The following is a 72,089-nucleotide window of genomic DNA, read 5'->3' on the forward strand; positions in this document are numbered from 1 at the left end:
CCGGACCCTTTAGTCCACAGGCTGACACTCTAACCACTGAGCAAGACCGGCTAGGGCAACAAAACAAATCTTAAATTTAGAATAGTTGAAATCCTAGAAATGGTTCTCTGATCACAATGAAATCAAACTAGAAATCAATAATGGAAAAATAACAGAATGATCTCCAAATACTTGGGAATTAAGCCACAAACATTTACATAATTCATGGGTCCAAACAGAAAGTCTCAAGGGAAACAAGAAAATTTTTTCAAATAAAACAAATCAAGAGTATAGCACATATAAATTTCTGGAATGCTGCTAAATTGGTGCTTAGTAGGAATTTCCTGGCATTAAATGCTTATATTAGGAGGGAGATTGCAAATCAATAACCTAAACTTTCTAATGTGAAACCAGAAAAACAAGAAAAAAATAAACCTAAAGCAAGCAGAAGGAATAATAAAATAAAGAGATATCAATGAAAGTAGAGAAAAATCAATGAAGTTAAAAGCTGTTCCTTTGAAAAAATTAATAAATTTGATAAATCTCTAGCAAGAGTGATAAAGAAAAAGAAGTTTGAAGTCACAAATAGAGGAGAAAATACTACATACCCTGGATACATTAAAAGGATAATTGCTCACATAAATTCAAGAGCTTAGATTAAGTGGACTAATTCTTCAAGAAACACAAACTACTAAAACTAACCCATGATGAAATAGATAACCTGAATGATCCTATAGCTATTTTACATAACTAAATCTCAGTTTTAAAATTTCTGAAATAGAAATAGGTAACCTCAAATAGTTTTACTGGTAAATTCTACTAAACAAGTAAAGTAGAAACAACACTAATTCTACCAAATTTCTAAATAAATAAAATCAATAATAAATAACCTTCCTAAAAATAAAACACCATGCCTAGATGGTTTCACTGGTGAATTCTACCAAATATTCAAGGAAGAGTTAAGTTCAAGTTGAGTTTAGTTCAATTCTCCACAATCTCTTCCAGAAAATAGAAGAGAGAACACTTTCTAACTCATTTTATGGATAACCTTAAAACCAAAAGTAGACAAAGACAGTACTGACAAAGAAAACCATAGACCAATATCTCCTATAAGTGTAGACACAAAATTTTAAAAGAAAATGTTAGCCACTTGAATCCAATAATATATTAAAAAATAGTACACCTAAGCTAACTGGAACTTATCTGGGAATGTAAAGCTGGTTCAATAGTCAAAAATCTTTCAATGTAACCTACTGTCTTAGCAGGCCACATGTTTATATCAATTGATGCAGACAAAGCATTTGGTTGACCAAATTTAACAACCATTCATAATAAAATCTTAGAAACCTTTAGTAGAAGGAAAATTCCTAAACTCCTAGTTATAATTTCCAAAAAATTGGAACAAATGTTCTTCAATGGATAATGAATAAACACTATATTACATCCATACAATGGAATGTTAACCATAAAAAGGAACAAATTATTGATACACACAACTATTTGTATGTATCACAACGACATTATTCTGAATAAAAGAAACTAGTCTCAGAAGGTTACATACATATGATTTTATTTATATGACATTCTCAAATGATAATACCACAAAGAACAAAGCAATGATTGCCGATGGTTGGGTTGACGGAGGATGTGAATATAAAGGGGTAGCATAAGGGAGTTTGGAGGAGCAGATGGAACTGTTTTGTATCCTGACAGTGGTGGCAACACAAATTTATGTTAGAATTAATAGAACTGTACACCAAAAACATCAATTTTATCATATGATAATTTTTTTTTTTTTTAAAAGTTTGACATGGGGGAAATAGCCACTGGTTCAAAAAAGTATGATTTTGATTTATAGCTGTCCTGGAGTTGATGCATCTTACAGTAAAGACTATTCAGTGTTCCTCAGTATACAGTATATTTTTTCATTTTGGTAAAGAACTCCATGACTTAGCTGGGCACATGCTGCCAAGAGGCACATTCAATTTTCCAGACTCCCTTAAGGTTAGTGTGGCCATATGATTAACCTCAGGCCAAAGGAGTCTGAGGAGGTAATGTCTGAATTCCTGCATTACTTAGCTAAGGGTATGTTTTATTCCCTAGGCTTCATTTCTTCCCCTTCCAACTGGATGGGAAACAACAGCAACAACAGAATCAGCTATCTTGGATCCAGAAATGAAAGATACAAGTTGAGTTTAGCTAATTAACCCTATAGCTTGGTTCTGGATAATCGCCTGGGATACAGCCATCTAATGATCCTGCATTGCCCATGTATCTTTGAACTATTAAGTGGGAGAGAAATAAACATCCTTTTTATTTAAACTACTGTATTCTGAGGTCTCTATTGCAACAGTTTAGCCCTTACTCCTACTTATACATTCCTAACATGATCAATGGATTCTTCAAGGGGTAGGTACTTATGTTTTGCTCTTCAACTTAGTTACCAAGATTAGTAAAATGCTGAGTTGGAAGGGATCTGCAAGACAATTTACTGCAAGCTATTTGTCTTTTGGAGGCCAGGTTTGAGGAATAAAAACATGATCTGTGACACTATACCATTTTAAGGCACTGGAAATAACTGTGATGATCATCACTTGGTATTGGTGATATTAAATCTGAAATCTGTCCCTCTTTAGTACCTGCCCATTTTTCTTCTCTGTCAGCTCTCTGATCTACCCTATATTTCACCATTTTGGTGTCCTGATCCTTCCAGCCCATCTATGTTGTTTGTGTATGCCTTTGGTCCTTCACCTTCTTCTTTTTTGGTTTTGCTTTGACTCTTCTGATATGGAATTTATATGGATTGTCCTTATGTTGATCAACCTCTTGGCTTGATCTTGGGAATCTTTTAATCAGAAACTACAAATAGTATTTGTGGTGACCAGTCCCATCCTAAAGCTTTCCAGGAGCCCACCAAGAGTTGCCTCATTAGAACAAAAGTTGTTCCTTTCACCCAGGACATTCCAAAAGATTTATGAACTCAGTTTAAGATGCTCCTATCACTCCCATCACTCAGAAAATTACAAATTTTAAGAGTTCTGTGTCAGGACTTGGGGGCAGAGTCCAAATGTATGTATCTTATGTTACACTCCCAAATATTTTATTTTACATGAGGATACATGTCAGAAAGACTAAGTGACTTATCAAAGGTTACAGAGTAAATATGTAGCAAAGTCAAGGACTAGAACTCAAGTATCATTATATAAGAACAGTAATTTTGCCAAGCCATGATTTTGACTTCTAGGCATATCCATGCCAGTTTTATCTCTGTTTTAGATTCTCATACTACATTGACTAATAATTCACAATGACTTTATAGTAAAAACCATACTTACCTCTAACACTATATTTTCTATTGAGGTTTTTTGTTACCTTATCTCTTACTGGCTTTTAATAATCCAAGTGATTGGCTATTGGTACTATCGTCTTCTTATCATTTACTCAAATTTTAACTATTCACTGAATATGTCCTTAAGAAAATCTACTTCCTACCTTAAATTGCGATCCATTTATTCCACCCATGTTCAAATATCAGACTGTTCACATGGCATTTGGAACTGAAAATATCAGCGTCAACATGAAATATCTAAGAAGTTCTAGTCAATAGTGTAAATGAGAAAAATGCAAGTAATTGAGTAGCACAGAACTCATATCTAGTTAATTGGTGTTCTCCAAAGTTAATTTCTCTTCCTTTGTGACTTCTTGGTGGTTAAGAGATAAAACTAGAAAAGAACCAGGTCAGTTAGGTCTCATCTCCCTACCACTGGCTACTGGTGGTTGGGGAAACAAATATTTCCATGTTTAAATGTGCATGATTATGGTGATGCTGTAGAGTAGTGAAAGTATAACAGGAGGACTGGATTCAATTCTCATCTCCTTGTCTTATGATCTAGGAAAAATACTTCAACCTTGTGTGACTTCATTTCTTTAACTGTAAAATGGGAATAATTTTAGGTGCTCAGTTCAATGAAGAGGTGATGGGAATGGCTGCATCAGTCAGGGTCCCAGAAGGAGACACAATCTAACTCAGGTGTCTCAAGAGACTACAATTAAGGGACTATTTATAGCAGCATGGTCAGGATAGGACAACCAACAAGAAAGAAGCTCACATATTAACTTAGTGGGAAGCCTTTTCTACTCTAAATTTGAAGGAAAAGAAGCAGAAAATAGTGTTACCAGAGCCCAGTAAGAACTGGGGCTGTGGTAGGAGCCACATAGGGGGAGCATCTAATATAGAACTGGGATGTCAGGTGCTCCCATTGACTATGAATTCTATTAGAAAAGCGGTATTATTGTAGGTTGCAGGTTTAAAGTTAACTGCATCCTGTAAGACAGCAACACAACCTCAAAGGATATTGTCATCTTGCTGGCAGTTCCAGTCTATCAGACCAGCTCTTTTTGGGTGGTGGGCACCTATGAAGTCGAAGGGCATGCATGAGCCCACTGTCACATTTATTTTGCTGCAAAATGAATTTTTTGGTAGGAAGTGAAATTGTGTGGGATATAACAGGTCTGGTCAAATGAAGAATAACAGCACAATTGCCCACGTCCAAGTCTGGGCTAAACTGTCCATGGGTCCTGAAGATATAGTCCTTGTGTCAAGCTACAAAATCTCATCAGGCCCTTGACCCTGACCCCTCTCCTCCTAGGGCTGAAGTCCCACCCCTGGGCCCAAAAGAGCACACCAGCTACCTCTTCCAGGGACTTCATCTGTCACCTATCTCCCCCAAGTCCCCAGGGCTTTATCAAAACAACTAAACAATGAAATGAACTTCTCTTTGACTGCAAATCAGAGCTTCTGTGTTTATCAACAGAGACAAGGAGATACCTGGAAGGTAAGGTGTGGTTTTGGAACCTCTATTGGGGGGTGGCTAGGAAGTGGAGAGGAATGCCTTGAGACTCTTCCCACCAGTAGCACCTGAAGTCCAGCCACAGAGCCTGTTACACTTGGACATGGCATCCCTACACAAGCCATGAGTTGCATGCTCATGTTGATACCTGTTCTGGGCATTCTGCAAGCAATATTTCTATTCTTCACCTTTGAGAGGAACAGTAGGAAGATGCAAAAACATCAATGGCTCAAATTTCATTTTTTCTTTTTTGTTGTTTCTTTTCTAGAGCTGTTGCTGTGGCTATGTTGTAAATAGCACAGGCTCAGAAGGCCTTTCCAGTCACACCTCCAAGTGTTTCTTAATTACAATCCTTTCTTCTATACTGAGCTTGCTCAGAGGTCATTCCAAACTTCAGGTCTTAAGAATCTTGGCTTAGATATTCCCTAACAAGCTGATCATATCTTTTGAATGTGGCAGAAAAAATTTGATACTAGAAGATGGATCCATTTAAAAAAGGACAGTAAGTTATGTCTGAAGCCTAAGAACAGATGACTCTTTTTTCTAGGTGCTATAGGCACTTCTCACAGACACCAGAGAGGTGTTATCAGACAGCCTCCTGAGTCAGGGGGAGAGGGATATCCCCACCTTGATTCTTGTCACGCTTGTATGAATGAATTCAAATGAGTGACTCCAGATGACTGCATTGTGATAAAGCCAATTTACTAAAAAATTAAAGTGAGCACATTTATTAAAGAAGTAAGGCAAGTGAATCTATACATTTGGCTTATGAAGCGCAGATCAGCTCTCAGCTAATCTGGAGAGTGAGTGAAGTGGGGGATTTCTGCCTTATATGTATTTTTGTCTATAGATTTTAAAATTCCTTTGCTAGATATGCTGGTATAGGTTAACTCTGAAGGTCTCTCTCCCTTTTACTTTGTTATAGCTTTCTTAGAATTTATGAGAAGCACTTGGCAATTAGATCCTGAGACTGTTAGCTTTTCTGTTTAAACAGTGAGATGAGCTAAGACTGCATTCTTCCTTCTCCCTTCTTCTTCCTCTCTGTGGTCTTTTAGTTAGTTTTCAGGGTGCTTTAAGCTTTATATTTTCCAGTTCCATTAAGATTTCTTCTCCTCTTCTCCCTCCCTTTCCTCTTCTCTCCTGCATTCTTTGGAGAAACATTAACCATTTGCTTTCAAGCATCCTTGGCTGGGGGAAGACAAGGGCTTGCTATTTATAAGTTGGCTGCAGGCTGCCAAACTTAGTCTTTTTAAAATTTTTTGTCTCAGTTTTTCAATTTTTCCTGCCCTGAAAATTTTATAGCATCTTACTATCCTATAACATAGGGAATTAAGGATAATAGTATTTATGTGGAACAGAACCTAGTCAAATAATTGGTTAGGAATGTCATCTTCTGGATTCTTCTGTCTTGGAGTCTTGTTAGCTGCTCTAAATTTTAGAACAACTGCTCTCAAAGACTTCTGAAAATTTGTCTCCAAGGCCTATGTTCACATAAAATTCAACATGGTTAAATCTTTCTTTTTTTTAAATATATCTTTATTGATTTCAGAGAGAAGAAAGGAGAGGGAGAGAGAGAGATAGAAACATCAATGATGAGAGAGTCATTGATTGGCTGCCTAGCCCGCAACCCGGGCATGTGCCCTGACTGGGAATCGAACCCCAATTGCCTGGATCCTAGGTCGATGCTCAACCACTGAGCCATGCCTGGCCGGGCAACATGGTTAAATCTTAATTAATTTTATCAGTGGCACTGAGTCTTAAAACATTAGAGAAATGATTGATATTTTTCTCTACCTTTTCTTCTCCTTGCCCTTCGCTGGTTATTTCTTGTGCCTTTTTATAGTCCCTCCATTTTCCAGCTCCCACTACCACCACCACACTCAAGTCTTTTAATAGTTTCCTATAATGTCTCCATTACTTAACTCCTACACTTTCTCTAATTACTTCCTATACATATATCCAAATTTATCATTTAAAATATCATCCATTACATATCATCTGATGACTTTGTTTTTACTAAATTTATTCTGTCTGAAGAGTTGCCTCCTTTCTTGTACTTGTCTAAAGTGTACCCTTCTTTTACGTCCTACTTCTTTTGTGAAGCCATTTCTGGTAGTCCTAAACTTCAGGGACTAATTACTCTGGTCTGAATTTCTGGAGCACTTATTGTGTGAATTACCCATTTAGCACAAAAAGTACTACTTTGTCTTACCTGCACACAAATGCTCACTTCCTTTCTAGCAGTGCCTGGCAATGGTTGTACATTAAGAGTTATTGAGCCCTTCTGCCCCCCCCCCCAATGCTCAATATAGAGATTCAGGAGACACCACAACCTATATAAACAACAAATAAATAAGCAGATTACTGTACCAAACTCCTGATATTGACTTTGGGTTTTTATATTAATATTTTTTGAGAACTATTCTAGGCTAGGCATTGTACTAGATGCTGGAAGCAGAACAATGAGCGGGACATGAATCAATTCTGCTTTAAAAAAAGCACACATTTGGGAGAGGAACAAACAATTAAACATACAATTATGATACTGTGGAGTACATAAATGACAGGACAATAAATGATAGGACACTACAGAGCACACCAGAGGAACATATAATACTGACCTGGGAAATCAGGGTAGTTATCCCAGAGAAAGGGACCTAAAAGCTGGACCATGGAGGATTCAAGATGGCAGTGGATTCAGTGGAAGCTACACTGACACTCTCCCAAGACCAAATTGGAATTATAACTGAACTATAGAAAAATCATCCTGAATAATCAATTGAAGACTAGCTGGAAAGAACCCTCATAACCAAGGATGTAAAGTGGAGACCGCATAGAGACTGGTAGAAAGTGTGGAGGCACAAGAGGGCTGGCTGGGCTCCCACAGGCAGCAGCTGAAGGCCCAGAGGGATATCTCAGCTGTGGGGGGTTCCCACTGAGAACTCTGGGGTCTAAACCTCAAGCTGGGCTCCCCAACCAAGAGCACCAGAACTGAGAAAGGTGCCCACATAACATCTGGCTGTGAAAAGCAGCAGGGTTTTTGTCTGCCAGGAAAAGAGGGCTTGAAATGCAGACACCCTTTAAAAGTGACAATGCACAAAATTTCATGTCCAGGCACTCACCTTGGGCTCTGGCAGAGGGAGGGCAGAGTGGACCGGAGCTGTGTGAGGAGAATCTAGGGATACTGGCTCTGCGGATAGAGCTCAGAGGGCAGCCATCTGGATTCCTATGCTGAGTCATTCCCCCATACTGCAGAGGACATATTTCTCAGGCAGACATTTACCATCCAGGCAACTTTTGTCTGGGGGTGGGAGCAATTGCCCCACCCATTGGAAAATCTCTTGCTCCACCCTGTGGAGTTTACCCCTTGCTGTGGTCTACAGCCCAAGGCTTATTAAGAGACTCAGAATAACAATCAGCCTACAGGCAAAGGCAAATAAATCACTGGGTGTTTTGCCTGATCTGCTTCTGGACTGGGAGCTTGAAAAAGTTGACTTTGGTGTGCATCTTGGTCCTTTTTAAGTGCACCCAGCTGCAGCAGAGGGAGCCACAAACTGTGGATCAATGATAGCTTCAACAGGGTAATCAAGGCCAGTCACAAACAGTATCTGACATTGGCCTGCACCAGAGATCCTCCAAAAAAAGTGGGAGTCTTAGCAGATCTACCTAATATATAGAAACAAATCCAAATAGGCAGCCAAAATGGGGAGACAAAAATCAAGAAACAAAAACGTGGCCCAAAGGCCTAAACAAAATGGAGATAAACAATCTATCAAATACAGAGTTCAGAATACTGATTGTAAGGATGCTCAACAGCATGAGAGAAGAAACGGAAATGTGAAGGAAATTAAGAATGACATAGCAGAAATAAAGAATACATTGGAAGGAATAAACAGCAGATTAGTGGAAACTAAGGATTGGATGAGTGAATGAGAAGACAGGGTAGAAAAAAATCACTCAATCAGAGATTCAAAACGAAAAACAATTAAAAAACAAGAGGACAGTTTAAGGGAGCTGTGGGACAACATGAAACATGAACATAATAATATTCGATTCACAGCAGTACCAAAAGGGGAAGAGAGTGACCAAGGGATAGAGAACCTGTTCAAAGAAATAATGGCAAAAAAATTCCCTAATCTGGTGAAGAAAAAAGTCACACAAGTTCAAAAAGCACAGAGAATCCCAGGTAAGAAAAACGCAAAGAGGCCCATGACCAGACACATCATAATTAAAATTCCAAAAATTCAAGACAAAGAGAGAATCTTAAAGGCAGCAAGAGAAAAGCAAGCTGCTGCCTACAAAGGAGCTTCCATAAACCCGTCAAGCTGATTTCTCATCAGAAACTCTACACGCCAGAAGGGAATGGCATAAAGTATTCAAGGTAATGAAAAGCAAGGATCTGAAACCAAGACTACTCTATCCAGCAAGGCTATCATTCAAAATAGATGGTGGAATAAAGAGCTTTCCAGACAAAAAAGGCTAAAGGAGTTTATCACCAGCAAAGAAGCATTGCAAAAAAATGCTAAAGGTACTGCTGTAATAAGAAGTGGAAATATAGAGAGAAAGAAACATAGGCATAAAGAATTAAAATGGCAATAAATAAGTACCTATCAATAATAACTTTAAATGTAAATGGATTAAATGTTCAAACACAAGACAGAGGGTAGCTGAATAGATAAGAAAACATGACATATATATGCTGTATACAAGACACCCACCTCAGAACAAAAGATTCACACAGGATGACAGTGAAGGCCTGGAAAAAATTTTCTACTAGAATAGAAACAAACAAAAAAAAGCTGGGGTTGCAATACTCGTATCTGACAAAACAAACTTCAAACTGAAGGCCATAGCAAGAGACAATAAAGGTCACTACATAATACTAAAGGGATTGATCCAACAAGAAGATATAACCCTGGTAAACATATATGCACTCAATATAAGAGCACCTAAATATATAAAAAAAACCTTCTGGAGGACTTTAAGGGAGAGATGGACAACAACACAGTCATAGTAGGCAACTTTAATACCCCACTGACTTCTCTGGATAGAACTTCCAGAAAAAAATCAACAAGGAAAAAATGACCATAAATGACCCTAAATCAGATGGATTTAATTGACATTTAAAGAATATTTCATCCCAAAGCTGCAGAATATACGTTATTTTCAAGTGCACATGGGACATTCTCAAAGATAGACAACATGTTAGGACACAAAGCAAGTCTCTACAAGTTCAAGAAGACTGAAATCATATCAAGCACCTTCTTGAACCACAGTGGCATGAAATTAAAATTCAGCAAGAGTAAACACACTCAAAAACATTCAAACACATGGAGGCTAAGTAACATGTTATTAAACAATGAATGGGTTACCAATGAGATCAAGGAGGGGAATAAAAAATTTCCTGGAAACAAATGAAAATGAACACACAACATCCCCAAATCTATGGGACAGAGCAAAAGCAGTCCTGAGAGGGAAATTCATAGCAATACAGGCTCAAAAAATAAGAAAAAATTAATAAACCATCTAACCCTAGAACTTAAAGACTTAGAAGGTAACAACAAGAAAAGCCCAGCGTAAGTAAAAGAAAGGCAATAATAAAGATCAGAGTGGAAATAAATGACATAGAGAGAAAACAACAACATACAATACAAAAGATCAATGAAACCAAGAGCTGATTCTTTGAAAAGATAAACAAGATGGATGAACCTTTAGCCAGATGCATCAAGGAACAAAAAGAGATGACCCAAATAAATAAAATCAGAAAGGAAAGAGGTGATGTAACAACTGACACCACAGAAAAACAAAGGATTATAAGAAAATACTATGAACAACTATATGCCAACAAGCTGGACAATGTGGATGAAATGGACAAATTCTTAGAAAAATACAGCCTTCCAAAGTTGAGTCAGGAAGAATCAGAGAACCTGTGTGGGCCAATAACTGCTGATGAAACTGAAGCAGTATTAGAAAACACAGTCAGCAAACAAAACCCCTTGTCCAAACGGCTTCACAGGGGAGTGTTACTTAGCATTCAAAGAACTAATATGTATCCTCCTCAAACTATTCCAAAAAATATAAGAAGAAGGAACACTTCCAAGCTCTTTTTATCAGACGAGCATTATCCTAATTCCAAAACTAGATAAAGACACTACAAAATAAGAGAATTACAGGCCAATATCCCTGATGAACATAGATGCTAAAATCCTCAACAAAATATTAGCAAATAGGATCAACAATGTATTAAAAGGATCATACATCATGACCAAGTGCGATTTATTCCAGAGTGCAAGGCTGGTACAATATTTTCAGATCAATAACTGTGATACATCACATAAACAAACTGAAAGACAAAAATCACATGATCATATCAATAGATAAAGAGAAAGCATTTGAAAAAATCCAATACCCATTTTTTATAAAAACTCTCAGCAAAGCTGGAATAGAAGGATCATATCTCAATATAATATAGGCCATATATGGCACACCTACAGGAAACATCATACTCAGTGGGCAAAAACTAAAAGCATTTCTCCAAAGAACAGGAACAAGACAGGGATGTCTGCTTTCACCACTCTTATTCAACAGAGTATTGGAAGTCCTAGCCACAGTGATCAGACAAGAAGAAAACATAAACAGCATCCAAAGTGGGAAGTAGGAAGTAAAACTGTCATTATTTGCAGATGACATGACATTGTACATAAAGACTCCACCAAATCCTAAAGACTCCACCAAAAAACTACAAGATTTAATAAATGAATCTGGCAAGGTAGCAGAATACAAAATTAACACCCAGAAATCAATGGCATTTTTATACACCAATAATGAACTCTCAGAAAGAAAAACTAAAAAACAATCCCATTTACCATTGCAACAAAAAATTAAGATACTTGGGAATAAACTTAACTAAGGAGGTAAAAGACCTGTACTAGGAAAACAAGAGGACATTGCAAAAAGAGATAGAGGGAGATATAAACAAGGGGAAGAATATGCCATGTTCATGGATTGGAAGAATTAGCATCATTAAAAGGTCCGTACTACCCAAAGCAACCTATAGATTCAATGCAATCCGTATTAAAATAACAACAGCATATTTCACAGATCTAGAACAAATACTCCAAAAATTTATATGGAACCAAAAAAGACCTCAAATAGCACAACAATCTTGAAAAAGAACAACGTTTGAGGGGTCACAATACCAGATAATCTAGTTATATTATAAAGTCACTGTAATCAAAAGAGCCTGGTACTTGCCCGGCCAGCATGGCTCAGCTGTTGAGGATATACCTATGATCCAGGAGATTCTGGTTTTATTCCTGGTCAGGGCACATACTGGGGTTTCGGGCTTGATCCCCAGCAGGGGGCATGCAGGAGGCAGCTTATCTTTCTCATCATTGATGTTTTTATCCCTATCTCTTCCTCTCTCTTTGAAATCAATAAAAATATATTTTAAAACAACAACAGCGTAGTACTGGCACAAGAACAGGCATATAGATCAATGAACAGAACAGACAACCCAGAAATCGACTCAAGTCATTATGCTCATTTAATATTTGACAAAGGAGGCAAGAGCATACAATGGAGAAAAGACAGCTTCTTCAATAAATGGTGTTGGGAAAATTGGACAGGTACATGCAAAAAATGAAACTAGACCACCAACTTACACCATACACAAAAATAAATTTGCTTGGCTGGTGTGTCTCAGCAGCTGAGCATCGATCTATGATCTAGGAGATCAAGGTTCAGTTCCCAGTCAGGGCACATGCTTGGGTTCCAGACTTGAACCCCAGCAGGGGGTGTGCAGGAGGTAGCCGATCAATGACTCATCATTGATGTTTCTATCTCTCTTTCTCCCTCTCCCTTCCTCTCTCTGAACTCAATAGAGACATATCAAAAAAATTAAAGAATATACTCAAAATGGATAAAAAATTTAAATGTAAGTCCTGAAACCATAAAAATCCTAGAAGAAAACCTAGGCACCAAAATCTCACACATCTCTCATAGCAGTATATTTGCTGATACATCTCCTTGGGCAAAAGAAACAAAGGAGAAAACAAACTAATGGGACTACATCAAAATTACAAGCTTCAACACAGTAAAAGAAACCGTCAACAACACAAAAAGAGCCCACTTATGGGAGAACATATTTGCCAACGATACATCTGATAAGGGGCTAATATCCAAAATATATAAGGAACTCATACAACTTAACAAAAGGAAGGCAAACAATTCCATTAAAAAATAGGCAAAGGACCTAAATAGACATACAGATGACCAAGAGACATATGAAAATGCTCAAAGTCACTAATCATCAGAGAGATGCAAATTAAAATAACAATCAGATATCACCTCACACAGGTCAGAATGGCTGCCATCAACAAATCAACAAATGACAAGTGCCGGCAAGGATGCGGAGAAAAGGGAACCCTAGTACACTGCTGGTGGGAAGGCAGACTGGTGCAGCCACTATGGAAAACAGTATGGAGTGTCCTCAAGAAATTAAATATGGAACTGCCATTTTCCCAGTGATCCCACTTCTAGGAATCCCACTACTAAGAAAACCCAAACACCAATCACAAAGAACTTATGCACCCCTATGTTCATAGCTGAGCAACTTACAATAGCTAAGATCTGGAAACAGCCCTAGTGCCTATCAGTAGATGAGTGGATAAAAAAACAGTGGTACATTTATACCTTGGAATACTATGCAGCTGTAAAAAAGAAGGATCTCTTGTCCTTTGGGACAGCATGGATGGGCCTGGTGTGTACTATGCTAAACAAAATAAACCAGTCAGAGAAAGAGAAGTATCACATGATCTCCCTCATATGTTGAATATAATGAACAAAATAAACTGATGAACAAGAGAGATCCAGAGACATAGAAGCATGGAACAGACTGAGGGATCTCAGAGGGAAGGCAGGGGTGGGGGAGTGAGTGAGGAGAGATTAATCAAAGAACTTATATGCACTTATGCATAACCCAGGGACACAGACAGTAGTGTGCAGAAAGCCTGGGTGGGGGGCAGATGAGGGGTTGAGGGGATTGATGGGGGAAAACGGGACATCTGTAATACTTTCAATGATAAAGATTATTTTAAAAGTAAATTTAAAAAAAAAAAAAAGCTGGGCCATGGAAGATGGGTAGGAGTTGCCCAAGCAAAAGCGTGTGCGTTTGCACATGGATGGGGGAGGATGGAGTAAAGAAGAGTGCTTCAGGCAGAGGGACAGCACATTCAAGGTCCTGGAGACAAGTAAAGCATGGTTCATTTAGAAGATAAAAGGAATTTAATTTGGCCAGAAGACAGAGTGCAAAGCTAGGGATATCAACAGGTGAGGTTAGAGGGATAATCATGGTTTAATGATAAAATAAAGACTAGTAAGGGCAATGAGCAGCATATCAAAGGGGGGATGACTCAACCAGGTTTGCGTCTTAAGAAACCATTTTGGCTGCAGGCTGCTCTGAAGGGAGAGAAAAAATGGACGCAAGAAGGCCAGCTGGGCAGCTGATACAATAGGTAATCCTACTATAAAAAGATGATGATGACCTGACCATAGCAGTGGTGGTAGAGATGGAAAAAAGGGGGTACATTTCAGGGATGCTTAAGGAGTAGAACTGTGAGGACTCAATGTTTGGGTGTGAGAATGAGGGAGAGGAAGTTACATGGGTGTTAGTCATTCCTTAACAAGGAAGGCGGGGAAAAAACCCGCGTATAGAGGGGAAATTCAGGGTCAGTCATGTTTCACTTGGCATTCTCCACCTAGGCATACCCATGTGGAGATGTTTGGAAGCTGTGTATGTTGGCCTGAAACCTCAGGAGAGAAATCTCCACCAGAAATGTAACTTTGGGACTCCTCAAATTATGTGGGATGAGGAAATCACATAAGTCCAAAAAGACAACATGTGTGCAGAGTAAGAAAATAGAACCAAACTAAAACCAAAGAACAAAATGTTTACAAGATGAGCAAGAAGGCCCTGGCCTGGTGGCTTAACCGGTTGAAGCGTCATCCTGAACATCAAAAAGGTTGTGGGTTCGATTCTCAGGCAGGGCATATACCGAGGTTGAGGGTTCAATCCCTGGTCGGGGCTCTTATGAGAGGCAACCAATGGATGTTCCTCTTTCACCTCTCTCTCTCCCCCCCTTTCCCTCTCTCTAAAAATCAATAAAAAAAACCCCAAATCCTTGGGTGTGGATTAAAAACAACAACAACAAAAAGATGAGCAAGAGGATCTCACAAAAAACTGAGAAGTGGCCAAGAAGTAGGAGAAAAACCTATGAGAATACAGTGTTGCCAAAGTAGGTCCATCACATTCCGTGCAGCATCAATAAATCCAGGCCTGGTTTTTAAATTTTTAGTTTTAACTTTTTAATCTTGTTGTGAATAGTACCATACAACAGTTCTCAAACTTTCTGGTATTATTATTGTATACTCTTATAAATTATTGAGGACTTTAAAGAGCTGATTATGTGGCTATACTATTAATATTTATTCAGAAATTAAAACTAAGAAAAATTTTAATATATGTATTAATCTATTTTAAAAATAAACCTATTATTAGTTGATTTATGTGTTTATGAAAATAATTATTTTAAAACAAAATAATTTGTGAGAAGAGTGGTATTATTTTACATTTTTGCAAATCTCTTTAATAGCCAGCTTAATAGAAAATAGCTGAATTCTCATAACTGGTTCTGCCTTCAATCTGTTTTGCTGTCATGATTTGTGAAAAATTCCACTGTAACATCAGAGAACAAGAGTTTAGTAAATAACATCTTGAATAATTATGAAAATAGTTTGATCATGGGGGTCTCCTGAAACGGAGCTCTAGGGACCTAGGGACTACACTTTTAGAATTACTGCCCTAGAGTGGAAGAGCATAACAATACCATGAACCTCACAAATAGCTCCTGATGTTATAGCCTGGATAGACTTGACTGAGTTTTCAAGAACTATTTTATGAGACGTTGAGGTTGTCTGTTTTACATCATCTTCCAAAGTTAGGAATGGACTCTAGAACATTTGTTCACTTAATTCCTTCGACAAATTTATTCAGCACATATTATATGCCAGGAACTACTCTAGACACAGAGGCTAAAACAAACCAAACAGACAAAAATCTTTGCTTTCATGAAGCTTTCCTTCTCTTTGGGGAAGATAAAACAATGAATAAATAAAGTAGTAAACTATCTACTATATCAGAGGATGGTAAGTGCCATGCAGAAAAATAATGCATAGGGGATTTGTAAATTTCAGTAGTGTGGGCAGGGAAGTCCTCCTTGAGAAGACAATGTTTGAGCGAAGACCTGAAGGAGGTGAAGGAGCCTTCCGGGCTTCTGGTGAAAGAGCTCCTCCAGGCATTTAAAAATTAATTCCTTAATTTATCCTGATCTTTATTAATATGTATTCTTTAATCAAATATCTATTGTATTTGGCAGTAGCTGCCCGTATAAGAAGATAAAACCCAAGAACTAATTTTTATTTAGTGTCTGTCATGTTACCAGACATTTTGCTAGGTATTATGTATGAAGTTTGGTAACTTTACTAAGATTTACAACTTAGTGGAGGAGACAAAGCATTCAAGAGACATACAATTCCTGCAGTTATGGTGTAGCAGCTCTTACGGAGAGTAACAGCTGCTTTGAAGTGTAACCACCTGAAGTTTTAGGCACCTGATGTACCTGGAATACACATCTCCCTTTCAAGGTGAACTGAGGTAGAAAGGGTACTCTTCAATCTAATGTTGGATATGCCACGAAGTGAATAATACCCATTCACACCTATTAAAGAGCACGAGGGTTTACAAAGTGCTTTCACAAATTAATTTACTTAATCTTCATAACGATTCTCACAAGCCGGTATTATTCTAAGAAATATGATTGCGTTGACTGTCAGACAGGAAACAGGCTCAGAAGGCTAGGTAATACAAAGCGGTTACACGGTGGAATTGGGCCCTAAATTTAAAATAATCTGCCTTCAACTACAAAGCTTACCGCAATGCAACCGTTAAGAGCAGCTGCTGAACTTTTACACAGCGCGTTGCACTCCCCCAGCTCGGCGCCGTCTCCAGTGCGCGGGGAAGCCGTTAGGTTATGGTTGGGCAGGAGGAAGAGCCTGCGCAGTAGGTGAAACCGTGCGCGGCTCCCCCTCATCTGCGCTTGCGCGAGAGTCGCCTGGGCTTTTAGGTTTGCGCAGACGCAGAACTACCTGAAGGAGGAAATAGTGCTTGGGTAATCTAATTCCCCGCTGTGAAAAGAAGGTGGCAGCCGCGGAGCAGTGCGGGTGCACCGGGAGCTCTCCCTGGTGAAGGGTTGAGAGCCACACAGGGGCGGCGGGGCTCGGAGCCGACGAGCGTCAGGATGGACGAGGACGTGCTGACCACCCTGAAGATCCTCATCATCGGCGAGAGTGGCGTGGGCAAGTCTAGGTAAGGCGGCCCTGCGGGCCGTGGCTCGGGCGGCGGGGCCCTTTCTCCCTCGGTGGCCGCGACGGGACCGGTAACCAGCGGCGGCCGGGCGCGGGCCGGGCTGGCGCAGGCTCCGCTCGCGCCCTGCAGGGCCTCTCGGACGCTCACGGTCCTGCGCCCCCTGCGCCCCGCGCTAGCCTGGTTCAGGGCCTCTGCCAGGCCCGAGTTCTCAGGCTCGCTTTCCCTCCTGTCCTACCAAGAAGAAAACAATCCCGAAGTCCTCCAGCCGGCCGCCGGTTAGCTGCCACGGAGCACAGGGCGTGGCGGGCGGGTTTAGGCCCAAGTCCGGCCGAGTTTAGGCCCGAGCCCGGCCGAGCGCAACGCCCTGTCTAGGCCCCTCGAGTTCAGGCTGCCTGTCACCCCTCGAGTTAAGCTTTGTAACTCGACTCTTTTGGGAGTTCTGTTGGGCTTTGTCGAAATACGTATTGTTCTTCGCAGGAAGTTTCGTGACACCTTAGGTCACATTTGTGGCCTATTTTGGTAACACCCCGTTGCCGCCTCTTTTATGTTTTTTTTTTTTTTTTTTTAATGAGCCAGCTGTGAAAGAGCTCATTGGTCTTTTGACTACTTGAATAAATCCCTTTGGTCTAAGATGATAGAGCTTAAGCGGTGGGCCACCTTTGAAAATAAAGGGTAATTGTTACTTCTCATTCTGCCACATCATAGAGGTAGACGAACAATTTAGTGTTGTGCATTTTCTTTCTTGACACTTTCTTGGGGGAAATAACATTGACAGTTGTTAGAGTTGAGTATAAGACGTGGAGCTGGGTGGGTGTTACAAGAAGATAGTGATTTCAGTCAGGTCTTAGAACAAAGTTCTGTGGGTGAAGTTATCCTTGCCATCTGATTATGAGTGGGTTATATTCTAGGGTGCCTAGATCTTTAAACAATAGTCACCAGAAGCTGTAAGCAATTTCACATGTTAGCTATATCTCCTGATAAACTTCTTTCAAGTTACTTCATAAGGTCTTTTTTAAATACCTAAGTTTGATCTCTTATTCTGTAGTACATTCTGAAATTTTATATATTTTTAAAATATGAAAAAACATTTTCATAGTTTTCCTTATTTAATGTACTCTGTGTATATTGGAATAAGGGATTTGTACATAAGAAGGAATAAATTAGTGAAGCACTATGGGCTAACCAAATAGTGCGGTGTGTGTGCTTGTGTGTGTTACTTAGATGGCCGAAAATAATAATTTTTATGCTTACCATCGATTATGTTTGAGGGTTAAAAAGTTAGTTAATATATTGAACATTGTCTTAATAGGAATTCCATAGCCTTGTGGCCTTTCTCTTTTTTTCTTGAGATATGACCCTTATTTAAGTTAAGACCTCTGAAATTGCTGATTTTGAAGTCAGTAATGGAAGAATGTCATTTCATGTGGTTCATTCCAATACATGGTTGGTTGGCTCTTCTAAATGTGTTGGATGGATGACTAGTTAAGCTATGTTAAAATTTTCTGGAAGGTTAACTGGGGGTACAGTGTTTACATAATTGTTATACTTCCTCTAGAGTAAAATCTGTTAAATGTAATTATTGGCTTCCTTAGTTCCCATCTCTCATACAAACTTACTAGGATCTAATCCGCTCCAAAATATTTCTCAGTGCTTTGTGGTGAGTTTTCAACTGCTCCCTGCAAAATTTGAACACTTTTAACTATTTCTTTCAAGGAAGGATTGCATTTAGGGAGAAAGCTTGCTTATTTTTCTAGCTAGATATACATTATTGTATATGTAATGTAATATGGAAAACAACACTTACCTTTTTTGGATAAGGATAAATTACTGTACTAAAATAGGAGCCTATGTTTTTTAAGGTGAGTTAGTACAATCTTAAAGGCTTGTTCTAACCTATAGTACATTTCTGTTTCTTTAGAGATGGTGGAAGTAAGATATCATTTGTGTTGTTGAGAAATCATTGCACAACAAAGGATATATTTTTGGGGGGGGAGTGGGAACAAGGTATTGTGATTTTTCTAAACAGAAACTGGTCCTGCTAAAACAACAGTGGGCGTGGTATGGTGTGGTGTGATGTGTGTGTGTATTTTGTTTTGTTTTGTTTTGTCTATGTATTAATATCTTGACTTTACTTTTCACATCTTTTCCACTCAGTTCAATAACTATAGCAAGATAGTAGTGTTATTTGTATAAGAATTTTCTTTTATTATTAGAACTTTGAAAAGATATGAAATAATTTTTTAAAGAATGCTTGACTTTAAACCATGCAAAGGGAACTATGTGTAATTTGTTTTTCACGCCACAGTACTGAACTGTATTATGATTTTCCTTGCCAACCTAGGTTGGAGATTACATTTTTGAAAAATGCTATGATTAGCAAAACTTTTTTTGCTATGATCAAGCACTTATATACAGTAAGGTATGGGATAAGTAATTAAAATGTACAGAGAAATTTATATAATAGTATATAAATTTAATAAACATTAATAAAAGTTCTGGAAATAAAATGTAAAAACCTGACTCCAACAGATGACATATCTCTTATATCACTTTTTTCAGTTGCTCAGGATTTATTACTCTGGCATCATGATGTTTTTAGGTTCTCCACAAGTCTTGTGTTCTTCAGGTTTATCAACAAAAATATCTTAGCTAATTCAAATTAGTGGGTTATTTTTCTAGTTTATTTCAGACTCTTGGAGTGTAATGAACATGTATGTTAGCAGCCAGATCAGGATTATTAAACTAGAGCTGCCACTTGTAACCTTGTGTATGATACTTGAATACTCTAGGCTTTCATTTCTTCACTTGAAAAATGAGGTTGGAATAGAAATCTCCCAAACCGTATTTAATGTTAAATGTATAAGATTCTTTGATTCTGTAGCTAGCTAGGGTGAAATAAAGAAGTTGCAAAGTATTTCAGAAACTAGAAGATATTTTCCCTAAAATTATCTAAATTATCTCTTGTATTATCTAAGTTGTTGTCCCTCTTATGACCCTTGTATCCCCATTCTTTTTTGGCTAATTTCACTTGTAAGTTAAGAAATGCAGGTTAGTTACAGTCACACTGTTTATTATAAATTTGATCTCCTCTTAGTGGAATGGTGGTAGTTACTCTTTCCATCTTTAGCTCCGCGTGGAGAGTATTTTGCTCCTTTGTCTTTGAAAATATGAAAGCTTAAACATACATCCCTTAGAGCATTGGTTCTTAATCATTTTCAGGTTGTAGGTTCCTTTAAAAACCTAATAGAGAGATGGACTCTCTGCCTAGAAGAATGCACGCATATAATTTTGGATGCATTTTGAGCTACCAGTGTATCCCTGGCTAAGATCTGCTGATTTATATGAAGAGTCTGTATTAAAATTTGATGCTTTACACCATACTGATTCCCTGCCTTTTCTGATAAAGTATCATTGACGACAAGGGTTATTGTAAGGATTAGCAATTATGTAAGAAAAACCCCTGGCTCAGTGTCTGGCACATTGTCTGTGATCACTAAATAATAGCCAATACCATTGTTATTATTTTATTATTATTTAGTTATTATTACTTCTACTGCTGCTCTATGAGGTTATGTTAACCTTTGTTTTTGTAATGATATTTTCTGTGGTGACCAGGTATAGATGCATATCTTTTCAATCTTAAATTATGGATGACTGAAAATTTTAGTGACATTTTCACTTTTATTAAAGTAAAATGTTGCAGAGAGAAGAAAATTTTTGTAAGTATTTTAAGATTCTTAATTAATGCTTTCACCTAACTCATGTTGAAAGTAAGTAAAAATAGTTATAGTCAAGTGGTATTTCAGTGTTAACTAGAAAAATCTACAGTTTGACTCTAATGTTTTACTTTGCTTTTGTGGTACTGCTTTTTTTGGTAAACACAAGAATGCAGAATCAAAAAGGGACAGTTAATCCTTCAAATACAATCAGTGATACTGGTTTGGAAATTCTCAGGAGGCCACTGTGTTTTGCATTGTACTCTGTGGACAAAAAAAAAAATCTTTAACATCAGTAATTGCAGGCTATAAAAATATTTTTGTACAACTCAGACATCTGATATCTATTGCCTTGACTTTATTAATGCAAGCAGGTCAATAGAACAATCTTGTCTTAAGGAGGTAACATGAGGGAAGATTGATTAATTGTATTAATCTAGGGCTCTAACAAAAGCTTAGGTTTTATTTTTGAAGAGCTTCTAATGACTGACCTTTTGGCCTCATATTAAATAAAATAATCCTAGGAGATGTAAAATCTTAAAATATTCTTCAACTCTGGTATGTTTTGCTTTCATTTCACCCCTTCCGTTTTAGTTTCTTGACCATTTCCTTGGTTTAATCCTTTATTAATCTCTTACCATAACGATTGCAGTTGTCTCCTGTTGATTTTTCTACATTTTTTTTGCTGGCATAACTTTTCAAAATGTAAAGCAGTTCTTGCCATTCCTCTCTTTAGCTCCCTATTGCCTACTTGATTTCACACACCCTGCACTGTATACATACATACTCTAGACATTATGTGACCTGTCTGCCCTCACTTTTTAGTAGTATATCCTTTTATCCCACTTAGGTAGTAGTCAAGTATGTGTTATAAAATGCTAGACATTCACACCTTTTTGTTTTTACTTAAGTTCAGAGTGGATGACACATCAGATTTAAAAAAAAAATTAATTTGTTATATTCTGAGAGACTTATTTTTCTCCCTTTTGTCCATGTCAGTTAAAGCATGACATGTTGCTATATCATTTTCTCAGAAGGACATACCACAAGGCTAAAATAAACAAACAAACCTTTTCACACTTAGGGAATTGTGTAGGGAAGCATGGGGAGTATGTTTTCAAGTATGAACTACTTTGTTCTTGGGATTCTTTAATTGCCTTTCCCATAATTTAATTTATCTGTTTATACCTGCAATGAGGCAATATTTTGGGAGCAGATCTACATCAGCTATTCTTATGTGCATCTATTCGTGACAAAATATAAGAACCATGAACACACTTATCAAATGATTAGAAAGAAAAGTCAAAATTTTAATCTGTTTTTTTAACATCTCTTTTAGCCTGCTCTTGAGGTTCACAGATGATACTTTTGATCCAGAACTTGCAGCAACAATCGGTAAGCCTATGTTTAAAAATTCAATAGAAATGCCAAATATTTTCTTGCCTTCAGGCTGTTTTATTTAATGCCCCTTACCCACTCCAGTGCTTCTATGTCTTTTGAAATCTTATTTGTCTTTCAAAGCTTAACTTGATGTCATTAAATTTCTGAAGCCTTTGTAAATCTCACCAAGCAAAAATAACTTCCTAGTCTGTTGTCTCATAGCACTTTGTTAACACTGTGGATATTATGGTTATTTGCAAACACAGTTTCTTTCCTGTACTGTGCCTTGTCTTTTATTCAGCAGCAGCCATTTATCTGAATATTATTGTATGCTAGGCATTATCCTAAGAGGTGGGGTTATAATGATGAATAATACAAACTTGGTCTCTATCATCATGGACCTAACCGTGCCACCTTACAGTAGAATGTGTTAATTTTGTATTTTTAGCATATGCTAACAGTATCTGGCATAAATTCTGAACTCAACATACTTATCAATATTAGTTATTAAAGATTGTTAGGGACATTGATACCTGAACGCCTTTTTAAAATGAAATTTAGATTGCCTGAGAGTGGTTTGTCACACGAGCTTTTTAGAATATATGAGAAGATAGAGTTAAATATTTTGGTATCATATGTTTAGGGAGTAGACAACAGTATAAAGATAGCAAGAGATAGCTTGTCTTAGTTGAAAGAGCTGAGTCAGAGCAAGATAGTAGTCTGGGCTCTGCCTTGAACTAGCTGTGATCTTGAACAAGGCATTTAACTTCATTGCCTTCATCTGTAAATTGAGAAGTTTTGGTGAGAGAGAATACATTTTTCTTCCAGTTCTAAAATTTCATGATCTAATGAGTAGAATGTAGTATAAAGATGACTCTAGCGTTGTTAGGGAAAATAGTTTCTCTTAACTGACTTCATTTGTTTTCACTTATTGTGGGTCTGTTTATATTTATTTTTAAATAATTTCATATATAGAGAAAAGTTATAAAAATAGTACAAAGAATTCCTGTATATCTTACTCAAATTTCCCAAATGTTAATATTTATTACATTTGCTTTATCATTCCCTCTCTGCATACAAATAGTATTCTTGTCTTTTCCCAAATTGTTTGAGAGTAAATTGCAGATCTGATGCTTTTAACTTTTAAATACTTTATCATGTATTTCCTATATGAAGATAGATACAATTCAGTATACACACTCATTTCATCAATTATCCCACTAATGTTTTATATAGTAAAAGAAAAGAATTGTTTCTGGTCCAGGATCACACATTGAATTTAGTTGTCATTTCTCTTTAATCTCTTTTAACCCAAATAGTTCTTCAATCTTTATCTTTCATGGCTTTGACATTTTTTTAAAATAATTTTTTATTTTTCAATTGCAGTTGACATACAATATTATTAGTTTCAGGTATACAACCCAGTGATTAGACATCTATATAACTTATAAAGTGATCACCCCACTAAATCTAGTACCCATCTGACATCATAAATAGTTACTATAATATTATTGACTGTATTCCCTATACTGTACTTTACATCCTAGTGACTATTCTGTAACTTCCAATTTGTGCTTCTTAATCCCTTCACCTTTTCCACCTATGCCCTCTGTACCCCTCCCTTCTAGCAACCTTCTAAATGTTCTCTGTATCTATGAGCCTGTTTCTGTTCTGCTTGCTCATTTATTATTATTTTTTTTAGGTTCCACATATAAGTGAAATCATATGACATTTGTCTTTCTCTGTCTGACTTATTTTGCTCAGCACAATAGCCTCTAGGTCCATCTGAGTTGTTGCAGATGGCAAAATTTTATTATTTTTTTATAGCTGAGTTATATTTCATTGTATATATGCACCACTTTGTCTTTATCCATTCATCTATTGATGGATACTTAGGTTGCTTCCTTATCTTGGTTATTGTAAATAATGCTGCAGTGAACATGTGGATGCATCTATCTTTTTGAATTAGTGTTTTGGGTTTCTTTGGATAGATATCCAGGAGTGGAATTGATGGGTTCTTCCTTGTCTCTTGTTATATAGCCTTTTTTTTAAAGTCTGTTTTGTCTGTAATAAGTATTGCTACCCAAGTGTTTTGTTTTGTTTCCATTTTCATGAAATACCTACCTGTTCCTATCCCTTTACTTTCAGAGTGTCTTTCAATCTGAAGTGAGTCTCTGGTAGACAGTATATGTTTGGGTCTTGTTTTGTTATCCCTTCAGCCACCATATGACTTTTGATTGAAGCGTTTAAATCATTTGCATTTGAAGTAATCATTGATAGATATGTATTTATTGCCATTTTATTATTCATATTTTAATCTTTTTTCTCTTTAAAGAAGACCCTTTAACACAGTACTGGTTTGGTGGTGACAAACTCCTTTATTTTTCTTGTCTAGGAAGCTCTTTGTCTTTCTATTCTAAATGATAGCCTTGCTTGGGTAATCTTGGTTGTAGGTCCTTGCATTTTATCACTTTGAATATTTTGTGCCTGTCCCTTCTGGCCTGCACAATTTCTGCTGAGAAATAGCTGACAGTCTTATGGGAACTCCCTTGTAGGTAATTAACTGCCTTTCTCTTGCTACTTTTAAGATCCTCTCTTTGTCTTTAACCTTTGGCATTTTAATGATGATGTTTCTTGGTGTGGGCCTCTTTGTGTTCATCTTGTTTGGGACTCTGCGCTGCCTGTACTTGTGTGTCTATTTCCTTCTCCAGGTTAGAGGAGTTTTCCATCATTATTTTTTCGCATAGGTTTTCAATTCCTTGCTCTTTCTCTTCTTTTTCTGGTACCCCATACGAATGTTGGTATGTTTGAAGCTGTCCTAAGGGCTCCATACACATCCTCATTTTTTTAAATTCTTTTTTCTTTTGGAGTTCTGATTGGGTGTTTTCTGTTTTTTTATCTTCCAAATCTCTAATTTGATCCTTTGCTTCCTCTACTCCACTGCTGATTTCCTGTAATGTAGTCTTCTTTTCAGTTATTGTGTTCTTCATTTCTTACTGGTTCTTTCTATGTTTTCTATTTCCATTTTTATGTTTTCTGTCTCTTTGTTAAAATTCTCACCAGGTTTATTTACTCTTCTCCTAAGTTCATTGAGCATCCGTATAACCAGTGTTTCGAACTCTGCATCTGGTAGATTGCTTGTTTCCATTTTGTTTAGTTTTTTCCTGGAGCTTTGCTCTAATCTTTCATCCTAGACATGCTTCTTATCTTTTTATATTGGCTGTCTCTCTGTTCCTATGTATTAGGATGAGCTGCTATGCTTCCCAGTCTTGGTAGAGTGGCCTTTACGTAGTAGGTGGGGCCCAGTGGTGTAGCCTTCCCTCCCACCCAAGCTGGGCCCTACAGGTGCAGCCTCCCCCCCCCCCCCCCCCCCCGCCCCTGTGGGTTATATGCGCCCTCCTCTTGTAGTTGAGCCTTTATGGCTGTTGCCACCTTAGTGGGAGAGATTGACCCCTAGGCCAATTGGCGATGAAGATCAGCCATGACTATTTTGGAGAAGCTGCTCTGCAGAGGCTTCCCCCATAGAGCAGGACTCGCTTCAGCAGAATGCTGGTGCCCGATGAGTCTGCCTCTTGACCGTGTTACTCGTGAAGGTGGTTGGGTGGTGCTATGGAGTGGCCTGAAGCTGTCTACCAGGTATACTGACTCTGAGTCCTCTTGGGATTTGCAGGCTAGGGTCAGCCACCACCTGTGCTCTGTCCTGGGCTACCCAGCCTGAGCTATAAAGCAGTCTGCAGATGGCTGCTACTTTTGTTGGGCTTGGAGTTCCCAGGAGTGGCTAAGCTGTGAACCAAGGCTTGCTGCCACTACTGCTGGGCCTGGGGGGCCGTTTAGCAAAAGATATGGGGCATTCCGAGGCCAGATGCTGCTTGTTTGGGGTTTGTGGACCTTTGAGAATTTTAGGAAAGCCTGCAGCATGAGCCAAGAGTACAGTAAACCCTCAATTTTGGACTTTGATTTAATGGACTTTGAATTTAACGGGCAAAATTTCTGGTCCATATGTCCTAAGAAAATTAACATCCTGTTAATTTTAAAATGTGATTAACCAAGATTTGATTATAATTAAATCAATAGGGTTTTTTTGTTATTAACTCACAGTTATTTTTAACAAATTTTAGTGAATAGGCCATATGTTGGAAAAAACTAGTAATTTTGCTGACATAAATAAATATTACATATCTACAACTATAGTTTACATATATAAATCCAACAGTCACCGCTAGTAAACAGTGTTCCTCGAATGATTAACACATGATTACACTGCAGCACACGTGATAATTGGTTCTCTTGTCATCTGTCCAGACTTTCTGCAGCAGTTTTAACACCTGCAGGCCGATGTTCTGACATATGCTAAGCCACGCCCCAGCCGTGTGCATTTGTTTGCTTGAGGTGATTGGTGAATACATGCATTTACTAGACCTATTCAGCATAAATTTAGACTTACAGTAATACATATAGAAAAGTTTTCTGTGAAATTAAACTTTTCATGCATACTTAATTTTAATTAAATATGTCTATTTAAGTAAAAACAGGTGAACTAATTTGTCAATTTTTTAACATACACATTTGGCAAAACTATTATATAATGGACTTTTGGCTTTAACTTACACCCCCTTGTCTGAATTAGTCCATTATATCAAGGTTTTACTGTACATACAGGTCATTTATTTTGTAGAATATCCTTCATTTGCATTTGTCTGTTGTGTCCTCAGGTAATGCATTTGGGGCAGGAATTGCACAAAAATGCTTCTCAGAGAATGGTGTATATTTGTACCATTACTGATTATGGGACTTTGGTTCCTTAAGGTGATATATGCCAGGTTTCTCTACTGTAAAATGTTATCCTGGCATTCTGGCTATAGTGGTTGTTAGATGGTGATTATTCTGTCTACATTTCTTTTTCTTTTCAAGACAACTTTTTTTCACTTTTATTAAGGTATAATTGACATACACTAAACTGCATATATTTAAAGTATAAAATTTGATGTTTTTACATATGTACATATTCATAAAACTATCATCAGAATCGAGATAATAAATATATCTGTTATCCTCAAAAGTTTCATTGTTTCCCTTGGAAATTTCTTATTGTCTTCTCTCCTTGAGCCATTGTCATCCCCAGGAAACCACTCAGTAGCTTCTTTTCACTATAGATTACTTACATTTTCTAACATTTTATTTAGAAAATGTAGTCATAGTATATATACTTTGTTTTGACTGGCAGGTTTCATTCAACATAATTATTTTCAGATTATTCCATGTTGGTTTTATGTATCACTATTTCATTCTTTTAATTGCTGAGTAGTGTTCCATCGTATGGATATAGCACAGTGTTTATCCATTCATCTATTAATAGACAATTGTTCCTATTTCTTGACTATTACCAATAAAGCTGCTGTGAATACACTTTACAAGTCTTTGTATGGCCATATGCTTTCATTACTCTTAGATACATAGCTAATAGTGAAATAGCTGGAATATATGGTACTGTATGTTTACTTACAAGGAAGAGCTTTTCTTTGTTTCTGTCAACGTGAACTCATAGTGCCTCTAAATGTTCTAATAAATTATATCAGGCATTTTTAGGTTTTGTATGACATGTAAACACTGATAAATTTATTCTTATGTGTATGAAAGGGAATCATTTAAAACACTAGTAATTCAAAACCCATTTTAATTTGGCTTCGGTATATTATTTACTCCTTTAAAAAATTAGTTAGTAGTAAAACTTCATTTTGCTCAGAATATTCCTGATAATGGATAGCAAGGAGTGGAATAATAATAACTGGCAGGAAAATAAACTTGCCTAGAACTAAAATTTTAGTAAGGCAATGATCTTATATATAATAGAAAGCTATCCATCTTCATTTCAAACTCAAATGGAATCTGGGGACTTGCAGAATGACAGATCATGTTTTTGCCGTTATTACTAAGAAGGCTTTGTTTGTTTTAAAAACAAATATTTAGATTATGGCATACTGATAAGAATATACATAAATTTGTTCCCCAAATAGATCCTGGGTCTGAAAAGTATCTTTTACATATAGGCATCAGATTATTTTCAGCCTTAGGTTATAACCAGCATACATGTGAGTTTATAAAATAAACAGCTCAATTGTTAATGGCCTTGTGAAAATTAATGTTTTTTGGAAAATTAGTATTTTACCTTACAGTAAAACAGTAAGGAAAGCATGCCTTTATCTTTCAGTAATATGGTAAGACACTTAAATTTGTCTTGTAGAAAATATTCTTTTAAGATATTTGTTGGATTTACGGTTTGAGAATGGTACTATAAATTTGGCATTTCTTTAGTTTTCTGGCAGTTAGCTAATAATAACAAAGAGAGGGAAAAACGAAAACTCAAACCCCAATCCACTAAACTATAAGACAGCTAAAACCCCAGGCTGCAGAATAGGTGGAATGGCTGCCAAAAGCAGTGGAGGTTAAGCAGGCTGCATGTGAGAAGTGGAGAGAAGATACATCAGCTGCAGAGATCAGTGCTAGTGAGACTGCTTCATGAAGTTGAGAGGCCCAGCCTGAGATGCAAAACCCAAATCTCTTGTTTGCAAAAGCAAAATGGGTTTCTTGAGTTAATGGCAGGAGTTTCCCTGCACCTGGTTTGATTCTGAAAATTTGGGGAGATGACGCCAAACAGAGTTGCACAAATAAGCTACTTTTGATTTGTCTGTGACTATTTTGAGGTACCTTTGTATTGTGAAAAACTTCAGGCTGCCTATCTTCATTGGCTGGTGAGAAGTAAAAAACTAAATGATTTTCATGTAAATCCTGAATCAAGAAAAAGTTTAGCTGGTCCAGAACTTGAGCCCCTTTGGCTTTCTGCATGACTCTCCTGTTAATAGCTTGTCCAGGAAAACCTCACATCCTTCAAAGATGAAAAATCAAAAGGGATCCAGCTCAAGGCCACTTCCACCATTTAAGAATCAAAAAGAAAGAAAGGAACAGAAAAGCAAAGGACAGATGAAGAAGACTCATCAGCCCTGGCCAAGGTGGCTCAGTCAGTTGGAGCATTGTTCCGTACACTAAAAGATTGTGGGTTCTATTCCCAGTCAGGGCACATACCTAGGTTTGGGTACAGTCCCCAGTGGGGGCGCGTACTGGAGGCAACCGATTGATGTTTCTCTCTCACTCACCTCAGTGTTACTCTCTCTTTCTCTCTCTCTAAAATCAATAAAAACATACCTTCGGTAAGGACTAAAAAAAAGAATACCAGAAAAAATATTGCTGTAAAGAAGATAAAAATTATGACGAAGCATTTTGCTGTGAATTTTAAAACTTTAATGGAAGTATTTACTGCCAACAGCACAAAGCAGTGATATAAGAAGCCAGGGAAGAGAGAGTGTGACTACATGAAAAAAATGCAATGTAAGCTTATTGAGCGAAAAGAAAAATAAGAAAATAAAACCATCACTGAAATGGTGAAATTGGAAGGATTACAAGGACCAGTAGAGACTTGGAAAACCCAATAAAGAATACAGAAGCTAGAAATAGACAAAGTAGGTAAAATTTACCAAAATGAATCAAAATGTTAAAAAAATTACAGAGAAAATGATACAGAAATCAGAAAAGGAGAACCAGCATATACGCATGTTTGAGTCTCAGAAGAAAAATAATGAAACACAACAAATATTTAATGATATAGTTCCAGATAATATTTCTTACATAAAAATACAATTGCAAGAATATTTTGACTAGGTTTTTTGTTTGTTACGTGACAGTGTTTGGGAGGAGAATATTTATTTTTTTGTTACTGCAATGTCATAAAATGGTACTTAATCAGCTGTGGAGATAGAATTAGTTGAAATTTAAGATGTAGATTAGATCCCTGTAGAAATTAGTTGCACCAGTTTTATATAATCTGATTAAATAGGCAAAAATTGCTTCATGTTTCAGTGTTTTTTTTTAAAAATTTAGGTAATCTTTGAATATAAAAGAAAGCAGCTAATTTGAATATAAAAAGAGTGCTCTAAGTAAAACTTATTTCAAATAAAAATTAGGAAATTTAAAACCAGTTCTTTCTTGAACTTTTTGTAAGGCATAATTGTTAAAATATGTGAAAATTTTTTTTGATGGTTGATGTGTTTTAACTAAAGTTAAGACAAATTTTGTTTATTTGACTTACATCATTGATTCTTGTCATGCCCTTGGTAAGCTTTTAAAAAATACCCATGATTATGCCCTCATGTTACCTGTGTTAGACTTCTAAAGGCAGAGACCAAATCTGTTCCATCCACAGTTAGTTATCTTATAGTTTGGGCTTACCTAACAAAAGATGATTTGATTAAAGTAGAGAATGGTGTTTATATTTGTTTAATGCTATAACAAGTTTGTTAAAATACTTGGAAGTATGTGATAATTCAAAGAAAAATATATTCAATTTTATTCAATTTCATTCAGTTAAACATTTTTATTGGAATAAAGCAATAAAAAAACTAGCATTTCTTCATTTAGAATAATGGCAAATGGCAAATACTTCATCGTATTTAAGTAGTTTCTTTTTTCTATTTTACTTAGGGTTTTTATTAGGAAAGGTTGTGATTTTTTTTTCCATTTGCCTTTTCAGCATTGATTAATGGTTAATAGACTTTTATACTGAAATGTCCTTGCTTTCCTAGATAAGTCTTCATTTATTGCTTGACATATTTCTGGATTCTATTGACTGATATTTAATTTAGAATTTTTACATCTATTTTTATACATAAGATGCACTCTTGATATTTTTTAAAAAATCAGGATTTGGTATTAAATGGTTTATAAAATGAAGGAGCTTTTCATCTTTTTAAGTTGTCTGTATTTGCTTAAATACTATTGGAACACTATCTGTTCTTTAAAGGTTACCTTTCACCTGTGAGTCAACCTGATCCTGTTCTTTTCTTTACCATTCCAACCTCTTCACGTTTCTATTTCTTAAGAAAGTCTTGGGAGTGTAACTGGGAAGTACAGTTATCTCTTAAGTTAGTTGCACATAGTATTTTTTTTTTTTTTATAACTATATCCTTATTGATTTCAGAGAGAGGAAGAGAGAGAGAGACAGAAACATCAATGATGAGGGAGCCGTCATCAATCGGCTGCCTCCAGCATGCCTCCAACTGGGCACTGAACCTGCAACCCAGGCATGTACCCCAACTGGGAGTTGACCTGCGACCCCCCAGACCCCAGGTCGGCACTCAACTGCTGAGCTACGCCCGGCCAGGCACACAGTATTCTTTTAAACTCTTCATTATATGTGCTTATGTTCCTCTCTCATTTTTAAACTTGTGTATTTTGGTATATTTTTGTTGTCCATCTCTTTCTAAAGAATGTATTTTCTTGTTTGAGGAATTGCTTTATTTTTTTCCTTTCCTTTTGACTTTTCTTTTGCTTTATTTTGTTTCTTAAGATAAGTATTAACTTTTCTTATTTTTAGTCTTATTCTTTAATAGAGGTGTAGTCTTAGGAACAAGTTTTACTGTGTTCCATAGGTCATGGTATAGTGTGTTTCTTTTTCATTGTTCCCTAGATAGTTTTAATTTTCAGTTTGAGCATTTGAAATCTTTAATTAGGAATGTGTTTCTTAATTTCCAGGCCCCCTTTTTTTGCTTTATTTCTTATTTATTGGATAATGATTCCCATTTGGAGTATGACCACCCACCCTCTGCCAGCCTCATGTCCTTCAGTAGGACTCAAGTAGGGGCCTTGCATTCAGCTTGATAAGACCTTCCTCCAAATTTTTTTATTTTTTTATTTTTATTTATTGATTTTAGAGAGAGATGAAAGAAAAGAGAGAGAGGGCACAAGAGAGAGAAACAAACATTAATTTATTGTTTCACTTATTTATGCATTCATTGGTTGATTCTTGTACGTGCCCAGACCTGGGATTGAACCCGCAACTTTGGAGTATTGGGACAATGCTCTAACCGGCTGAGCTACCTGGCCAGGACTCCTCCAAAATTTTTTGTCTTGCTTTTGCTATATGCCATAAAACCATTAGGCATCCCTGTTTAATTAGTCACCACACAAAAGCCCTGGTCTCCAAGGTTATTCTTTATTTCCCAGATTCTAATCTTTATAAGGTTTTCTACATCTTTTCTCACCTGCCCAGCTCCCACTCCTCAACTCTGTTTTAAATTTATTTATTGATTTTAGAAAGAGGAAGAGAGGGAGGAAAAGAGAGAGGGAGGGAGAGAAACATGGATTTGTTGTTCCAATTATTTATGCATTCGTTGGTTGATTCTTATATGTGCCCTGACCACACAACCTTGGTGTATCAGGACGTAACTAAACAACTGAGCTACCCGGCAGGGCCTCCCTCTCAACTCTTGAAACAATTTTTACGGTCCTCTGGGGTATCAGAGCACTTATCACATTTTATTGTTAATACTTAGAATTGTTTGTAAGCTCAGATTTTGGGATCTAGGTTTTCATAATCTTGTTCTCTGTTGGATCCTTAGAGCTTTTATAGTATCTCTTTTGATACCCTCCTTCCCTGCTGTCCTCTAATCATCCCCCCAAAGAAAAAAACAGTGAAAAAGAAGGTAAAGCAGGAATTTTTATATTCTTTAGTAAGAAAGGGGAAATTGACTTAAAGGGGTTAAACTCTTACCTATCTAGACTTTAGTAAAAGTTGCCAGCCTCTTCATTTCTAACTTGGTATTCTTTTAATCATATCACAGCAAAAACGACTCAACAATAAGAAGGATCCAGCACAGATTTGAGCAGAATGTCAAAAATGCTAAACATAAGAGAGAAGCAGTCAAATTAAATATATCAGTTAATTAAATGTGCATGGGTCAGATTCTCCTAATCTAATGTCAGGTGGAGTTGAGCACTTAAATAAGGAAAGATTGAAAGTAAAGGGATGAGCCAGTCAAAAGCAAACAATCCAAAGTAGAGGTGGTGATATAGGGTAGAATTTAAGGTTAATGCACTGGGCAGAATAAAATAGGGTATTATGTAATCACAAAAGGTTCCATTAATTAACAAAGCAGTTATAACATTCATGAACAAATAAGCAGCAAACATAGAAGCTATATAAAAGCAAAATTTGTCCATACATAAGAGAAGAATTTGATTAAAATACAGATATATTAGTAGATTTGTTATCTCTCTTTCATAAAATTAGATAGATCCAAAATAATTCATTACTTTAAAAGCCCATGGAATAATTTTACAAAATCAGTTTTGGACTTCTCAACAAAGTAAATCTTAAACTGGAAAGAAACAGAAATTTACAATGCATGTTATCTGATAATTTATTCTTTCAGAAAATATTTTTGACCTGTTTTTAGCATATGAGTTGATAGCAGTGAAATTGACTTTTTGGGAGTATACAGTTATTTGCATTTTAACATGTATTATAAAAAATGTATATGGTTATATTTTTACCACAATTGGGATGCCATACAATTGTGTCATCCCCCAAAATATCTACTGCTGTCCCTTGTTAGTTACACTTTTCTCCTCTTCTAGCCCCTGGCAACCACTGGTCAGTTCTTACGGGTAGAGTTTTGTCTTTCTGAGAATGTCCTATAAATGGAATAATATAGTATATCACCTTTTCAGACTGAGTGTTTCCACTTAGCCTAATGCCTTTGAGCCACAACCAGTTGCATGTCAGTTGTTCTGTTTTATTGCTGAGTTGTATCTCATTGTATGGATGTTTCAGGGTTGGTTTATGCATTCTCTCATTGTAAGACATTTGGGTTATTTTCAGTTTTGGGTGATTATGAATAGACCAGTTATAAACTTTCAGGTACAGGACTTTATATGAATATTAATTTTTATTTTTCTAGAGTAAGTACTCAGTAATGGAATTGCTGGATTATATGGTAAATGCATGTTTAACTTTGGAAAACAGTTTGGCCATTTTTAAATGAAGTATTATTTTAACTATTCTGACTAACGTTATATGAAAGTTCCTGTTCTTTCACATCTTCACCTATTGTACAGGGGTTGGCAAAAGTAGGTTTTCAGTCATTCATATGGAAGGTAATGCAATAATAAACTGTGTTTCACATACTCACAACTGTAAACCTGCTTTGCCCACCCCTGTACTTTTAAATTTTAACCATTCTAGTAAGTGTGTATTGGTATCTCATGGTTTAATTTACATTCTCTAATGACCAGTGAGGTTGAGCATCTTTTAATGTGCTTATATACCATACACTCACGTGTGTGTTGTGTGTGTGTGTGTGTGTCCCCTAAGTGTTTCTTTCAAATCCTTTGTTTATTTCTTAATTGGATTTTTTCTTTTGTCATTGTTGAATTTTGAAAGTTTTTTATATATTCTGTATATAAGTCCCTTATTAGATGATTCATGCTTTGCAAATATTCTCCTCCAAGCCTGTGGCTCCTCTTGTTATTTTCTTAACAGTAGAAGTTTTTTATTTTGATGAAATCTAGTTCACCGATTTTTTCTTTTATAGATGATTTCAGTGTTGTGTCTTTTTGGCTAACAGAAGGTTGCCATGATTTTCCTTCTATACTTTTGTCTAGAAGTTTTACACTTTCATGTGTTATAGTAGGCCTGTGGTTTATTTTGAATCAATTTTAGATCCGTTTGGGGAGAATTGACCTCTTAACAACATTGAATCTTATGATTACCGAACAAGTGATATCTCTCCATTTATTTACATCTTTTAAAGTTTCTCTTGAGTGTTTTGTTTTAGGTTTTTTGTATCTTTCGTTAAATTCAGCCCTAAGTATTTCATAGATTTTTATGTAAAATGGTATTTAAATTACTTTTCAGTTTCCCTTTGTTCATGACTAATATATAGAAATAAAGTTGATTTAAAAAAAAAAATGCTTATTTTTATATCCTCCAACCTTGCGAAACTTGCTTATTAGTGCTAGGAGTTGTTGGGTTTTTTTTGTTTTTTGTTTTTTTTTAAACTACTCTGTAGATTCCATTGGATTTCTGCATTCTTCCTTTCAAGTCTGAATGCCTTTTATTTCTTCTCTTCTTGCCCTCACTAAAAATGTTCAGTACAATGTTGAATAGAAGTGATGAGTGACATTTTTCTTTTTCATTCCTGATATTAAGGGGAAAATGTTCAGTCTTTACCATTAAGTATGGTGTTAACTCTATGTTTTTCATAGACACTCTTTATCAGGTTGAAGAATTTCCCTTCTGTTTTCTAGTTTGCCAAAAGGTTTTTATCAGGAATGTATGTTGAATTTTGTTTATTTCATTTTCTGCATCTGTTAAGATGATCATGTGAAGTTCCTTTTTAGTTTAATGTAGTAGTCAAGTTCACATTGATTTTTTTCAGTATTAAGTCAGCCTTTCATTTCTGATATAACCCCACTTGGTTTGATGTGTTGCTCTTTTATAAATATTTTATACATATTTATATGTAGTTATAAAATTTTGTTTAGGGTTTTCATCTTATGTTCATGAGGAATATTAGTCTGGAGTTTTCTTTAATTGTAATGTCTTTGGTTTTGGTATCAGAGTAATGTAGAACTCATAGAATGACTGAGGAAATATTCATTACTCTTAAATTTCTTGGAAAGTTTGTTTAGAATAGATATCATTTAAATGTTTAGTAGAATTCACTCTGGGCCTGGAGGTTGTTGGTTTTTTTTTTTTAATGGAAAGGTTTTTAACTGCAGAGTCAGTTCCTTTAATAGATATAGGACTCTCCAGTTATTTATTTTTTATTGTGGCAAGTATACATAATATAAAATTTACTATCTTAACCATTTTTTTAAAATATATATCTTTATTGATTTCAGAGAGAAGAAGGGAGAGGGAGAGAGAGAATTGAAACATCAATGATGAATTGTCATTGATCGGCTGCCTCCTGCATGCCCCCGACTGGGGATCGAGCCTGCAACCTGGGCATGAGCCCTGACTGGGAATTGAACCACAATTTCTTGGATCCTAGTTTGATGCTCAACCCCTGAGCCATGCCCAGCTGGTCTATTTTAATTATTTTTAAATATACAGTTCAGTGCCATTAAGTACATTCACATTGTTTTGTAACCATCACCGCTATTTATTTTCCAGACTTTTTTGTTACCACAAATAGGAACTCTACCAGCTAAACAATAACTCCCACTCCACTTTCCCCTCAGCCTCTGATAACCTTTATTCCACTGTCTGTCTCTATGAATTTGCCTAGTCTAGGTACCTTATATAACTTTATTCCTTTGTCTGTCCCTGTATTTGCCTAGTCTAGGTACCTCATATAAGTAGAATCTTACAATATTTGTCGTTTTGTGACTGGCTTGTTTCACTTAGCATAATGTCCTCAAGATTCATCCATGTTGAGCAGGTGTCAGAATTTCATTCCATTTTATAGCTGAGTGTATCAGAATTTCATTTTATTTATGGCTGAATAATGTTCCAGCCTATGATGTACCACATTTTGTTTATCCATTTCTTTTAGGTTCCTGGACCTAATTCCAATTCATGGTGGGGGGCAGAGGGAGGCGCGGTTCCTATGCCACCAGTTCTTGAGACACCAGCTGGGTCATTTCTGACATTATGTAACTGAGGTAGTGTCAGATCCTACAGGTTAAGGGTTCAGCCCTGCGGGACTGCTCACTTTCCCCTCTCCCCACTTCATATGCCTCCTCCCTCTTTCCTACCACTTGAGATGCCAGCCCAAATTCCAGGTTGTCACCTGTGCTTCTGACTGACCAGCTATACATGGGGATTCATACAGCCCCCTCCTTGGACTTCAGATGTCAGTCACAAGTTCAGGTTACCTTTACTTAAAACTGATTGGCTACAAGTCAGAGTTTCCCTGGAGTCCCTCCTCAGGTTCAGTTAATTTGCTAGAGCAGCTCACAGAAATCAGAGAAACATTTTACTTACTAGATCACTGATTTATTATAAAAGGAACAGGCAGATGGAAGAAATGCATAGGGCAAGATGTGTGGGGAGGGGTGTAGAGCTTCCATGCACCACTCTTCTCAAATCTGTGTGTTCACCAACCTGGAACCTCTTTGAACTCCCCTCCTTTTGGGTTTTTATGGAGGCTTCCTTATATAGGCAAGATTGATTAAATCATTTGGCCATTGGTGATTAACTCAACCTGAGCCCTTCTCTCTTCACCAGAGGTCAGTGGGTGGGTCTGAAAGTTCCAGTCCTCTAATCACAAGGTTGGGTCCCCTGGCAGCCATTCCCCATCCTTAGGTGGAGTCTAAAAGCCACTTTGTAAACATATATGCAAAAAAGCTTTTGGAATTTAAAAAAAATTGATTTTAGAGAGTGAGGAAGGGAGAGGGAGAGAAACATCAATGTGAGAGAGAAGCTTCGAGCAGCTATCTCCCACATGCACCTCAGCCGGGGATAGAGCCTGCAACCTGGGCTTGTGCCCTGACTGGGAATCGAATCAGCTCCTTTGGTGTACAGGATGACGCCCAACCAACTGAGCCACACTGGCTAGGGCAAAGCTTTTGGAATTTTTATTGCATAGAATCTGTAGATTGCATTGAAGATTGCATTGAATCTGTAGATTGCTTTGGGTAGTGTTGTCATCTTAACAGTCAGTTCATGAACACAGCATGTCTTTCCACCTATTTATGTCTTATGTCTTCTTTAATCTCTTTCAGTAGTGTTTGTAGGTGCCAATGTGTAAGTTTTAAACCTCCTTGGTTAAATTTATTCCTAAGCATTTTATTATTTTTGATGTTATTGTAAATGGAATGTTTTTTTAAAATATTCTTTTTGGATTGTTCATTTCTAGTATATGGAAATGCAACTGATTTTTGTGTGTTGATTTTGTTTTCTACCACTTTGCTGAATTTATTTATTAGTTCTTATATTTTGTGTGTGTGTGTATGTGTGGAATAGAATCATTACGATTTTCTACCTATTAATATGTTGTCTGTGAAGAAAGATAATTTTACTACTTCTAACTTGGATGCCTTTTATTTCCTTTTTCTTTCCTAATTGTTCTGGCTAGAACTTCTAATACTCTGTAGAAGTGGTGAAAGTAGGCATTTTTGTCTTGTTCTTGAGCTGACAGGAAAGCTTCCATGTTCGTGAAAACTTGGAGGTGCTGGGAGGAGGACATGGAAGCCCTTTGCCCCTTGCCACCATGTCTTTCCAAATGTATCTCTTCCATTTTACTGTTCCTGGATTGTTTCCTTTTATAATAAAATGATAATCTAGTAAGTAAACTGTTTTCCTGAGTTCTGTGAGCTACTATTGCAAATTAATCGAATCAAGGAGGGGATCATGGGAACCTCTCATTTATAGCCAGTTGGTCAGAAGCACAGGTAACAACCTGATTTGATTGGCATCTGAAATGATGGGTGCAGCAGTCTTGTGGGACTGAGCCCTTTTTCTGTGGGATCTGACTCTAACTTCTGTAGGTAGTATAGAGCTGGGTTGAATTGTAGGACACCTAGCTGGTGTCCCTGGAGAGTTCAAGAATTGTGTCTTATAGCACATATCTGGTCACAGAAAATGTTCAGTGTTGTACTAAAGGAGAAACACAGGAGTGTTTTTTTCCTAGACATTCTGCTTTTTTTATGAGCATCCTGTTATCCACATGAGTAGGTTGAAAAGATAGTTTAATTAAATCTAGTAAGAATTTGGCAAAATAAAATTTATCAAAATGATTCCCACTGCTGCCACCAGTGAAGACAAATTAACAGCCACTTGGAAACAGAAAAACCAGGCTTGGTGAAGAAACAATTTATGAGAGCTGAAAAGTTCAGTGTCAGCACATGGGAATCACCAGAGGAGACAAGGGAAGATGGAGGACTTACGGGGTGTGGGTCCAGATGACGTGCCCTGTTAGGCTAACAGTGTCTGTCAACTTTGATGGTAGAACTCAGGTACGCAGTGTTTCCTGAAGGGTATTCTCTGTAACTTTCAGATCTGTTAGAACAATAACTTGGAGACAGTCACTAACATGTAAATTACACATCACAGAGACAGGCATTAGGCTGTCCACAAACATGCAAAAACAGGAAATTATGAAAGAGAAAGGAGATTGGGGGAAGGGAGGGAAACAAACATTCTGGGAACAGTGAGTTTCTTTTCTTTGGTAAACTAATTTAGCCAGTAGCTAGCTGAAAGGCCACCTTGCCCTGGATCATGCTGTCTGGGGTTATTAAGGGGAAGAAAGTTTTTCACTCTCTGAAAAACCTGAGAATTTAACTGTAGAATATGTATGATAGGCTGTCTCTCTGTAGTGTCTATCAATGGCCTTCATTTAGTACCTACACCAAGTCAGAACCATTTCTATCATTCAGATTTTCTTAGGTTTTGTTTTGTTTTTTAAAGCAATATGGATAAAATGGACATAATTTCATATTTTTTATGTAGATGGTGTGGCATGAATTCTTTTTTTAATCTAGACCTGGTGAATACAAGATTATTTAACATGGGATTTTTTCTTTGTGTTTTTGTTATTTTGTTGCCGTCGTCGTTTTTGACTGCAAAGAAACTAAGGGTTTCCTTTGGACTGTGTAATTGGCACTGTCCTTTAACTAATGGTTGCACATCATTCTAGGCATGGCTTTATCAACTCCTTTATCACTCTAGCCCAAAACACCAAACTTTTTTTCTTAATCTTTGGCACACAGAAAGACCTGGCATAGAACATACTTTGAAATGCATTTTTATTACCTTATTTGTATATTTAATGAATTACCAGAAATCATTCAAGAATTACTAATATATTTCCTTATTGGTGATAGGTGTTCTATTAAGCATTTAGTATATGAGGGTGCTGTTCATCTTAGTTGTGGCTTTCTGAATTAATTGCGACAAACTAATAATAAGTAAGATCTTTTGAAACTTTCTTTCCAAGATTCTTGAGCTGATGTTTTCCCTCTGGCCAGTTGGGTAGACAGCATATTATATTTGATCATCTTTAAAGACATATGGGTAGTTATTGTTAATTTAAACCAGATGGAATGTGACAACTCTTTTTCCTGAAAAGGGAGAGGTTTTGGAGGAGTTGCTAGTAAAACCTCATGACTTCTTATGAAGCTCTTCTTCTCTTTACATAAATTAATAGTAATAGAAGATTTTTACAGAACTCTGAGCCCCCTCCCCCCCGTTCACGTATGAAGATTCTTAGAGGGTTGGGCATAAACGTTTTGGTGTGTAAATTCTTTTTTTGAAATTGTGAAGTAAATCCTAAGGTGCTGAAATTTAGTGACACTTTTTCTTTTATTTTCACATTCATAACTCTAAGAACTTGGTGTGTGAATTAGGGCATTTGATAAAGTGGCTTTTCTGTTTCCTGGGTAATTGGTTTTAAAAATGTATTTTACTGCGATTCTTACCAAAATTTTCATTCTTTTCAAGGTGTTGACTTTAAGGTGAAAACAATTTCAGTGGATGGAAATAAGGCTAAACTTGCAATATGGGTAAGAGTTTTTAAAATGTACTTGTTATAAGTATTATACTATTTTAAAGAAGCAGATATTGATGTAGTAGTGTTCTATAGGTCAGTGAACAATTTGTATTAAATAACCTCTGGGAAATTTGATGTTGATTAAAGGGTAAGTAATAAATAGTTATAATTGAGTCATTAGATAGAGACTTGTTTTACTTAAATTTTCTAAATATATAATTCCACCCAGCTGGCATGGCTCAGTGGTTGAGCATCGACCCATGATCCAGGAGATCGCAGTTCGATTCCTGGTCAGGGCACATGCCCGGGTTGCGGGCTCGATCCCCAGTCGGGGGTGTGCAGGAGGCAGCCGAACAATGACTCTCTCATCACTGATGTTTCTCTCTCTCTCTCCCTCCTTTCCTCTCTATTAAATCAATTAAGATATTTTAAAATATATATATATATATATATATATATATATATATATATATATATAAAATCCCTTCAGAATATTGAAAAACAAACAAAATTATCTTGCCTGCCAGAGAAAATCATTGTTATTGAATCGATTTCTATAAAGTTTTAAAAAGACGGCTTAGACCGAATAAACATAACACTAAAGGCAGTTATTGGGGAGAAGGGAAATAAAGTCACACTTAGAAAAAATTATTTTTCATGTTTGTTAGTATAAATATTCATAAAATCTGAGTTTGCCAACTTTGGGTTTGTTGGTTTGTTTATGTATGTATGCATGTATTTTTAAATCCTCACCCGAGGATATGATTTACTGATTTTAAGGAGAGGGGAAGAGGTAGAGAGAGAGAGAAACATTGGTGTATGAGAGAAACATCCATCATTTGTCTCCCATATTTGCCCCACCAGGGATCGAATCCCCCACCTAAGTATGTGTCCTGACCGGAAATCCACCTGGCAACCTTTTGGTGCATGGGATGACTCTCCAACCAACTGAGCCACCCTGGCCAGGGCTGGGTTTATTTTTTCATATTGATTGCCCAGCCTTCTGAAAGTGCTGTGTATATATTATGACCTACTCTAAGGTTGTTTTTCTCTATATTCTCCCTTCATTTCTATTCCTCACATTCTGTTATTGAGCCTTTCTAGATCCTTTCTAGGCCTTTATACATCTCATCTTCAATAATCTCTTTTCCTTCTATAAAGAAATAAAACCACAGCCCTAGCTGGTTTTGCTCAGTGGTTAGAGTGTTGGCCTGTGCACTGAAGGATTCAGGATTCGATTCCAGCCAAGGGCACATTCTTGGGTTGCAGGCTCGATCCCTGGCCCCAGTCAGGGCACGTGTAGGAGGCAACCAATCAATGTCTCACATTGATGTTTCTCTCTCTCCCTTCCACTCTCTCTGAAAAGCAATGGAAAAAATATCCTCAGGTAAGGATAAAAAAGAAAGAGAGAGAGAGAGGGAAAGAGGGAAAGAAAGAAAAGTAAAAGCACAGGATAAAGATAATATGCTCTGCATCTTTTATCTTATAAAGATGTCATTTACACTTACTGCATATTCCTGTTTTGAAAACAAACACAAGCAAAAATCTGACTTCTGACTATTTAAGCTTATAAATTTTATAGTTGTTATAAATCCTGATCCAGTACTGTGTCACAGGGTTTTTTGCCCAAATTACCATACCTACATAAACATTTTTACAGGTGAATAGAAAATGTTAAGACTCAAACATCTGACCTAATTAAATGTTCACATTTAAAGTGTCAAAGTCATGGGCAGCACTTTAACACTAAAACATTTTTTGCTATAGTCTTTATTTTTAAAACTCTGAACTTTATGCCAATTTTAACAGGAATTGCAGTTCTGATTTTTATATTTTGTTCCATTAAAGCAATTACTGATGAAGACCAAAGGGAACAAAATTAATATTCAAATGGTTTTCTGCTAGTTCTGGAAATTATTTTCTTAAAGGATATTTTCACTATGCAAATAAAATGACTTCTTTCCTGTTATAACAAAAAGTCTTTGGACAGAAATATTTCATTCTTGGTCCTTGCCCTGATCTATGTCATACCGTCAATATTACAATTTGTTTTAGATGGTAAATCTACTTTATTTTATGCAGTTTTTAATTTCTGTTGTTTTGAGTAAACATGCAAATTGAATAATTTTTTCAAAATACATTTTTATTGATTTTATTTATTTTTTTAATTTTATTTTTGTTTAAAATATTACAGATGTCCCTTTTTCTCCCCAGTGACCCGTTCCACCCCGTCCCTTCCTCCTCCCCAGTCCCTCTCCCCACCATTGTCCTTGTCCTTGGGTTGTGCATATATGCATATAAATTCTTTGGTTATTCTCTCCCCCTCCACCCACCCGTCCTCCTCCGTCCCTCTGACATTCGTCAGTCTCATCTATGCTTCCATGTCATTGAATCTATTCTGTTCATCAGTTTATTAAGTTCTTTAGATTCCACACATAAGCGAGATCACGTGATGTTTGTCTTTCTCTGCCTGGCTTATTTCACTTAGCATAATATTCTCCAGGTTCATCCATACTATCCCAAAGGGTACGAGATTCTTCTTCTTTACAGCTGCGTAGTATTCCATGGTGTAAATGTCCCACAGCTTTTTTATCCACTCATCTACTGATGGGCACTTGGGCTGTTTCCAGATCTTAGCTATTGTAAACTGTGCTGCTATGAACATCGGGGTACATATATCCTTTCTGATGAATGTTTCAGGATTCTTAGGATACAGTCCTAGGAGTGGAATCACTGGGTCAAACGGCAGCTCCATTTCTAATTTTCTGAGGAACGTCCATACTGTTTTCCATAGTGGTTGCACCAGTCTGCATTCCCACCAGCAGTGTACTAGGGTTCCCCTTTCTCCACACCCTCGCCAGCACATGTTGTTTGTTGATTTGTTGATGGTAGCCATTCTGACAGGTGTGAAGTGATACCTCATTGTGGTGTTAATTTGCATGTCTCTAATGATTAACGATGTTGAACATTTTCTCATGTGTCTCTTGGCCATCTATGTGTTCTCTTTGGAGAGGTGTCTATTCAGGTCCTTTGCCCATTTCTTAATTGGGTTATTTGTCTTCCTCTTGCAGAGTAGTATGAGTTCTTTGTACACTTTGGAAATTAGCCCCTTATTAGATACATCCTTAGCAAATATGTTTTCCCAGACCGTGGGGTTCCTTTGTATTTTGAGTCTGTTTTCTTTTGTTCTGTAGAAGCTTTTTAGTTTGATGTAGTCCCATATGTTTATTTTTTCTTTTGTTTCTCTTGCCCTAGGAGATGTATCAGTGAAAAGTCCACTGCGTGGGATGTCTGTGACTTTACTGCCTATGTTTTCTTCCAGGATTTTTATGGTTTCGTGACTTACATTTAAGTCTTTTATCCATTTTGAGTTTATTTTTGTGTATGGTAAAAGTTGGTGGTCTAGTTTAATTTTACTTGCATGTACCTGTCCAATTTTCCCAGCACCACTTATTGAAGAGACTGTTTTTACTCCATTGGATACTCTTGCCTCCTTTGTCAAATATTAACTGACCATAATGGTGTGGGTCTATTTCTGGAGTCTCTGTTCTGTTCCATTGATCTATATGCCTGTTGTAGTACTTTATTGATTTTAGAGAGAGGAAGGAAGGGGGAGAGAAGGACAGAAACTTCAGTGATGAAAGAGAATCATTGATAGGCTGCCTCCCACACACCCCCTGCTGGGGATTGAGCCTGCAACCTGGGCATGTGCCCCGACTGGAAATCAAACTGAAATCTCCTGGATCATAGATCGATGCTCAACCTCTGAACCACATTGGCTGGTCCAAATTGGATAAATATCAGGCAGGTTTTATAAGCAAAGAGAATTTTTGTAAAGAGAGAAATTATTTTATCTCAAAAATTTGTTTCTTAGAAAGTTTAACTTTTTTTTAAATTCTCACCCGAGGATATGTTTTTACTGCTTTTAGAGAGGGAGGGAGAGGGGGATAGACAGAACTGTCACTGTGAAAGAGATCTGTTGCCTCTAGTATATACCCTGACTGGGGACCAAACCTGCAACCATGTGCCCTGACTAGGAATCAAACCTGCAGCCTTTTAGTATACAGGATGACACTCCAGCCGACTGAGTCACACTGGCCAGAGCTAGAAAGTTTAATTTTAATTTCGTTACTTTTTCACTTCATTATTGCAGGGGTGTGGGGCGGGGGCGTAGTTTCTGTAGTGGTGATAATCTGAAAGCCAAGGACATCCTACATTGATGTAAGTTTATCTGGAAGAGCAGTGGATGTGCAGAATGATTTACATGAAAGTTATTTTCCTAAGTTTCTCTCCTGGGGCTATAAAGTACCTCATATACTCTCTACCTTGTTGTTTTCTTAAAGCATTCTCTACTTTGGCCAGGCAAAGAAATTAGATATTGCTGGAGCCTGGCACTGCTGGTTTAAAATTTCTCTCCAATCTTATAAACCTCTTAGAGGTTATTAACACTTTTTATATGTAAAGGAGCTAGCTTCTGTTTGCTTCATAACTAAACTTGCATTTACAACCTTGGGGCTGGTAGCTAAGTTGACATTTGATATACATCTTTATTTTTTTTCAGGGTACTTTACATTAGCAAACTGCAAATTTTTTCTTTTTAAATTTCATTTTTCAATTAGTTTACATTCATCATTATTTTATATTAGTTTCAGGTGTACAGTATAGTGGTTAGGCAGTCGTAAACTTTATAGTCTTCCCCTCAATATTTTTAGTACCCACCTGTCACCACACATAGTTATTACAGTATTATTGATTATATTCCCAATGCTGTACTTTACATCCCTGTGACAGTTTTGTGACTACCAAATTATACTTCTTAATCTCTTGACCTTTTTCACCCAGTCCCCCAACTCTTGTCTTCTCTGGTGCAAACTTTTTCATAAAAGGCTGAATAGTAAATAATTTAGCCCAACACTGAGGCAGTACATAAGTAAATGGGCCTGGCTGTGTTCCAATAAAACTTTAATAGAACCTTATGTAATAAAACAGGTGGGTGGCTGAGGCAGCAGATTGCCAGCTGCTGCTTTACATAATCTTAGGTACCTTGAAACCACAGTCCAAGGATGGTGTAAAGAAGACAGAGGAACCATCCTGGATGTAGAGACTTATTATTTTCCCCCAACAGAAATTAAGCAGCTATCCTATGGTAGGACTTTCAGTAGGCACTGGGGTTAAAGTGGTGACTAAGCAAATGAGGTTCCTTCCTCATGAAATCTTAATTACCTGCTAGTGTACAGTTTATGTTTATCACCCCTAGCAGGAGTCAGAAATAAGGAGTGGTTTGGTTTTATGTGTTTTCCTAAAAGAAGATATATAGGAAACACTTTAAAAAGTCCACCCTAAAAGTTGCTTACGTAAAATAAGACACCCCTGTAATTCTCTTTAAATCAGTGGTTCTCAGTATTGATTCTGTTAGAATCACCTGGGAAGATCTTAAAAACTTCCCTCAGTCCCTAGACCAGTTAAATCAGAGTATTTGTGTATTAGAACCTGTTTCTCAGGAAATTTCATTGTGCAGCCAGAGTTGAAAACCATGGCTTTCAATGAAATGGGTTTTATGTGTGATAAAAATCTTAAATTCAAAGTGGTAGAACACCTTTACTTAGTTGCATTTTTTGAGAGATGAGTCAGCATTTAATTTTATTTAATATAACATCATTAAGAGAACACATTTAAATTTCAAGTTTTAAATCAGCTTGTGCATTGATATTTTCAATAATGCTGTTTACTTTCTACTCTTAAATGTCTGTTATTTATACTTTGTTTTATTTAATAGTAATTGATTGTCACTTTTAGGATACTGCTGGTCAAGAGAGGTTCAGAACATTAACTCCCAGCTATTATAGAGGTGCACAGGGCGTTATATTAGGTAAGTTTTTACTTTAATATACTGTTTTATTTATTTATTTATGAATTTTGGAGGACTTTTATTAAAGCTGGGGACAGTGAAACAAGCAAGGGCTGGGGAAATGAGCCTGGGCTGGGCTCTTTAGGCTCACTAAAAAGTCAGAGAAAAGGGGGCCTTAGGGACAGGTTCAGGGGGCTTGCCCGGGATGAACTGCCACTGCCCATTGCTACCCTGGTTGCAAGCCTCGCCTCGTGGGGTCGCTTAGAGTTTAGGAGATGCATGCGTGTGGAGAAAGGGGGAAGATAGGGGAGGGAAGAGTGGGGTACTCCTGGGAGGGAGAGTAGGTACTGGGACCTTAGTTGTTGTTTTTTTAAATTTGTCTTTATTGTTGAAAGTATTACAGATGTCCCCTTTTCCCACCTTGACCCCTTCTACCCCACACCCGCCCCCACCCCTATTGTCTGTGTCCATGGGTTATGCATAATATGCATATAAATTCTTTGGTTAATCTCTTCCCACCCACCTCTGCCTTCTCTCTGAGACTCCTCAGTGTGTTCCATGCTTCTGTGTCTCTGGATCTGTTTTATTCATCAGTTTATTTTGTTCATTAGATTCCACATATGAGTGAGAGCATGTAAAACTGAATCGGGAAGAATCAGAAAACCTGAATAGGCCAATAACAACTGATGAAATCAAAGCAGTAATCAAAAAACTCCCAGCAAACAAAAGCCCTGGTCCAGACGGCCTCACAGAAGAGCCCCACCAAGCATTCTACTTCCTATTATAGCAGCCTCTTTTTTCAAAAAAAATATCTTTATTGATTTCAGAGAGAGGGAGAGGGAGAAAAAGATAGAAACATCAGTGATGAGAGAGTTGTCATTGATTGGCTGCCTCCTGCATGCCCCCAACTGGGAATCAAGCCCACAGCCTGGGCATGTGCCCTGACCAGGAATCGAACTGCAATCTCCTGGATCCTAGGTCTATGCTCAACATCTGAGCCACTCCCAGCTGGGCTACAGCAGTCCCTTTTGAATGAGTTGCTGGATAGAATAGTCTTGGTTTCAGATCCATGCTTTTTATTTCCTTGAATACTTCATGTTATTCCCTTCTGGCCTGTAGAATTACTGATGAAAAATCAGCTGACAACTTGGGGTTTAGACCCCAGAGTTCTCAGTGGGAACCCCCCACAGCTGAGATCTCCCTATGGGCTTTCAGCTGCTGCCAGTGCCTCCACACTTCCTACCAGTTTCTATGCAGTCTCCACTTCTCCTCCTTGGTTATGAGGGTGCTCTTCAGCACGTCTTCAGTTGCAGTTGATTATTCAGGATGATTTTTCTGTATTTTAGTTGTAATTCCAGTTTCGTCCTGGGAGAGTTCAGTGTAGTGTCCACGCAATCCACCTCCATTTTGGAATCTCTAATATACTATTTTAAAAATATTGTTGTTTACTACAGGAATTTCTGATTCTCCTTATGTGTGAAAGTCAATAAGTTTTTGTTTTATTTTTCTTTAGGGCTACTTTTGTGTAACTTGACATTATATTCATTTAATATTAATGAATATTGAAATTTACTGGTGGGGTGCTATATCCCCACCTGTTGCTGGTTGAAGTTGGTTTCTTAGGGCGCTGCTGGAATAAGAATTTCCAGAGCCCCCCACGGGAGGATGAGCTTTGTGGAACGTTTTATTTCTATGAAATTTCTGAGTTTCCAAGGCCCATCTCCTTCTGTCCCGCCAAGAAAAAAATCCCATTTTGTCTTCAGCAGAGCTAGGATTAAAGCCACTGCCCAGAACCTCCTTTCCATATTTGCACAGTCCAGTCCAGCATCTTGCTAGGTTAGCTTGTCCCATGTGCAGTACATTGCGTGTGGCATCGACATGGCTTCTAGGGCCACATGGCTAGGGATGGAACATGGGCAAGTGCAAGGAAGCAGGAGCAAAGCCAGAGGCATAAGAAAGAGAATTTCTTTGTCTGCAGATTATGTATTCCCAAATTTTTGTGGGCTTGCATTGGTTCTACTACTCTGGCCAATTAGTTTTGTTCCCAGGTTAGACCGACAGTCAAGCACCTTTCCTATGTCACCCCAACTCACTGCACATGCATCCATCTTTCCCTTTGTTGGACCCCTTCCCCCAGTGATCTGTGGGGAATGGTGGTTCCCTGGGGAGTATAAAGTTGCAGCCTCCTGGTGAAGCTTCCCAAATGACCATGCTTATAACATCTGGCCTTCCCTTTGCTCCTTTCCTGTTATTAATATTAGCTAATTACAGTGGTAACTTTTAAAACTTATTTTCAACCCTTTGGCATTAAAAAATAAAGATCAGACTGATATTATTTGATTTAAAAGCACATGTTAATAAGGAACTAATGAGGATTAGTCCTCATTAGTCTTGAGTAGTTAATTACCAGAAACTGATCTTGAGTAAGCAGCCTTTTTATCAGTCCTAAAAAATAGCACAAAGCACTTAACACTGTTGATTCATAATCACACAAAATTTAAAAACCAAATGTAGATCTCAGTGTAAGTTGTTGAAAAGTGCTTGTCCTTTTTTTTGGTCTTACATTCTTTTGTTATATATATACGTATACACACACATATATATGTAAATAAAAACATATGTACAGATCTATTTTATGAACAATACTTGGTTCTATCAACTGATCATACCAAGGCATTCTACTGGTAATCTTTCCAAAGAAGATTCAGGTAAAATAGATATTTGTGTACTTCATGCACAATCAAAACTTTAGACTTAGTTACCGATTTTAGCTTTGAGGCCATACACACAATACAAAATATACACAAATTGGGTTAAGGTGATAAAAGTGGGCTGAAAGAAGCCACAGGATTCAGAACAATTAAACTGTATTTTGCTTGTCTTAGAGCCACAGTGTGGACAGCAAATGTAGGTATTGTGGGCATCACACAGCTCTTTCATTATAGTGTGCGAGGCGCTTATGAGATCTCTGGTGACTGCATGGCAGGTGGGTAAGCAGCTGATATGTCCTGCTGGAAGCTTCGCCAAGGGCTCATTTCTTCTCCATTTCGCCTTTCTTGGGTTCTTATTTCAGTTTGTAATCAGCCAGGGCAACCCTGATCGCATCTTCAGCCAGCATGGAACACTGCTGTAAGTTCCACTAGGGAAAGGCAGAATTCCTTGGCGATATCTGTGTTTTTGATGGCCAGGGTTTCCTCCACTGTCTTCCCTTTCAGCCATTCAGTGGCTAAAGAGCAGGAGGCAGTTGCAGAACCACAGCCAAATGTTTTATACCTGGCACCCACGATCTTCTCCTTTTCATCTACTTGAATTTGTAATTTCATTACATCACCACATGCTGGAGCCCCCACAGATCCTCCAACATTTTTAGATGTCTTGTCAAGAGACCCCACATTTTGGGGATTTTCATAATGATCAACAACCTTCCTGTGATAGAGCTGGGCCAGAGATGATAGATGCTGTGCTGGGAGGCGCGGAGGTGTGCAGGCCCGGTTCTGGAGCAGCAGGACCTACACCGCCCACCTCAGACACTGCTCTGGTCGCCATTGTCTTCAGGGCATGCTGAAAAGTGCTTGTTCTAAATGCTCCTAGGAAACAGTTTAAAATGAATATTGGTCAGTTGTGTGGGGAAATCTTTCATAGTGTGACTTATGAAGCTTTGGTTTTACTTCTGTTAATTTGACAGTGAGTCTTATTTTGGTTTTAGCATCTCCTAAGTGTAGAAAATACTGTAAATTAATAAAGCTCTTTATTTATTATAATGCAGAATAATGTGAAAGTGATAATAGAGACAGACAATCAGGATTCCACCTACTAACTTTACATAGTTTTTCAAATTCAGGTCTTTGTAAGAAACAAATTAACAGGGTCATAGATGATTAAATTCATGTAAAATTTTTGGTATTTTGTACAAATTTAAGCTGAAACACTTGATTTTTGGGTAAACTTATTTTTCTTGTTATGAATGGGGGAAGTAGTTGTTTTGCTTAAATTAATTTTCAGTTATCACACAGGATATAATTTAATTCCTTTCACAGTGTGTGTGAATAAAATTGAAATGTGTTTGTATTTGTATTTTTTTCGTATACTTGCTTGTTTCTTCCATCCAGATCAGTGGACACTGATTGTTAAGCATCAGAGGTTTCAAAAAACAAACTTATCTATATAGTAATGTTAGTTGCTATTTACATATCAAAAATATGATGTCTATCCTTCTTATTTTTAAATAATTAATAGATGACTCTTTTTACTTCAGTTTATGATGTCACAAGAAGAGACACCTTTGTTAAACTGGATAATTGGTTAAATGAATTGGAAACATACTGCACGAGAAATGACATAGTAAACATGCTAGTTGGAAACAAAATTGATAAGGTAAGAAGTTAGACACTTGACATTTTGGCTCTATATTTTGGTAGCTTTTTAAAAATCTTTGCATCTATCTTTTAGGAAAATCGTGAAGTTGATAGAAATGAAGGCTTGAAATTTGCACGAAAGCATTCCATGTTATTTATAGGTAGGTGTGTGAATGTCATTTTATTATTAATGAGCAATTTAAAAATGGAATTTCTGCTAAATTTTTCTCTTTATGAATTACAAATGATATGTATTTAGTTTATAGTTGTCTTGTGCTATAAAATCTAACTATAGAATCAGGTTCTTTATATTTCCTTCTGTAATAAAAAATAGGATCACATTATATGAAGTCATACAGAACACAGTCAGGTCATTCCTCTCAGGGTGTAATGCCACTCAGTAAAGCCAGGCTTCCAGTGCTAAAGTTGTACCTTGCTGGTCCATGTGCTGGCAACAGTGGCACCACCTGGGAGCTTGCTAGAAATGCTTCATCTGAAGCTGTAACCAGATTTTCTGAATTAGAATTCGCATTTTAGTAAAATCTTCATATGATTCATATGCACATTAGTATTTTAAAAGCATGGTAGAGCAGGGGTTGGCAAACCTACAGTAGGTGCCAGATCTGACCCCATCATTTGTGTTGGAATACAGCCACGCCTAGTCACCTACGTATAGTCTGTGGCTGCTTTTGGGTTCATGGCAGAGTTCAGTTACAGTAGAAACCATATGGCACAAAGCCTAAAATATTTACTATTTAGCCCTTTACAAAAAAAGTTTTCTAACTCTGTCATCTAGAAAAGTAGACCGCCTATATCAGAAGCACCTGAGGAGCTTTTTAAAATTACAGGTCCCTGGACCTTATCACAGGTCTGAAAGAAAGCCTAGAAGGCAATATATAAAAAACACCCTGGTTGATCCAAATGTGAAGCCAGCTTTAGGAATTACCAATTTAGCTATTCCATGGTGTTAGAATTTTCTAGGAATCAAGAAATTGATATGGGAGAACATCATATATAGGTAGAAGCAGGGTGCTATAAATGGAAGGTATAGGGAATTTTAGAAAGGAACTCTATTGCATACTTGCTGGGTGTCCTTCATTTCAGTATTTATTAGTTTATTCAATAAATGTTGATTGAACACTGAGGATATAATAGTGAATAGAACAAACTTCCTGTTCTCATGGAGCTTATGTTCTAGTTTGGGAAACAAGTAAGTAATGCTCTGAAGGTAATAAAACATTGTAAGGAGAGAGGACAACTGGCATGGGAACTGATTATTGAGAGTTCTTTAAGGCAATGACATTTTTTTAAAAAATATATTTTTATTGATTTCACAGAGAGAGGAAAGGAGAGGGAAAGAGAGAGATAGAAACATCAATAATGAGAGAGAGTCATTGATCGGCTGCCTCCTGCACGCCCCCGACTGGATCGAGCCCACAACCCGGGCATATGCCCTGACTGGGAATCGAATTGCGATCTGGATCTCAGTTCCATGCTCAACCACTGAACCACACCCGGCCTGGCAAGGCAATGACATTTGAGCAAGAAACACTCATATGAAGACCTAAAGGGAAAGCATCTCAGGCTGAGAGAATAGCAAATATTTCCTGAGGTAGGGACCAGTTTAATGTATTTAAGAAACAGGAAGAAAGCTTGTGGACTGGAGCAGTGTATGTTGGGGGAAAGGGTGGTGATAATGGGAGATGAGGTTTAAAAGGTCATGTTGGACCTCACAGGATATGGTAAAGAAATAGATTTTATTCAAGTGTGGTGGAAAGCAAGGGAGTAGTGCTGTGACCTGATTTTCTTTAAAAAAAGGACCCATTTGTGTAGAAAATGGACCATGAGAAGCAGAAGCAAGAGGCTAGTTAATCTCTTAATAGACCAGATGAATAAAGCTGGTTGCTTTGACTGCGGTGGCAGTGGCAGGTGGTAGAAAGTTCACAGATCTGGGAGATGCGTTAATGGTAAAGCTGACAGGCATTGAGAGTTGGAGGAAATTAACCAATATTAAACCTGTCGGGGGGGAATTGTTGATTTGACTCTTTACATATTGTCGGCTGATATTTATGCCATAATAGTTTCCCGTAAAAATATAAACATATGACCAGAAGGAATATACTATGACATTTTCCCTTGAATTTCAGAGGCAAGTGCAAAAACCTGTGATGGTGTACAGTGTGCCTTTGAGGAACTTGTTGAAAAGATCATTCAGACGCCTGGACTGTGGGAAAGTGAGAACCAGAATAAGGGAGTCAAACTGTCACACAGGGAAGAAGGCCATGGAGGAGGAGCCTGTGGAGGTTATTGTTCTGTGTTATAAACTCTGGGAAATGCCATATTTGATCAGATAGTGACATCTTTCTGTATATAAACTCTTTAACTGCTATTTTAGGGACCTTGCAGTTTGCACATATTTGTTTTGTATCATGGCATAAAAAAGAAATCTCACTCATTGGCTTTCCCAGGTAAAATGTTATTTATGGTAAGCATGCACAGTTTGCAGTCTACAGTTTTTTTATGTAACATAAAATTGGTGTACTTTTATAAGTACACTTGATTTTATGATATACATTTATCATGTGATTTTTAAAAATCCACCTATCTAATTATATATGTGAGAACAAGGTCTACTTTTGTTGTTCTTTTTGCTTAAATACTCCTATCAATTACTGAATTAATTGGTGTATAGAACTCCTAGAACCACTGGGCCATTACAGGTATCCAACCTGGTGAATTTCTTCAAGAAAAACAAAGAGCATGATTCCACAGCTTCCCTAGGATGTTTGCCGACAGATTCTCCTTTGGTACTAAGCAAAATTCTCTTTACAGGATGTAATCCAGGCCAGTTTATAATTAAATCTCTGTTTTGATGATGCTTCTAAGATAGCATTGATATGTTAAAGAAGTTTGATCTTTTTAAGTCAATGAGTAGCTCAGTTGCTTAACTGGAGTTTTAATTCTGTGATATGTACATTGGATTCATGACTCTTTGTGCAGCATTTTTAGTTATGTGGTGGTTGGCAAAATGGCAATAAGGTTTTCCCCATTTTGGTTGTGGAAAGACATGAGTAGTATGTTTATGTGGCTCATGTTAGTACTTACACTTTTAAACCAACACCTTTTTTTATAAATGTTGGTGGTGGTTGTCCAGGTACCTCCATTGTAGCTTGTGTAATGTTTATGAATAGCTGTATCTTATGACTTCCATAAATGGCTTGTCTGTATTAAAAAACCTATGTGTTTTGAGGGTTGGGATAAAAAACACTATATGACAATTTGAGAAAGACATATTGCTTCCAGATTTTGATGGGTGTGGGAAAACACTGTTGCAATGAAAATCTTGGTAATTTATTGTAACAAGTAGTCAATATTTTATTAAAACTTACCTGTACAGACTAATAAATCTTTCCAACACTATCAGTTTTCTAACCTCTAGCTATTGTATATTGTATTTTTTTTTTACACATACTATTTAATTCACATTGACCTCTGCTATTTAAGCCTCCAAATAAGTAATTTGTCTTTTCAGACAGGTCAATCACTATAATATCCTTCACAGTAAGATCCTTATATTAATTTCTAGGCATTTTGTTCTCTGTATGTAGTTGCAAAGGATAAGCATCTTTGTGGATCATCTTTGCAATACATGTGATAATGGATTTACTTGAAGTTGAGTTCTTTCTGAAATGTCCACCTTCATATAAAACTTACATTCTACATTATTCACACTTGTTAGACCTCATTACATGTAATTAAAAGTTCTATATAGTATGTATGTTTTTACCAAGTATAAAACATTTACTACTTTGGAAAAAGGTAGCCAATACATGTACTTAGGATTTGTTCGTGTTATGTTAAAACTGTAGATTTGAATATTCATGTATCTATATTGACAAGACATTTCTGTTTATTGCTCTTTGCTCCTTGGGCTATATAATAATCTTCCTGTACCTTGTATTGTTGCCTTGATTTGATCAGAATTTGGATACATGAGTCACTTAACTTTTTAAAGCTAATTTTGTTTGATTTATATTGTAACCTTTTATAGTTTTTGAATAAATATAGCTTGCTTTCCCTAGATGCATTTGTTCAGGAAGTATTATACATTTCCCTATTACTCTCATCAGCTGAAGAACCTCTGAATATAATGTTATTCAAATTCTATTGTATTCTTTGGCTTTCCCTTTACTATTTTGTTGCAAGCTTATTGTTTCACGGAGGAGGTTTTCTAAGAGAAATAGTTGTAATATCTAAAATTAGCCACTGAAAAGATTTTGTTAATTTTATTTTCCAATCATTTGAAGTAGTTTTAAAGTACTTTATGGAGATGGTGCAAATTAGAACAATTAGGATATAGTGTTTGAGTTCTAGGATTATTGACATAGGCCTAAACAGACAAATAACTATTCAATTTATATTAGGAGTAATAGTTAGCATTTACTAAAAGTTTCCTTGGTGCGAGGTGCTATTCGAAGTGCTGGATTATCTCATGAAACCTCATAGCAACCTTAAGAGATTGGTTGGTACTCCTATTATGCCCATTTTAAAGATGAGGATAATGAAACACAAGTATGTTAGGTAACTTCCCAAAGATCACATAGCTAATCAGTGATGGAGCTGGGTTCCAGTTAAGGCATCTTCACTGCTGAGTCCATGCTCTTGACCACTTCTCCCTTTGCTGTGATTAGTGACAGCAGGGTTGAAAGAATTTCCCTACTTCTTGTTCTTTTTTATTATAATAGACGTATTTCAGATTTTTGGGTTATAGAGTAAATCCCATTGATGTAAGTCAGCCAGGTAAGTCATTTAACGAAAAAGTTAAGGTAGTGGACTAGGTTGTCTCTTAGTTCTTTTACCTTCTCAGGGTGGAATGAAAATCTGACTTAGAATAGCACAAAATCAGGGGACTTATGGCATCTTCTTATGTGTAACTGGATTTGAGAAAAATTAAATTTTTCTCAAATCTGGGGTGTATTTTCATGTCAAGTATTTAATTCCCATCTACAAATTCACGCTTGGCTTTGACTTGCTAATTGAGTGCAGTGGAATTGGACTTCATTTTGATTCATTGTAGTTTGCATACTTAAGAAATATACATGATTGTGTACAAAGTGTGGGACTGGTCACATAGCTTGTAAGAGCATTCGATCTTATGCCACTACTTGTTCTACCGGTGGGATGGCACTGACCTACCTCATAGCCATAATATTTTTAAATAGTTTAGTGTATATTTTTTCTGATTTTCAAGACAACTGGAATAATCCTTTAGGTACTCTAGATTTTAAGTCTTCTCAGTATTCAAACTTATGCTTCTATCTATTGAGGTCTATTTCAACAGTCATACTTAGGAAATTTTTTCTCCTTCATATATATTCCCTAGTTGGCATGGGGTAAAATTAATTTTCAGGACATTTTACTAGTTCTGACCCCAGCTATACCAGGATTAATCAACTATAGACTCCATCCTGGGTTTCGTCCAGGAATGTTGAAAGAAGAGAGTAGACAGAAATAGATAGGCCAAGTCAAGACTCAGAGCTAAAGAATATAGATTTACCCAGGAATCTCTGATCTTTTTTTCCTTTTCTTTTCAGAATTTGTGTCTTGTATTTAATTTTAACTTTATTTTTTCCAAAATGGAAACATCTATCAGGATGGAGGAGGAAAAAAAGGTAGTCAACTTCTGTTGTGTTATGGGGCTTTAAATTTTAGTATTTGTTGCTAGCTTTTTGCTTCATATTTAGGAACCAGTAATGTTTCTAATTGTGGTGTAAAATTTGCTTATGTGCCTTTTAGGTTAAAACTGCTTGCACATAAGCACCTTTTGAATAGCAGTGTGAGCTTCTATTCTCAGTTCTGCCCCTTACCATCTCTCTCACACATGCAAACAATATTTCTTCTTTTTATTAACCTGATAAGCAACAAATTACTTCACTGTATTTGTATTTCTTTGAATACAATTAGATTGAGTACTTTTAATATTTTATTCAATATGTTCCTTGTTCATGTACGTTGTGGTTGCCCATCCAGCATCCACTTCCTTCTCTCACATTGCCACCCACTCTTTCTTTGGTTAACTACCCCCATCACACATGTAGTTTGGGTAGGACTCCGCCCCCCCCCCCCCACACACACACAGTGGTTTGGGAACAGGCACCTGACCCAGATCAGACTACTTAGATACAAGATGTTTGCTGAGGCTTCCTCAGGAACTGCTGACGAAGACACCTTCTTGGAGATAGTGTGGTGTGAGGATTCTCCTGGACCTTGCTCTGCAGCTCATTTGTGTAACATAAAGGAGCCAGCCTGAGGGCACTTGGAACCCTGAAGCAATTTGGAAACTCCATCAAATTGGAACTGAAGTCAGATTATTTCTGCACTTTCCACTTATGAGAGCCAATAAATTCCTTTTTTGTTGAAGCCAGTTTGAGTAGGATTTTCTTTTTTCTTACAACTAAATGTATGCTGTGTGAGTGCATATGTCCATCGGGCTCAAATATGTTGGTGACTATCACTTGAAAGCCGTTATTCTTAAATAACAATATTTTAGTGAGGTTACTTTATATATTTCTTTGTGGATATATACATATATAAATGAGTTAACTTTATATATAAGATTTTAAGGACCCCTTGTTTTATAGGGTCTCATGTTTTTTTGGTTTAATTTTCTCTGCTACGGGAACACGCACTCTTCCCCTGTCCTCCCTGAGGTAATCAGCATTACAACCTGGCATGTGCATCCTTTTTGCATTTCTCCATGCCTCTATAATCATATGCAAATATGTGTGTATATTTATTTTACTCTTATTTTTTTAAAAAATGGGATCTGTATATTCATCTCTGCATGTTGCTGTTCTTATCTAACTAAAGATTGTCAGAGGCCCTCCAGACCAACTTAGATGCATGTAACATGTTTCAAAGATTGTACAACATTAATATTCCATGGTATGGATTACCGCTGTTTAACCATTCCTCTCGTAATGGGAGTTTATATAGTTTCTAATATTTGCCTTTGCAGATAGTGCTGCAGTAAATGCCCTTGTACATGGACCCTTTTGTGTCTATGCACTAGATACTAAGAGTTGGATCCATGGGCCAAACAAAATGTTTTTTGTTTTATTGTTTTTCAGTTTTGATGTATTTTATAGATTGCCTTCCAAAAATCTGTAACAATTTACATTTTCACTAGTAATATGTGAGTGTATTGCTTTCCCCCTGCGTTCTCCAACAGCGGCAGGAGGTGTTCTAAATTTTAATTTTTGCCACTTTGATATTTTTAAGGTGTTAATGATTATTTTAGTTTGCTGCTTTTTTTCCCTTCAATTTATAAGAGAAAGTTCATTTAGAAAGTTATAGAGGTAGTAGAAGTGAGCCAGCTGACCTTTGTAGGCTCAGCAAACAAGTTAGAGGCAGAAGAAGGGCCCTTGGCGCTTAGGAGAGAGAAAGGGAAAGGTAACTTGCCTGACAGGGAAGAAGAGGGGGAAGGAAAAGGCGCATGCTAGTGAGAGAGAGACAGAGACAGCGCGCAAGCGAGGTAGCTGGTGCTTGGTTCTTCATCTTGAGGGTTTTAAAGGCTGGGAGTTTCGGGGAGGATCTCAATAGAATATTCACCAGCTTTATGCTGATGCACCAAAATGAGACTTACTCCCCTGACTTCATCCATCCTTATTTGTGGTTGGCACAAATGGCACTAAAGGGATTTCTGCTATTTCCCTAGTTAGGGTTATTGAAGCTATTCACTTTTAAGTGTCCTTGGTTAGGGAAGATAGGCGTTTGAGATTTGCTAGATGACTGTATAACGTTTGGCTGTTTATTGTCTCAGTTTCCCTATTCCACTTGTCCTGGCTTATTATGCTGTCTCACTCCCTACTCAGAGACTTCCTTCCTTGAAATCTCTTCAGGGTGTTGAGGAAGGACGGTAAGTATTTAACTCATGAAAAACAATTATGGCAGAGCCATATTATTGATTCCATGTTGAAAGTTGAATGCTTTCTGTTGTACTCTTTACATAACAACTGTATTTTTCTTATGTTAATATATATATATACACACATCTGTGGAATACTATGCAGCTGTAAAAAAGAAGGATCTTTTATCCTTTGGCACAGCATGGAGGGAACTAGAAAGTATGCTAAGTGAAATAAGCCAGTCAGAGAATGACAAATACCACATGATCTCACTTATATGTGAAATATAATAAACAAACTTATGAACAAAATGGATCCAGAGACATAGAAGCATGAAACAGACTGAGAGATCTCAGAGGGAAGGTGAGGAGGGGGGAGTGGTTGGGGAGAGATTAATCAAAGAACTTAAGTGTTTATAAGCATAACCCATGGACACAGACACTGGTGTGGGGAAGGCCTGTGGCTGGATGGATGAGGGGGTGGAGGGGATCAATGACGATAAAAAGGGGACATCTGTAATATTTTCAACAATGAAGATAAAGAAGTTACAGAGGTAGTAGAAGTGAGTCAGCTGGGCTGTGTAGAGTAGGCTCAGCAAACAAGTTATGGGGGCAGAGGAAGGGCTTTGGAGCTTAGGAGAGAGAATGGCAAAGGTAACCACCTGAGGGGAAGGGAAAGGCGCTGGCCTGCTGTGGGGGAGAGTGTGCCTGCATTTTCTTAGAGCATTTTATTTATGTTTGTAGGCTCTTTGGAATTGTTCCTTTTTGAAATACTTATGCATGTCCTTTGTCAGATTTTCTGTTCAGTTTTTTGTGGTTTTGTTACATGAACTCTTTGTATAGTACAGTTAATAAACCATATGTGTATGTTTTAAGCATTTGTTTCTTGATTTTTTTTTTTTTTTTTTGGCCATGCTATGTTTTTTTTTTTAAAGTAATTTTTTTTTATATTTTATGCTTTCTTGGTTCCCCAACTCTTAGATTGTATGCACAATCTCCTTAACTTCATCTGAGACTTTATTATTTTTTGTTTTTAAATCTTTAATAACTTTGAATTTACTTTTGCTTATGACACAAGATAGGGAGCAGTCTTACTCTTCATATGGATAGCCATTTGTGTCAGCACTCTACATTAAACTTTCTATTTCCTACTGAGCTGAAAAATACCATTTTTGTCCTAGATAAAATCCCATAAGTCCTGGAATCTACTTTTTGGCCTTCTATTTTATGGTCTCTTAACCTTGGAAAGTAATGTGTTTCAGTGTTACTGGTTTTCTTTAATCCTGTGTATTTCATTTATGCTTTAAAAAAACATTCTTAGAAGGTCTCTGCATGTGTCATCAGACTGCTACAGGGTCCCGGGGAAACAAAGTTTCAATGATAGTGGCTCTATAATGTATTTATGGCTGGCAGGGCAAGTCCTTTCTCACTGTTTTTCAATTTGTTTTTTATATATGTGTCTTAAATATTACTTTACCCTTTGCCTATTTTTCCTTTTTATTTATTTTTTTTAAGTTCTTTCTAAACTATGGTATGGGCATTAATCCTTTATCATTAAAATATATTGCTAAAGCCTCCCTACCAGTAATTTGTCTTTTGAATTTGTTTGAAATATTGCATAATTAAAATATTTTAAACCAAAAATTTAATTATTTTAATCAATTCTTAAAAACTGGGATTTTAATTGGAACCACACGATATTGCTACATTAATTATGAGAAAACTGATGATGGTAAAACTTGCCATTAGGAAACAGGATATCTGTTTATTCAGATTTTATACTTTTTTTAAATTTATAGTTTTCTTTACATTGGTCCTGAACCTGCATTTTTAAAATTATTCCTAGGGATTCTTTTTCCTTAGCGTAAATAGAATTAATTTTTTCATTTCAGAATCTATGTAGTTGTTGCTAATAAGGAAAAGCTATTGACTTTTCTGTCTATCCAGTTACCTAATCCATTTGGTACTTGGGTTTAGCTAGGGTTTCTTTAGTTTTCTAGGTAAAATTGCAAAAATATAATTTGTAATTTTTAAAGATATATTTATTTGCAGGAAATTGCAGGCATGTGTTTCGTTTGAATCTGTTTCCTGACAAAGCGGAGGAAACCTCCCATTTCACAACTGCTGCTAAGTACTACATACCCCAGCCTTCCACAGAGGCAGCTCAGGTACAGCTCCTTGGTCAGCTGGAGTACAGACCTTCCCTGCGCTTTCCAGCTCCTCTGTCAGCAGGAGCACAGTTCTTTCCTGCTCTTTCCAAGGCCAGGGCTCTTGGATTTTCTTAGGCAAAGCTCTCCCTAGGATTCACCACTTCCTACTTTTTTCTTATGTAGTTATAGTGAGACTGGGCTCTTGTTTCTGTTACTATGTGTTTTGCAAACTTCATACAATTAGGAAGATTCCTTACTACATGCTGGAATAGTTAATCTTGCCTGTTTGTTGGAAGTTTCCTACACGTCAGTATAGCATAAAGGTTAAGTGTGGCCCTTTGGTATCAGAGTGAGCTCAGATCCCAGCCCAGTTATACTGCTGTATGAGCTTGGGCTAGTTACTTAACCGTTTTGGGTCTCAGTTTCTTCATATTGAAAACTGGGTAATAATAGTCTCAACAACTTCATAGGGTTGTTGCGGGCATTAAATAGGTTAGGGAGTGTAAAGCTTGATACAGTGTACTTCAGTAAATGTTAGCTGTTAGTATATCTTCTTAGTTTTTCTATTCCTTAAGTCAATTTTTATAATTCACATAGAGAAAACAATGCATTTTTTTCTTTTCAGGTTTAAAATCTTTCTAGAACAAAATTTGATAGACTCATTTGAAAATTAGATTTCTAAGGTGGTAGTTTCTTGTTCCATGTGGTATATGTATATTTTCCTTTGCAAACAGTTTGTGTTTTTGTGTTTTGTTTTGTTTTGTTTTTAAGCAGGCAAAAAGGTAGTCTAGAACAGTGAACTGGGAATAAACAATGTAGTGACTTCTGAGTAGAATAGATAAACGCAAGTGAGGTCCATGCTGAGATACTGCCAGTTCCCTGGGAAGACCCGGGTACTGACAGCAGGCCTCACCTCAAGCTACATAGCATCCTTGAGCCACGGCCCTCTGAGGCCTACACATGCCATAGGAGCTCTGAGCATTTAGTTTGCATGTCAGGGAATAGTATAGGCTCCTAGCCACAGACATTTGTCCTTTTTAAATTCATGTTCCTGTAGCCATATTTCATTCACTAGGAATTTTAAGCTAGTTAAATATGCCTGTGTGTCATACTCACACCTTCTTTTTAGGTTAGACACTCAGTCAACATTTCTCTAAAACAATAAAAAAATCTTGTAGGGCTAGATAAGAGAATATAACCATGTACATTTATAAATGTCTGTTTACACTTATCTCTTGAATTGTTCACTTTTCATTAATAGAAATATGACTAAATCAATCTTACAAAATGACTTCAGAATTGCAACACCAATGGAACTACCAGCCATTAACCTACTAAGAAAATGTAAAAATTATTTGCATTCTTTTTTCCTTACCTGTTACCTCAAGGATGGATATAGTCAGTGTTGAAATTACTTGAATAAATTCTTTTTTTCTATATGGTTTTATTATCTATTTGATATAAGTTCATTTGTTCCTGCTTGTATTCAATTTTAGGATTTACTTTTTTATCCCTTTTAATTTATTTAATCTTTTGAATAATTAAAACTTACATGGCTCAAAAGTCAATACCATATTAAAAGCTAAATCAGAGAAGTCATGTTCCCATCCCTATTGATTCCATCCTGATCTCACGCCCTCCTCTTGTGTTTCGTGTTGTAAAAACCATGCAATATTCTTTTTTCCATTTCTTACTAGATACATTCTTTGGAATAATTTTAAAAAAACAAACAATGTGATCTGAAAAAGCACTCCGTGTATCTGCTGCTCATGGAGCTATCCCCTCATTCTTTCACAAGTCCTCCATTGTGGACTACACAGTTTATTCAACCAGTTGCCCATGAATTGGCAATGGATAACTTTGTGTTGTTTCATATTTGTGGAGGATAAGTTTCTAGAGCAATTTAAAAAATCTTTATTGTATGTTTCACGTAAAATAAAATGTACCCATTTTAGGACTATTTTGATGAGTTTTAATAAATAAATGCCTTTATGTAAACGTTATAACAATCAAGATCTGGAACATTTCTATTACCAAAAAGTTTGCTTGTGTATAATGTTTGGTTCACTTTGTCCCATCACTTCCACTATACCTGATGCTGCCTGAGGCCTTCTCTGTGACCCACCCCAGGCGGATGGGCTCTGACCTCTATTGCGGGCTCCACCTGTGTATTCCAGACTTCCTTTTTCTCCTCTTTTATCCATTAGAGGCACCCATCTTTTCTCCATTTTTCATAAACCTAGAAATACCTCATAGGATGATGCTCTTTACTGTTAAAGATTGTTCTTTAATTCCTTTAATATATTTTTATCATGTACTTGGGAGGGCATAGAAACAAACTCGTGCTTAGATGTATGTACGCTCCTAACTGTAGCAATCATTGGTCTTTTAACTAGTGAGGTCAGTAGGAAATTTTTAATAGGGAAAATAATATGGTAGAACCAAAGGATAGGGGTTCCTAATAAGGTCAAATAATTTGGAATGTACATACCAAGGCAAGTGAACTGGAAAGATAGGCAATGTCAGAGAGATTCTTGACTGAGATTTGGGGAGTAGAGAGAGATTATAAACGTGTATGGGTGCCTGAGGAGGAGTGGAAGAAAAGACAGTTGAAAGTGAAGACACCAAGTTGCTAGATAGATCATGGATATTTCTTCAATCAATAGATAATACAATTGAATTGTTTCTAGATTCTATTCTATCAATGTAGTCCTCTGCCAATATCATAACCATTTTGATTTGCAGTGTATTTGTAAATCAAGTTCTTCCCTGTACTATTTTTTTAACAACTTATTTTGGCAATCATTTTATCCAGTTACAAAATAAAGTCCTTTGGAATTGTGACAGGAGCTGTATTAAGCTTATATATTAGATTATAAACTGACATTTTAAAAAGTCTTCCTGTCCAGAAACATGGCATATATCTCCATTTACTCAGTTCTTGTTTTATACCCTTCAATAAATTTTAAGAGTCTCCTTTATATATACCCTTTAGATATATTTTTAAATGTATTCCTGGGCATTTTATCATTTTTGTTTATTAGTGTGTCAAGGTTTTAAAATTTTTTCTATTTTTCTTTGTAATAGAGAAAAATTAGTTTATGTATTTTTAAATAAATAGCATCTTACCAAATTTATTATTAATGCTAATCTCTTTAGTGTTTCTTATTTTCTAGGTTCAAAATAATATGTGGGAGTAAAGATAATTTTATATGGTCTGAATTTATGACAATAGTTTTGGTATTTTGCCTTTTAATGTACTATTTGCTTTTTTTAATTTTAAGAAATAGTCTTTAATATTTTAGAAAATTGACTTAGCTTCATTCTTTTAATGTTTGACTTAAATCTTACAAGGAATGGCAGCTGTTGCTTGGTTTAACATAATGAATTACGTTGAAGATTTCCAGTTGTAAAACCATCCTTTTATTCTTGGAGTATATCTTACTACTATAAAGTGTGTTCTTTTTTTTTTCTGTGTTTTGGGGTTGTTTTCAATTGCAGTTTATATTATTATTTTTTATTAGTTTCAGGTGTACAGCATAGTGGTTAGACAATTATATACTTTACAAAGTGTCCCCCTGATATTTCCAGTACCCACCTGGCACCATAAAAAGTTATTACAATGTTGACTATATTTCCTATGCTGTATTTTACATCCCCATGACTGTTTTGTAAATACCAATCTGTACTTCTCAATCCCTTCACCTTTTTTATCAGTCGCCCAACCCCCTGCCACTCTGGCAACCATCAGTCTGTTTTTTTTTCTTCTTGAAGAAGACCCTTTAACAATTCTTGTAATACTGGTTTGGTGGTAATGAACTCCTTTAATTTTTTCTTATCTGGGAGCCTCTTTATTCTTCAATTTTAAATGATAACTTTGCTGGGTAAAGTAGTCTTAGTTGTATGTCCTCGCTTTTGATTGCTTTGAATATTTTGTGTCAGTCTCTTTTGGCCTGCAAGGTTTGTGTTGATAAATCAGCTGACTTTCTTATGGGAGCTCCTTTCAAGGTAACTAACTGCTTTTGTCTTTCTGCTTTTAAGATCCTTTGTTTTAACCTTTGCCATTTTAATTATGATTTGTTTTGGTGTGGGCCTCTTCAGGTTCATCTCTTTTAGGACTCTCTCAACTTTCTGGACTTGTGTGTCTTTTTTTTTTCACCAGGTTAGGAAAGTTTTTGTTCATTATTTCTTTATACTTCTCATTTTCTTGCTCTCTTCTCCTTCTTGCATCCCTATGATATGGATGTTGTTATGCTTCATGTTGTCCCAAAGGTCCTTAAACTATCCTTATTTTTTAGAATTCTTTTTTCTTTTGCTGCTCTGTTTTCTGCTACCTTGTCTTCCAAATTACTGATTTGATCCTCTTCTTCATTTAACCTGTTTATTCCTTCTAGTGTTTTCTTTATTTCAGATAATGTGTTCATTTCTTACTGTTTTTTTTTGTTTTTTTTTTTTTTTATAGTTTTGTGTCTTTTTTCATGCTGTTGAAGTTCTCACTAACGTTGTTGAGCATCCTTATAACCATTGTTTTGAACTCTATATCTGGTAGATTGCTTACCTCCATTTCATTTTTTTGTTTTGTTTCTCCTAGGGATTCCTCCTTTCATTTGGGGCATGTTTCTTTGTTTCCCCATTTTGGTTACCTCTCTGTTTTTGTTTGTTTGTACTAGGTTGATCTCCTATTTCTCCCAGCCTTGTTCACGTGGCCTAATGTAGTAGGTGTCCTATGAGACCTAGAGGCACTGTCTCTCTGATCACCTGAGATGGATGCTCCAGGAATTTCTTTGTCAGTTATGTTAGCATCCCTGTGGTAGTTGAATCTTGAGTTTGTTGCCTCATCTGTGCATGTGGTTGACCTTCAGGCTGGCTGACTAAAAATTGACCCTGCCTACAGTGTACAAGCTACTACGTGGGTGCCAACCTTATGAAGCAAAATTCGCCTCAGCAGGGTCTGGTGCCTGCCAAGATCTCCCTTTGGATATGCCACTTGTGGAACCAAATGGATCCTGCTCTTATGTTGTCTGAAGCTGGCCGCTGGGTATGTTGTTCCTGAGGTCTCTTGGGAGGTACTCTGGTGCAGATCAATGCCAGACACTGCCTATGACTGATCCTTGGCAACCTGTTTGGAGCTACAAAGAAATTCACAGTTTGTGGCTTACTCTCTTGGGGCTGGGTTGGGTGGGAAGGGCAAAGATTCTCCGAAAGGCCAGTTTCTACCAACACCTAGACCAGGGGGCAAGTCAGCAAAAGGCCCAAGGTACCTGGAGATCAGCCTCTGTCTGCCTCTGCCTACCAGCTGCCTGTTAGTCTCAGTCACTGAAAGAGCCTCTGGCTGTACTTGAGTTTTCATGAGCTAGGTTCTCAGTGAGTCACCAGTTAGGGGCAAGTGGTGTTCACCTAATTGATAGAGATTCAAAATCGGTGCCAGTGCTGCTTGAGGATAGCAAAAGTCCCAAGATACACCAAGGCCAGTTGCCACTTCCTGGGTGTCCACAGACCTTTGTGGTTGGGTGGGGTCTTGGAGTCATCAGGAGAAGTCCAGCAGAATTTATCAGGCCCAAACAGACCCCAAGATTTGACTGTGTGAAGGGAAGGCTCTGCACTGGTCTGGTGTGTGAGGGGAAAATGGTCCCCGTCCTAGAGCCACACAATTTAATCTGTCCTGGATTCTGCCCAGACCTTCTGCAGAGCTTGAACTGGTCAGGAGAGAAGGGCTGGTAGATCTCCCATGGGAAGAATAGTGTTGGTCAGGCTTGAGGGAAGATGGGATGGATGGCCCCACCCCAGAGCAACACAACTCAGTGTCTTGACACCCCTTGAGTCCACCTGGATCTCTACATTTTAAGCACAGGCAGCTGACTGCTATGCAGTGTGCAGTGTGTGAGCGCTGCAAGGTATGGCTATAGGAACTCAGGAGACTGGGGCTATTGCATTCTCCCAGGGTGATGCTGTATGTAGGGGAGTGCTGCATCCATGCAAAATGTCATCTGTGGGTGGTGTGGGAGAATGAGTCATCACAGAGACCCTGGTGGCTGTCCAACTCTCCCCAGAGCTATACAACCTAGTCTCTCCTTACACAACACTTCCTCTCCAGGCTACCTTCTCTCCTCTGGGGCCCAGGTGAGTGGCTGCGAATGAGATTTTGTGCCCAGGCACTTTAAGAGGGGGCCTGGGTTCTTAGAAGACTGTCTCTCCTTGGCAGACAGATCACAGTTTTTCACAGCCAGATGTTATGTGGACACTTTGACTTTAGTGCTGTGGTCCTTAGAGTCCCGCATGAGGTTGAGACCCCTCACTCCTCAGGGGGAACCTTAGCAGCTGAGCTCTCTCTCTAATTCTCAACTACTTGCCAATCAGTGTGGAGCCAGCCCATTTTGTATCTCTGGCTTTTTCTGGAAATCCTTGGTTATAACACTTGTTCAGCTAATGTTTAGTTAGTTGGTTATTCAAGTTGATTGTTCCATATTTTAGTTGTAATCTCAGTTTGGTCCTGGGAGGATGTGACTGTAACTTCTTACCTACTCAGCCACCATCTTGGATCTCCTAAAGTATATTTTTTAAAAAGTATGCTACTAGGTCCTGACCAGGTAGCTCATTTGGTTAGAGTGTCACCCCAGTATGCCAAGGTATTGGATTTGATCCCAGGTCAGAACACATACAGGAATCAACCAATGAATGCATAAATTAGTGGAGCAACAAGTCTTTCTTCTCCCTCTCTCTCTGTCCCCCCTCTCTCTAAAATCAATAAGAAAAATTAAAAATATGCTACTGGATTGAACTTAACATGTTTATAACTTCTGCATCTATAAGTTACATGAAGGCATGGACCGAGTCTAATTTATCTTCTGCACCTGGAAAGGGGCCATTCATGCATACAATTATGCTTCCACCCCAGGCCTTTATGGGTTCTGTTTTGTTTTATTGGAATGGACTCAGTGAGCACAAACTGTGTTGTCATCAAAGGAGGTCCTACTTAGAAAAGGAGCCCATACTAGTACGGTTTACCCTAAAATTTTTAAATTTTTTGCCATTGAACATGTCAGGTCTCTTAATTTCTTCTATAGTTAGGTGTATACCTTATTTCTTGCTCCCAATTTTGTACTTTCATTTTCTCTTTATTCTCCTTAGACTTATTGGGGCTTTAATCTGTTTTATTTGTGTTTTAAAAAAACATTTTATGTTTCCTTCTATTTTAAAATTTTATCCTTTATTCTTTTTTAAACTTTTTATTTTGGAATAATTATAAATTTGCAAGAAGTTACAAAGAAATAGAGAAGTCCTGTGTACCCTTCACCCATTGGTTGCATCCTACATAACTATAGCAGAAATTAAAACCAGGAGATTGACATTGGTCCGATGTGTTTGTATATTTCTATGCTATTTTATCATGTGTAGATTAGTGTAACCTCCACCATATTCAAGATACAGAACGCTTCCATCACTGCAAAGATCTCTCTTGTTCTATCCCTTTACAGTCATGTCTCCCCATTTCCAATCACCTTCCCTAACTTTCAGCAACCAACTTGTTCTCTATATAATTTTGTTATTTCAAGGATGTTAAATCAATGGAATAATATAGCATGTGATCTTTTAAGATTAGTTTTCTTTCATTTAACATTCTTCTAGATGCATTTGAATTGTTTTATTAACAGTTCTTTCATCTTATTGCTGAGTAGTAATGATATCGATGTACATAGTTTATTCACCTGTTGTAGGGCATTTTAATTGTTTGCAGTTTGGGGCTATTACAAATAAAGCTTCTATCAACAATTATATACAGGTTGTGTGTACACAAAAGTGTAAGACCCCGTGGGGGTGGCCCTGCCAAGTGGCCCAGTTGGTTGGAGCGTCGTCTCATGCACCAAAAGGTTGGGGGTTTGATTCCCAGTCAGGGCACATACCTAGGTTGCAGATTCAATCCCCGGTTGGGCATGTACAGGAGACAACAATCAGTGTTTCTCTCTCTCTCACATTAATGTTTCTCTATTCTTTCCTCTCTTTCTAAAATTAATAAAAACATATCTTTGGGTGAGGATTTTTAAAAAAACATCTATTCGTAAAAAAATAATAAATGAAAAGAAATTCGCAGGGGGAGGGGGTGCTGGCTGGGTGGCTCAGTAGGTTGGAGCGTTATCCCATGCACCAAAAGGTTGCTGGTTTGATCCCAGGTTAGGGTACTTCCCAGAGGCAACCAATCGGTGTTTATTGATGTTTCTCTCTCACATCGGTATTTCTCTCTGTCTCTCCGTTTTTCGCTCTCTAAAAATCAATACAAACAATCGGGTGAGGATTTTTTTAAAAAGGGGACAGCTGGGTCATCAACCTTGATTCTTAATTCTCTATGACTTTCTTTGATTTATTATAATTTTTAAAAATGTTTTTTAGTTGCATCCTTAGTTAATAGTCAGTCTTTTTTTTTTTTTTTGTAATGGAAGCATTTAAACTATTTTCTACTGTATATAGTTGAGCTATGTCCAAATATTTTGATATCAAGTATTCTTTTTATTTATGTGTTTTAATTACGTTTTGGGTAGGAACTATTTTGAAGAGTAGGTCTTAATTTTTTTATTGTAAGGATTTTTGTTTTGTTTCTTTTTCCCTTTAGGATAATTTTTGTTGTAAACTCCTGGTTTACAATTCAGTTATGGTTAGAGAATGTGGAACATAAAATCTGTACTTTATGGAATTCATTAAGGTTTTCTTGGTGGCCAATAATTTGATTTATTTTTCTGGTTGGTTCACTTATGTTTTATCATTACTTATTTTAGATTTACATTTGGATAGCCCAGGGCAGCCAAGGCGGGAGAAATTTATCTGGCATGTTATATTGCAGTATGTTGGAGTTGACCCATTTGGAGCATCTAAAATTTTTCCAAGTAGAAGAGAGCTGTGTTACAAAGACAGACTAAAAAGTACTTAGTACACAAGTCAGGGGAGGTGAAAACCAAGAAGAAATATAATTACAAAAAGAAAAAAACACTTATTATTTAGTGTCACATAGGTGCCAGGTTCTGTGCTTGACTTTCACTTGTATTAATCATTAAACCTCCAAATGCACTTATACTATACTGCATGGAATACACCACTTAAAGGCACAAGTATTAGGTGTGTTTCTATCAGTGCTAGGAAAAAATTGTTAAGCTGTCACAACAATCCAGTGAGTAGATGTGACAGTTTTTATTTTACAGAGAAAGAAATAGAAACTTAGAAAGATTAATTAACTTTTCCAAGGTCGCAAATAATAGAGTTGTGGTTTTGATTGATTTTTAAAAGTATTTCATTAAGAAATTTAATATCTATTTATGGAAAACAAAGTTTATACAGATACATTTATTAAGTTAAACCTGTATCATTCACATCTTCTATATAACATTGTTATTTTGCCTACTTGAGTTGTCAAATTCTAAAACAGTTGCTTTAAGGGTATTATTATGATAGGTGATTTTATCAAGTTCCTATAGCTCTTGAAGTTTTAGCTCTGTGTTATTTAGTCCATAAAGAAACACAATGTGTATGTTCTTTATGATTGTGCCTTTTATTATTACATAATATTCCTTGTACGTCTTATTTAGTTGGGCTTTGAATTTTGCTTAATCTGGTGATAGTATTACAACCATGTATTTTTTTCTTTTTATTTCATTATTTTTTTTCATCTTTTTAAAAGAATATAGATAATGTAGATGTGTTATAAAGAATATTATAACACACCCATTGAAGTCCTACTGTGGTGTGTGTGTGTGTGTGTGTGTAAAATATATTTTTTGAGATTTCTGTATAAATGATTTGGTGATAAAATTAAAAGCAGACTTATCTTTAGATTTTTTTCTTCCAACTTTGGAAAAAACTGAAGAAGAATATGCAAAATACAGGAATTCAGATTTGTTTTCAAATTGAATTAAAGTCTGGTTAAGGGCTGGAGCGGGGGGGGGGGGGGGTCAATAGAAGATAAACAGAATTGTAAAAGCCTTACTTTTAAACACAAATGTGATGGTAAAGAGGGCCTGGTTGAAGCATTCAAAGGGAAGGATATGGAAATACCAAAATTCACTTAGTTGCAAATGATTTAAATGGAAATCCCATTTCAAGCTCCAGTGATAAATATTATTTGTATAAATTACATTTTAGGTATGCCAGTTAATTAGATGGGAGGAGTTCTTTCACAATATATATGTATACAATGTACACTTTAAATATCTTACAGTTTTATTTGTCAATTGTACCTAAATAATGCTGGGGGATAAAAGCTTTTTTTCAAAAATGGGTCTTGACTCATAAAGCATAAGTATTACAGTTCCCAGATTAGTATTTGAAAGCAGAGATTGAAGTAAATTCAGTAGTTTCTAAACTTGATTGAATTTTAGATCCTCTTTGATTCAAATTTAAAAGAAAACCGGTCTTATTTTGTGGATGGCTGGCATCAAATATTTTCATAAACATAGAAATGCAATGACGATACAGTTGCTAGTGAAAAAAAATAGTGGTTATCACTGTGTAAACTAATGTTAATTTTCTCATTCAAAAAATAAATATTTTTAATTGTTTACAACATGGAACGACAGACAACTACCCAGATTTCATGGAATTTATATTGTAGTGGGACGAAACAGACAAGGAAAGAAATTACATATAGACTTTGAGGTTATTTTTTTCTGGACTAAAATCCACACTATGGAATATTCTCCTTCTGCAGAGAGGCACATTGTTCTGTTCTGTCATTAAGATACAAACATTCCTTGGAGATGAATTCATTATTTAAGCTCTTGCGCTTGCCCATTTATATTGCTAGGATCACATGGCTTGAGGTCAGAGCTGAAATTGGAAAGACAGCAGTACAAAAGGTAAAGGATTTTTTATTTTCAGTCAAGATGTTACAGGGAAGGTAGACATGGAGCATCAAGATCAACTTCAGCTCTGCTGTTTTCTAAAGTTTGAAATTTAGCGATTAGATTTGGAAAGTGGGCGTTCAGAGCAGAGTAGCCTGTCGTGTGAGACTGCCTGTCTGCACTGTCATGTCTGAGGAACAGAATTTGAGTGACGGTGTATCTACATCTAATAATAAAGCAAGACTGTATTTCATTCCTTTCATATGCATGTGCCATATAATACTCTCGTCATCAAACTTAGTTATTTTTAAAGGAAAATTGTATACCAAGAA

General features: G+C 36.9%; 1 protein-coding gene and 1 pseudogene across 2 annotated transcripts; one reads left to right on the forward strand and one right to left on the reverse strand.

Annotated features, from left to right (window-relative positions):
* Positions 1–17,113: 17,113 nt before the first annotated feature.
* Positions 17,114–54,961, forward strand: RAB18 (RAB18, member RAS oncogene family). 2 transcript variants are annotated; one of them, XM_016211756.2, is made up of 7 exons: positions 17,115–17,253; positions 22,309–22,364; positions 40,627–40,688; positions 46,472–46,544; positions 50,779–50,897; positions 50,973–51,039; positions 53,026–54,961. In XM_016211756.2, exons 1-7 carry the CDS (start codon positions 17,186–17,188, stop codon positions 53,199–53,201), a joined length of 621 nt encoding a protein of 206 aa, XP_016067242.1. In that variant the 5' UTR covers positions 17,115–17,185; the 3' UTR covers positions 53,202–54,961. The 2 variants fall into 2 exon arrangements, with proteins under 2 accessions (XP_016067243.2, XP_016067242.1); XM_016211757.2 differs by lacking the exon at positions 50,973–51,039 and having other exon boundaries at positions 17,114–17,253.
* On the reverse strand, positions 49,555–50,069 carry LOC148094246 (iron-sulfur cluster assembly enzyme ISCU pseudogene; annotated as a pseudogene).
* Positions 54,962–72,089: the final 17,128 nt, after the last annotated feature.

This window comes from Miniopterus natalensis, chromosome 1, assembly GCF_054644295.1.
Source record: "Miniopterus natalensis isolate mMinNat1 chromosome 1, mMinNat1.hap1, whole genome shotgun sequence".
Classification (NCBI taxonomy): Eukaryota; Metazoa; Chordata; class Mammalia; order Chiroptera; family Miniopteridae; genus Miniopterus; species Miniopterus natalensis.

Bases quoted from the DNA above. Each gene is read 5' to 3' on its own strand.
- RAB18 (XM_016211756.2), top strand. From the start codon at position 17,186: ATGGACGAGGACGTGCTGACCACCCTGAAGATCCTCATCATCGGCGAG. The intron at 40,689-46,471 runs GTAAGAGTTTTT...TGTCACTTTTAG, and splicing joins AGGCTAAACTTGCAATATGG to GATACTGCTGGTCAAGAGAG. The intron at 50,898-50,972 runs GTAAGAAGTTAG...TCTATCTTTTAG, and splicing joins TTGGAAACAAAATTGATAAG to GAAAATCGTGAAGTTGATAG.